This window comes from Onychomys torridus, chromosome 17 (genome assembly GCF_903995425.1).
Source record: "Onychomys torridus chromosome 17, mOncTor1.1, whole genome shotgun sequence".
Taxonomy (NCBI): domain Eukaryota; kingdom Metazoa; phylum Chordata; class Mammalia; order Rodentia; family Cricetidae; genus Onychomys; species Onychomys torridus.
The window spans coordinates 49,352,831-49,424,919 of record NC_050459.1 but is presented as its reverse complement, the minus strand read 5'-3'; the positions used below and the strand labels follow the sequence as shown (position 1 = coordinate 49,424,919).

The 72,089-nt window shown below is 38.2% G+C and overlaps 1 long non-coding RNA gene across 1 annotated transcript; it reads left to right on the top strand.

Annotated features, from left to right (window-relative positions):
* Positions 1–38,623: 38,623 nt before the first annotated feature.
* On the top strand, positions 38,624–68,451 carry LOC118597664. Its single transcript, XR_004946879.1, has 5 exons — positions 38,624–38,679; positions 38,869–38,956; positions 41,221–41,347; positions 48,231–48,310; positions 68,394–68,451. It is a non-coding gene; the product is annotated as an uncharacterized LOC118597664 (long non-coding RNA).
* Positions 68,452–72,089: the final 3,638 nt, after the last annotated feature.

The following is a 72,089-nucleotide window of genomic DNA, read 5'->3' as shown; positions in this document are numbered from 1 at the left end:
GGGTAACCGGGAGAAATGGACCAGCAGCTGGTGGATACTTCTGGAACTCAGCTTCTCCAGTTTCTGTTTGGTGCACAATTAACCTTCAGAATATAGACTTCAGAATATAGCTGGGCAGGGCTGCCACCCAGGATCCCAATCCTTAGTCCACTGGTAAGCTAGGGGGGGATGTGGGAGCAAAAGCTTCAGATTCCTTGAGTTGGTAAGGGGTTTGGGGCAATGACAGGTAGAAATAAACTGAATTGGACCTACACAAACACTTGCATTACTTTTACTCACTAATGCTTAGAAGTCATAACAAATCAGAAAGTGAACAAGTTCTTTCCAAGTACTCCGGAGTAGATGTCACCTGACCTTTACAGACCTCGTAGAAGTGACAGCTGTCATTCTATTTGTTTGAAAAGGATCTTTTTCATTCTTCATAAAGCAACTACCAAATACATATTTGAATACAAATGCCAGAACGATGGACACCAGTAGTAGATGTGTGCAGACACCAGACATTGATGGTGTTGACAACCTGTTACTATTTCACTAACAAGTGGCATCTTTCAGAGAATGCTGGGTGAGGCTTGGAGCTGGCCCTTCCTCAGATTGCAGCTGTCATGGAGGAGAATCTTGGACCATCCAATTCCTGCTATAATACTAGGAAACTTAGCAAACACTTGCTCCTATGGAATTCGTGAATCTGCATTGAGGCAAAGCTCTCAATTCCTTTTTATTCTGAGATGGGAAGGTGACTCCAAATTCAGCAAAGTGGCTTCAAAAAGTGCTGTGCATCTCTATGCTGTCTCAGGATGCCTCATTGACAGTCTAACATTCTTTTCTTTTCTTTTTTTGTTTTTTTTTTTGTTTGTTTTTGTTTGTTTGTTTGTTTTACGAGACAGGGTTTCTCTGTGTAGCTTTGCCCCTTTCCTGGAACTCGCTTTGGAGACCAGGCTGGCCTCGAACTCACAGAGATCCTCCTGCCTCTGCCTTCCCAGTGCTGGGATTACAGGCGTGCACCACCACCACAATGAAATATTTTCATTACTATCATTTTTAAAGGAAACAATTCAGAACATGTACTCAGCTGTTGCCAAGGATATTAGTCAGAAAACACCAAGAATAAGTACATCTTGTGTCGCAATTTTGCCTAATAAATTAATACTCGACACAGAATCTCAAGAATAGATAACACGACTGTTAGGGTGTTTGGCCATCTGATCACCATACTAGGTCAGTTCAGGCTTTCTCTCGACCATTGCCAGCAGTCTACAGAGGATGTATCATTGTGAATTTCTGGGGACCTCTCCAGCACTCTGCCTATTCCTGTTCTCATGTGGTCTTCATTTATCATGGTCTGTTATTCCTTGTTCTCCCTTTCTGTTCTTGATCCAGCTGGGATCTCCTGCTCCCCTCGAACCTTGCCCTTCATTCCTCCAGCACCCAGACTGTGGGACTGGGACCTGTCCTTAGTGCATGAGCTAACTGTTTGGAACCTTGGGCTTATACAGGGACACATGCTCAGCCTGGTAGGAGGGGACTGGACCTGCCTGGACTGAATCCACCACGTTTAAATGAATCCCCAGGGGAGTCTTGGCCCTGGAGGAGATGGGAATGGAGGGGAGGGGCTGGGGGGAAGGTGGAGGCGGGGACAGGAGGGGGGAGGACAGGGGAACCCATGGCTGATATGTAAAATTAAAACACAAATATAATAAATAACAAAAAAAGAATAGATAACAATGATGTGATCTTTTTTCATATTGTTATACTACAAAACTAGATAGAAAATCTTCCAGAAAATCCATCAGTCTGTTGCATATGTGTAGACATCCAGATATGAACAACCTATTCTATTATCCAGATTCTAAAACTGATTTTAAAACTGACTTGGAAGAATAAGCAAAAGTAAAGACTACCCCACAAAGTAGTACTGCATAACCCTTCACTGAACTTCAACAGTGATCAATATTTCCCAACAATTTTTTCTTAGATAACTTCCCCTAAAAATGTGTTTTCAGAAATATATATATATATATATATATATATATATATATACACATATATATGTATATGAATATGTGTATATATATATATATATATATATATATATATATATATATATATATATATATATATATATATATATATATATATAAATCATGGGACCTCATCCTTCCCTAAGGGTTCATTAGCAGTTAACAGCTGTTGGAGGAAGAAGTGTCCTTTCCTTCAGTGATATAACCACTGATAATTCACCCTTGTTCCCATAAATAGCCTCCCACTCACACAGGGACAAAAAAAAACCCTCTAAATTTAGTGGATACACAGAAAAAAAAGATGTGAAAGCAAGAGAAGGGGCTTAGGAAGAAAGGTTTCAGAGAGAGAGGCATGGGGTGATGGAAGGCAATGGGGCTTACAAATGACTAAGGCTCGTTACATAATGTATGAAACTATTAAACAATAAAAAAAAAAATACAAGTTTCATTTTATTTTACCTGTAAACACAATGGGCTAAAGACTCTTATTCTTCAGTTAGTTACTGTGCCCCAGGACTAAAAAGAACAACAAGTAATTACCAAATATAATCTTTGCTCATGTTTCCAATCTGTATTCAAAGTACTGGTGGGTTTTAAAATGCCTGTCTATGTAGGGCTTGTTGCAACAAGGACCCAAATGACATCAATGCAATGGGGTTTGCTGTTAGTTGTGCTTCCCTGGTCCATTTATCCCCCCTGGATTGATGGAACAATTAGAACGTTTTGCATCCTGCATTTGTTTAGTTGCTTCCCATTGCCTTTTTTTTTTTGTTGTTGTTGTTGTTTCTTAGTCAGTGGACTATGGCTGATTACATTAAATTCAGTTCTATTTATAGATGGTGCTGAAATTGTACTGTAGCTTTCTACATGGCACCTGTCTGGTCATCCTGCTCTCACTATTACTAAGATGGATCAGCAAGGTCAGAGGTCAGCCTGCTTCACTAGTAAAATGAGCCTCACACACTTTCACTTAGTTTTTTTAAGCTTCCGTTGACCAAGAGTGCATAGATCAACTATGTAGTAATCCTGAAATCTAGTTTACATGAGATATTCAAGACCTTTTCCCAGTATTCACTGAGGCTCTTGGCAATATGCTACATATCCCAATTCCAAACATACCCAATGTAGAGTCTTTCTGGGAGAGGTGCATCATTATAAATCCATATGTTCATGGTGTGTCTTCATTCACTGCTGTTATATTTTTACTAAATTTTCTCATCTTCGCCTTGTCTGCTATTTCCCTTTGACATGACACATTTCTTTGTTTTTGTGTGGGTATATGTGTGTTGTGTGTAGTCATATGTGCATGCCCGTTTGTGTGATGTGACTCATGTGTATTTATGTACATATATCTCTGTGAGTGCATGTGTGAGTATGTCTGTGTGCATGCCCATGTGTGTGCCCGTGTGTGTGTGTGTGTGTGTGTGTGTGTGTGTGTGTGTGTGTGTGTGTTTGTGTGTTGTGCACAGAGACCAGAGTTTGGTGTTGAGTGTTTCCTCAATTGTTCTTCACTGTATTTATTGAGATAGGGTCACTCACTTGAATCCAGAGCCTGAAGATTAGACTAGTCCATTTAGACTGCTTGCCCAGGGATTATGAATTGGCTGCTAAACCTGCTTATGTTTGTGTGGGTGCTGGGGATCTGAACTTAGGTACTCATGTTTGCCCCATAACTGAATCATTTTCCCAGCCCTGACATAATCCTTTTTAAAATAAATTTCTTAATTTCTAGCACACTAATATTTCCAGGACTAATCTTAACATTTTTGGAACCTAATATCACTCATTTCTCTAAATAATTCATGATATTGATAGGAAATCCAACCATAAAAATCTTCTTTATTTTCTATGAAATGCTGCCCTTTGAGTCATGGACGTGATAATAACACACATTTTTTTTTCAAATTTCTGGAAGAATTTTGAAAAATTTTCAAGCCTTAACATGAGCATCTTCAAGTTCAGGAAAACTTTTATATGCTTCCAGATAGCATGCATGCTTTCATCTCATACCTTTGTAGATTTTATTGCCATAAATGCTTTTCTGAGCAGGAGAAACATACTCTACCACTAACAGCAATCTCAAAATTAAGCATAATATAATAAAGGATGATACTTTTAATTATATAATGATTTTTTTGTATTACATATTTTTAAAAAAGATTTGTAAACTTAATTTTCTTAAACTAGCATTTCTGTTATGGAAGATTACTCAGTGCTGAGATCTGAAATGTGTATTTGAAGCAATGTTTCAGTTATAGTCTAGATAAATCAAATGTATTTCTCCAAAACAGAGTTAGAATCCTTTTCTATTGCAGCACAGGGTGTTGTTCACCTCACTCTGGGGGTGGGTGCATATGCTCCTTGCTTCTTTAAAACAACAACACAAACCCCTAAATGTGCTGCAAGGAAGATTATACACAAGGAAGGGTATCTCTCATGAGTGGCCTGAACATCTTTGCTCATTCTATGCTAAGAATGCTGTGCCCGCACCAAAGGAAGACTTTCTCAGTTTAGCTGTTCAGTGTCAGAAAAACCTTTGGGCCTGGCCCATAAAAACTCTCCTGTGTCCATTCTTTCTAAACAGTGCAGTGCCTCAGACAAGCAATTCGGGAAGCACCAGTGTGGTTAGCATCTTCCCAAACTCCTAAGTTCTACTCACTGCCCCATGTGCAGAAGTCTATGTTCCAGTTAACTTGTCTTGTTTTTCTCTTTTGTTCTTCTTTGATTATTTGAGCCCTAGGAGGTGCATTTTGAGAGTCAATGGTACTTAGGACCTTGAGAATCTGGAGAATATTATTTTGGGATAAAATGAGTAAAGGACATCTTAGGCTTACCTAGTATTAAATTGGTTAAAAATTGAGCCTCGTTCTGAATCCACCAGGTTTAAATGAATCCTCAGGGGAGTCTTGGCCCTGGAGGAGATGGGAATGGAGGGGAGGGACTGGGGGGTGGGAGGGGGGAGGACAGGGGAACCCATGCCTGATGTGTAAAATTATAACACAAATATAATAACAATAAAAAAGAAAAAAATTGAGCCTCAAAAAAGAATGAACAAGCAACCATCTCTAGTTTTTCTACATGCATAAGTCTCAGTGATACTGACTGATCTTACACTGAAATTGGCTGGTGGTGTTGTCTTATGATTTTGTTCTCTCTCTCTCTCTCTCTCTCTCTCTCTCTCTTTCTCTCTCTCTCTCTCTCTCTCTCTCTCTCTCACACACACACACACACACACACACACACACACACACACACAAAGCATTTCCCTTTGAAAATGACGTATACAGGTAATTTGGTTTTTAATTTCACATGAAGTAATTCCACTATCAAATGGTCATTTGGAAATGCTTGTCAAATTAGAAGAAGTTTGTTGTTGATTTTCTTTATGGGATAATAACCTTTCTTTAACATACTGTGTACTGGACACAGTTCCAAGCATTTCATGTAGGCCTAGCCACAACTCTCCAACAAAGATACTGTTATCAGCCTCACTTCATAGATAAGAATAATGGGATGCCTAGAGGTTAAGTACCTCACCCAGAGTCACACTATTAGAGAGAGAACTGGGATTTGAACCCAAGCACCGTGGCTCCCACTAATCTCAGAGACACTGAAACTTAGCTTTGTATGTAATTGGCTTTGGGGAGCTGGAGCACTGAGGCATTGGAAGAGCCTGGGTTTCCCAGTGTCTGTAGCTTAATCTTGGATCTGTGATGATAGTATAACGCCATTTGCAGACATGGTGTGTGATAACAGTTTAATGCTCAGCAATGCTAAAGTAAGCAAGGCGACACAGTTGATCAACGAAATTGATACTTAGGTTATACTTGAAGGTAAAGAAGGTGAAAAATATATTAATTACTGCCATGTGTCTGCAATCTGTTCCAGCTGAAGTGTCTTAAATAGAAGAAATTATAAGTATGAATCCAATGACACCCATTAGCATGCTTTAGAATCTGGGCAGGTCACAATGCAGAAACACTTGAAGCCAAATCACGAATACTATACTATACTTTACCTCCACAAAAAAAAGTAGATCTACTACAAAATGCTGGAGTTAAAGTAAGAAGTCTACTGGATCAGAAACAGTGATGATAGAAGAGAACAGTGTATAGTGTGGTCCTTCTTGCCCATAGATCCTGTGCTTTAATACTCTTCCGTGAGATCCAGGCCCTGTTGCTCACAAATATCATATGATTTGGTGGCTCTGAAAACACCTACTGTGGACAAGGCAGAGACCACCAACCTCCAGAAAGGCTCAGCACCCGGTCTGTGAAGGTGAAAGGTCACAGGCTCACCTCACAACACTGACTCAGGTCTGTTTCTTATTACCAGATAATTTTCAGAAGGGAACCAGGCTTGGGCCTGGTTATCCAGTAGCAGGACAGAAGAGAGGGAGAGTCGGAGGAGCAGATTTTCTCTCTGCTGTAACTTCCCAGCAACCGAGGGAACGAATCACATGTATGTCACGAAGAGGATCGTGATGCCCCCATTGCTGTCCCAGTGCATTGGTTACAGTCCCCCCTCCATCCCCTGCTGCTTCTCCAACGAGATTTTTTTTTATGAGGAGGTAGGAGAATGTAGGAGAATCTGCCTATAGGAGAGGCTGTGAGTTCTCAGACTGCATCTGACAGAGCCTTTGACATGCACAGTCCCCGAAGAGCAGAGGTGAAAAGCACATTCATGTACCCGAGGTGAAAGACCACCATTAAAAATAAATAAGAAACCTCAAATGTGTAAATCCGATATAAGCCAAACCATATGGTGTAAAATGAAAACATTTCTTCCTGTACTTTTGGTAATATGGTTTCTTACCAGATTTTATGTTCAGGGAAGTATCAACACAGCTGTTGCCATGCCGTCGCTCCCCTGGTAGAAGGTAGTGATGCTGTGAGTAGTTCGGGGCTACTCTCACTGAGTAGCTATGTGTACATAAAGAATGTCGTGCATGCAGAAGAAGTGTTAAAATCCCGGATAACACCTCATACGTTATTGGCCTTCCGTGGTGAACAAAGTCATTTTTCAAGCAAGTCATAAAGTAGCCTAAAAAACAAGCGTTTCAGTGTTTGCTCCAAATGAGGCAGTGGTTGGGGACTGCCGTTCATCTGACATCATTCCTGACGCAGTCAGCACCGGTTTGGTATCTGATTAGAGCCCCCGTCACCGTGGTGCCAGACTTACTACTTTAAGTGGGGTGGCTGAAGGAAATTAATGTGTCAGAGTACCCTGAAGGTAAGAGTGTCTACTTCAAATTTCTTTCAGAGAGCTTCAGCTGGAACTGCCTTTGGTTTTTTCTGAGAGAGTCTTGTGAAGCTGTTTCTGGAGCTGGGTAATACAGGTAGAGATGTGCTACCGACAGAAAACACATCTAGCATAAATGGTGTAGGTGTATCTACCCCAAAGAATGCAGATATGTAACATCTTTGGGCCAATGTGGAAACATCATTGGCTCTGTTAAAGGCTGCCGAGGAATCTCCCGGGAAGACAAACTGTCTTGGTTATGTCATTGACCTTGTTCAGGAGTAGCATATTACTTGTTTTGTCATAAATTTATTTTCTTTATTTTTTTAAAAAAGAGATATTGTTCTTCACAGATGCACAGGAGAATTGATGAGAACATGATTATCACGTGATTGGCTATCACATGATTGCAGACTTGTCAATGGATGGGTGCTGTGTAAATAAAGGTATTTCTTCTGTCATGCATGGTTTCGTTTCCCTTCCACTTCTGGTTACCGACACAGAATTTATCACAACTTGTAATCTTTTCAATTTCCTCTATCCAGACAAACTACTCGGTCTGTGAATGGAAGATTCGGTGACAAATCTTTTCTTTATACAATTAGTGGGAAGCACACAAAAGAACTCTGTAGCCCTTAAAACAAATGAAACCATCTTTTTTTCCCTATTTGTTTGAGACAATATAGATGGGAACACATCAGGTAGATCTGATCTTGAATTCTGAGTCTACATATAACTTGTATACGCATGCATGCTTTTAACTTAAGCACATATTTTGTCACATCCTTGCTACACATAGATATGTACATAGAAAATTTTACTCAGTGTACTCATGGTGACAGACACATACACAAATTCCTGAGTATTTGTGACATACATTATATTCACTAAGCTTATCCCTTGAAGAAATTCTTAAGCTAAAGAATTTGTTTTATATGATCAACAATTCTACTGATAAACCAAAGTAGGCTTCTGTGATTCCCAGAAAAGACATTGCATTTTACTTGTTCTATGTGTCATGGAAAGCCTTTTATACCAATGTATAAAACAGCATCACTTTGGGGCCAGAAGACACAGCAGCTATGTGACCAAGGAATAAATTGTTGTCTATGCCACCTTACTTGTAGATCAAGAACAGTCTAGTATCACTCAGAATAGTATGTGGCACCACAAAAGTGCTACATATTTATTTGGATTTAATGTTGGGGGGGGGAACAGAACACAACTCGAAGGATATTTCTAACACAGTATCAAGCACATTCTAAAGGGGAAAATAAAACACATTTCATGTGAATTAATAGAAATGTTAATTGATTGGTAGATCTAAACTGTGCTCATGGGAAGGATGTGTAAATGAAAACATTTCAGGCTTTCTTTGTGTAAACAGAGAGAATCCTGTGTCCCACTGTCTTTCGGGTGAAATGAGACTCCAGAGACTAAATCTTATAGAAGATAGCATCCTACAAACCCTCAAAGGAACCTTGTGCATCTCAAGGTTGTTTTAGGCTATTAAGAATCTAATGATGGGAGGCTGGAAAGAGCAGCTGTAAGATGAGTTAAAAAAAATCTCGATGATACAATGTAGTATCCTTTGGGTATGTGCCTGGGAATGCGATAGTGGGGCTGTATGTTTGTATTGTTTTTAGTTTTTTGCAAAACTTTACATAGATTTCCATCTTCTTGGACCAGAGACTTCATCATCTCAAGCCTAAGTTGCCATAATTATCCTATGAAGCTATATTATTGTTTTTTTTTTGTATTTCACATATAACAAGTGTTGCCATAAATACCACACTTTAGCAGCCTTAAAAATTTGATACTTTTTTTGCTTATCATTATTTTAATATTCATGTTTATTGTTGCTCTTTTCACAATATCAATTAAATGAAATTAAGATAGATCTTCACCAACAGATAATAATGAAAATGCATTATAAAATATATATAAAATGAAATTTTATTCAGCTATAAATAAAACTGAAATAATGAAATTTGAGAAAAAATAAAACAACTGAAAAGCACTGTTCTAAGCAAGATAACCTAGAAAGACATAGGTTCCCTCTTATATACAAATTTTAGACCTTAACTTTTAAACATGTGATTCCAACTGAAAGTAAATATGGGCAAAACCTAAGTCACTAGAAACGGGTCATGAGAATTGAAAAAAAGAGGGTTTATGGAGGTTCTGCAATAGAATAAAGTAGAATGAGGAGAACTGGAGACAAAGGGGAGGGACGGGAGAATGAGAGAGAGGAATCAATCAAATGAAAGACATAGGAAATTCCATATGGAAACGTGTTCCTTTATAAGCTAAATAAGATATAAAAAGGAGGGAAATGATGAGGAGGGAGGTTTATGTTGGGGATGTTGTGAGGGTAGGGCAGAGGATGGGATGGGGATGGACAAATAATATTGGGGAAGTTTGAAAAGCCATATGGAAATGTACTAATCTATAAGATTATATTATATGTTACATATGTATTAATACAGAAGATTTTATATATATTTCCAACACAGAAAAACCATGGGTTGTCAAATAAAAAGCTCAGTGCCAGGTGTGAGTTACTTTCAAGTCGTTGGCATCCCTAAGACCCCCCAAATAATACAGGCTATTAAGCTATTAGCATTGATTTGGGATCCTCACTAGAACTTGATGTTAAGACTCTGAAGATACCACACACTTTGTTTATAGAACGTGGGAAAACAAAGCTGATATTAGCTAGGAAGCTTCCACCCTCTTGGGTACTTTTCATAGTACTAGAAGGGGCTATGTAGGCTACAGGGAGAAAAGTCATTAGCAGCCTTGCCCATCTGGGACCGCTGCAAATTACAGTCAAAACAAAACAAAACAAAAAACAGCCTGCCAAGATACGCTCATGGGTGAGAAAGGGGCACAAATGTTATGGAGGCAACCAATTGCTTTCTGGTTGGATATAAGCCAGCATGATGGGACAAAACACATGCCTGTTATAGCAAATCTGACCAAGAACCCATGGCTAGAGAGTTCATAGGCCTCAAGGGTGAAACTATTATTGTTAATTTGTTAAACGGACACAGTATATAAAGATACATATGCACATGTATATATCTTTAGAATATGTATGTATACATATTCCATGGGTTTTAGTGCAGCTCTCAATCCTCATTAGAGAAGCTTCTCCATACAGAGGTTGGTGGTTAACACCGAGATTTATAACTGGTTAAATTATTACGGTGTGCTCAGACATGAATAGACATCTATATCACAACTCTTCCCAGCAAGGCTCAGGGAATCGTTGAAGAGGAAGGATAGAAAAATTGGAAGGGTCGTAGGTGAGGGAGGAATGAGGTCAAACAGCATCTCTTGGACACGACAGGACAGAAGCTCCCATGCTCTCGCCCACAGCAACTGCAGTTGTTTACACAAGAGCTGCACAAGGTAAGCCAGGCAACACTCCAACATGGAGTCAGGAGGGTAGAGTAAATCCTTATCCCTAGCTGAGGAGCTATTGGCTGTTGATGGCTACTGGGGAGGGAGTGTCAGTTTTCTTCTGGGGTGTGGCCCCCCAAAAGAACATGCTTCTGTGGCTGGTCCTATACACATGTATATATATATATCACAAACCAGATTTAGTGGGTATAAGATTAAAAAAATGGACATGAAGTTGATGGATCTAGAAGGAATTAAGAGAAAGAGTTAGAGGGTGATAAAAATGCTTTGTATGAATGAATAAAATTCTCAAAATATTAATAGGAATATTAGATTAATAAAACAAAACTGAAATATCTTTAAAAAGCTTGATATTATAACATAGAAAATATCAAAGGTATATTTAAGTCACAATTTTTATTACTTTTCATATCATTAATTGGATACTTTATTAATTTTTTTCTCCTTTTTTATTTATTATATTTGTATTTTAATTTTACACATCAGCCATGGGTTCCCCTGTCCAACCCCCTCCCGCCCCCCCCCCCACCTTCCCCCCAGCCCCTCCCCTCCATTCACATCTCCTCCAGGGCCAAGACTCCCCTGGGGATTAAATTCAACCTGGTGGATTCAGTACAGGCAGGTCCAGTCCCCTCCTTCCAGGCTGAGCAAAGTGTCCCTGTATAAGCCCAAGGTTCCAGCTTATGCACTAAGGACAGGTCCAGGTCCCACTGCCTGGGTGCCTCCCAAACAGTTCAAGCTATTCAATTGTCTCACTTATCCAGAGGGCCTGATCCAGCTGGGGGCTCTACAGCCTTTGGTTCATAATTCATGTGCTTCCATTCATTTGGCTATTTGTCCCTGTGCTTTTCCAATCTTGGTCTCAACAATTCACACTCTTACAGTCCCTCCTCTTTCTTGACAACTGGACTCCTGGAGCTTTACCTGGGGCCTGGCCAAGGATCTCTGCATCCACTTCCATCAGTTATTGGATGAGAGTTCCAGCACAACAGTTAGAGTGTTTGGCCATCTGATCACCAGACTAGGTCAGATCAGGCTTTCTCTCGACCATTGCCAGCAGTCTACAGAGGATGTATCATTGTGGATTTCTGGAGCCCTCTGTAGCACTTTGCTTCTTCCTGTTCTCCTGTGGTCTTCATTTATCATGGTCTGTTATTCCTTGTTCTCCCTTTCTGTTCTTGATCCAGCTGGGATCCCCTGCTCCCCTAAGCTCTCTTTCCCTGGAACCTTGCCCTTCATTACTCCCACTGTCATCCAGGTTGTTCATGTAGTAGATCTCATCCATTTCTCTGTCATTGGGCAATCCTTGTGTCTTTCCAAGGGTCCCATTTTCTAGGTAGCCTCCCTGGAGTTGTGTAGCAATCTAGTCATCTTTGTTTTACATCTAGTATCGATCAACTCAAAAAAATCAGTAGCCCTCCTATATATAACAGACAAACAGGCTGAGAAGGAAATCAGAGATACACCACCCTTTACTATAGCCATAAATGATATAAAATACCTTGGGGTTACTCTAACTAAGCATGTGAAGGACCTATATGACAAGAACTTTAAGTTCCTGGAAAAAAGAAATTGAAGAAGATGTCAGAAAATGGAAAGATCCCCCATGCTCATGGATAGGCAGGATTAACATAGTAAAAATGGCTATCCAAAAAGCAAATCTACAGATTCAACACAATCCCCATCAAATTACCAACACAATTCTTCACAGACCTGGAAAGAATAATACTCAACTTTATATGGAAAAACAAAAAACCCAGGATAGCCAAAAGAATCCTGTACAATAAAACAACCTCTGAAGGCATCACGATCCCCAACCTCAAGCTCTACTATACAGCTACTGTAATAAAAACAGCTTGGTAGTGGCATAAAAACTGACATGTGGACCAATGGAATCAAATTGAAGACCCTGACATTAACCCACACACCTATGAACATATAATTTTTGACAAAGAAGAATATTTTATTAATTTTTTAAAAATATTTTTCAGGATATGTTTATAAGGTATTTATTTGTAAAAACACATTAGAAATTATTTTACAAGTAATAAAAGCACAAAATCCATGGATAATTCTAATTTCATAATAAATGAACGAAACAAAAAAGTTACTATGTATTTCCTTGAAATTAACCTAAATACGTGTAAAAGTAAAGATTATATACTACCATAATATTGTGAATAATGAAATTTAGCTGCCAAACTCATCTGATGGAAGTTTCTGTTAGTGCCTGTCACTGACTTAAATTAAAGGTCTTGGGACAGGGAGTACCTCCAGAGTCAAAGCCTTCCTCAGCTGCTTCCTAGCTACGTGGTAGATTGGGTAAATTAATCTCTTGCTTCCCCAGCGTCAAAAGTTACAATGTTCTCAAGCACATAGTTAAAATCACAGTTCACCATAATTTTATAACATAGTCAGCAATCAAATCAAGCTATCATACATGAAAATAAACTATCGCAAGGGTAAAGAATGTAAGTGTGAATATTTCAACTCCCTATTTTAAAGCATCACCATTCTCAACAAATAGAATTATCTAAATGAATAGAATATTCGAGTGCATTAATCATGGAAAATTATCACTACCATTTCATCTTTTAAATCCCTCTATGTGATAAACACATCACACTTACAAATTGAAAGATTCTCAAAAATCCATTTTCGTGAGCATATTTCATTTGGCAAGCACTTGCCTGGCCATTAACAGCTTTTAGGTTTCTTAGAGATTTTTAATTATGGCAGGATAGGCAGACATGCAATGTCACACCGAGATCCAGTCATACATTAGTCAGACGGCATTGTACTTAAGAAGCAAGGGCGTGTGGTGTTGAGTACTTTAGCTGATAAAGCACTCATTTTTCACTGTTCAGATCTCATGACTAGCTGTCTCTGATTCCTCAAGTCAATCAATTTTACTGTATCAACCTTCCTACCCTTATGTGAGAATCCAGGAGGGTCTACATGCCATGCATGTTTCATCCTTTGTTGGATTTGTGATGTTGGCAACCACAAAGGGAGCATAAACAGGAAGCATTTACATGTGCTTAGGAAGCAGAAATGGCAGTCTAGCTCAGTGATTTTGAGATTTAAATAATTATTCTCTGTTTGGGGAAGAATAAATGAGACATTCAGGGGTTATTATCAGAATCTCTGTAAGGGGATATATTGGCAGATTTTGCTAAAGATGTCCAATGTTCACTATTTAAGACTTTATTTGTGGAGTCTCCCTGCATGTATTAACCACAATTTAAGATCTGCCCATGTGTAGGAGTTGATGGCCAACACAAAAGGAACTCAATGGTACTTTGTAGCATTTTGTCTCATTTGGCTTTGTTTGGACACTTTTTGTCTTATTGGTCTTTTGCTTGTATATTTTGGTTCTGACTTTGTGTTTTTGTGAGTTTTTTTGTCTCTCTGTGTGAGTTTCATGTGTGTATCTCTGTATGTGTTGTTTTGGCTCCTTTGTTTTAAAGAGAGAAAGACAGGGTGTGGAGTTGGATGGGAAGGCAGGTGGGGAGGCTCTGGGAAGAGTTCGGGGAGGGGAAGAGTATGATCAGACTATATTGTATAAAGATTATTTTTTAATAAAAAGAAAGGCAAAAAACAAGAGCGAGGGAAACAAAAGACTTCATTTATGTGTCTTACATTAATTTGGGGGCATATAACTCATTTTGGGTACTTTATTGTTCTATTTGCCTACATTCAGGACTATGAAATCCTGTAGTTTAAAGATTAAATTCTAAATATCTATGATTGTTTATTATCTATAGTTATGCTTGTTTAGTATGAATCACGTGATTAAAACACAGGAAAAAGTCTAGAGGTATAGTTTACTTACCTAGCCCATGCAAGGCCATGGGTTGGATCCCCAGGACTGCAAAACAACTACATAAACACAGGAAAAGAAAGCAATTGCCAGTTTGTCACAGGGGTCAAGGAAGTTGACTGTAAAGCTTTGTCAGAGGAGTTGAGAAGGAATTATCAGCCTGAAAAGAATGTCTGAAAAGGTGATAGAAGTGGCCTTCATGTAAGACTTAAGACAAGCATGAAACTCACAGAAACAAAAAGCAATCAGAGGTCAGAGATAGCCCCTTGACTGCTGATTAAGGTAACTCAGAAAGTGTCTCCAAATATCCTCCAACTCTGTTTTAGAAGAGCATGTGACAAATTCCCTGAGTGGGAGACACTTGGAAATTCAAAGAGATAGATTCATAGTCTTCAAGAACCAGGTATCATCATCATCAGAGGGTGAGGGAGAATGCACCTGTGAGATTCTGGGGACTTAATAAAATAGAAGGACAGAAGACCTGGTGACGTACATTAGTTTTACAGCAAAGTCATAGAGCTGTTCTCCAGCTTTGGCTATGGCATTCCCAATCACAGTCTCTACATCTAGGCTTCAGAGAGACAGCATCTATCCCCAAGAAGGTCTAAGCTGGCTCACTGATAAGCTGAACTCCCTGCCATGCCTAGGAAGCAAAGAGAGGTAGCACAGATAGAAGCATGAGAAAGTCGATTGTCTTCAGGGAGCATGAATTAGCTAACTGGAACATTTTTGAAAAAGGGTATTTATTATCTAGGGCAAAATCCCATGAGAATCTGAGTTCAGACAGGAGATTCACTGTATTCTTATGTGGTAAATTTATTCTCACAAAAATATCACCTATTTCCCACAAAACAATTTTGAACATACAGGAGAAGGGTATAGTTTATTTTTTCTATAATGGGATTTTCGAGTCCTTCCTGGAAACTGAGGTACAAAGAAAGGATATTTCCTACATCTCACTCAAATCTCAGTGGAACACATTCTTCTGAAGGCTGTCCTAGACCACTTTGAAACATAACCATATCAAAACTAACTTAACAGAATTTTTGAATCAAGCAGAAGAAGCTTTAACACTCAGCTGTCTTGGGAGTCTATGTTGTACCTGAGAAATGGCCCGAGTGGCATCTGAAAGTGACCACAGTAGGCATAGGATGTAGATAACTTGTCTATAACTGATCTATTACTGGACCTGCTAAGGAAAAAGTGAAGCCTGCCACAGAAGAAGCAGGAACCTTGATAGTGCATCTAGCCTTTTCTACACAGCCCTAGATTTTGCTGGTTCTCTTCATCTTAGCCCCTTTGCTCCTTGATCCTGGGAAAGATCAGAAATTGCCATTTTGTCACCATCTTCTTAGAAAGGGAATCGAGTCGACACTCAGGCTGACCCAGCAACATTGAAGCACACTTGTTCTCAGAATGTGCAAGTAAACACAATGAATGCTGTGTAAGGTGCTTTTGTATTGCTATGCCCACCGTACATTACCAAAGCAAAACAAAACAAAAAAACCTTAAGGGAGAAAGAATTTATTTTAGCTCCCAGTTTTAAAGTGTTTCAGTCCATTGTGGTGGGGAAGGGATGGTGGGGCAACTCAATTCAGGTTGGTAGGAGAGTATGGTGTGCTCTGCTCATATCACTACAGACCAAGAAGCAAAGAGCAAGTCTGGAACCAGGAATTGAGTATGACTTTCAATGTCTCATCTCCCTAGTGACTTCTACCAGGTAGGCATCAGGTCCTCCTGAAACACCACTGCCCTGGGAAACAAAGCATTCTAAACACTAGCCAAAGTGATTCAAGCTGTAACAAAGGTTATCTTGGGCTAACTCCTAAAATGACATATCCCTTCAATTTATGGAACAGAATATTGAGCTAAGAAATTGTGCCTGCATTAAGGCCATAACATAGAATTCCATTTCACCCTCTCTTTATCTAAATGGAGTCTCCATCTATTTATACACAGTATTTGGGTTAAGAAGGTTGCTTTTTAAATATAATTCAAGTAGTGCAGACTTTGTAAAGAATATTATGTGAACTTCTTGGACTGAGCTAAAAGGCCATAAAAATCATGGGAGATATGCTTTGCTAAAGTACTGGATCCTACTTTTACTAGCACTTTTGTCTAAGAGATAAGGGATTACTTGGCATAATATAATGATATCATTGTATTTTAAATCATTTTAATCTAAGTTTAGTAATTCTTGTCATTTTGTCCTTTAAAAATCTGTGTGGTTTTGCATCTTAGGGTCCTAATTATCATCTGACTATCAGTAGTGTGCAGGGAGGAAACTTATTGAAGCCCTGGTGATCCAGAAGCTGGGCAAGTTATCAAAGCTCCATCTCTTCCATGCCTTTCAGGTGATTATAATAACACCCAGCTAAGTGTCACATAGAAGATACAGGTTTTAGATGTGATGTGACCCAAACAGGCACGATTACGTTTTGTATTAATTGTGAGATACCAGAGACATAAAATGGGAATCCTGGTCCTCTGGAAGAGCAAACAGTGCTCTTACCCACCAAGCCATCTTTCCAGCCCACCAGAGACATATTTTTCCAAAATAGAGACATTTATTTCCAAAAAACTTTCTCCAATATTTGACACCATTAATATTTTCCTACTAAAGAAAATACTAAGCAAAACCACTCCACTAAAGAGTGCATTTCCCTTACATCACATTATCCACGTTTTAAACTCTCTTTTAGCATGTTGCTAACAAAATAACTATGACAAGTTGTAGACTTAGAACTGAAAAGGCTTACAAGAAACCCTGGGACGTTTTGCTTACCTGATCAGTCCCCTGGCGATTTGAATCAGGTGGCAAAGGGATATTTGATTATGCTAAATTTCTGCCCTTAGGTTAATGGCTAATGAGGAAATTACACGATAGTGTCAGGAATGCCCACCCCCACTGTGTACAAAAGGTGCCAAAACGCCAATAACCAAGTGTGTGGTGAGGGTCACAGAGACTCTATCTGGCTTCTTGGTGGGCAGATCATAAACTCTTAATCAGTGCTACTTGGGCTGGGAAAGCCTCATAATTTATCCCCACAGTTTTTTGTTTTTTTTTTTTTTCAGCACACCACACCCCATCAATATACAGCCCAGGGCTTGAAACATTTTCACAAGCTAATCCCCAGGATTTTCTTTCCTTTGCTTTCAGGAGTCTAATTATTTTAGACCTCCAAGGCAGCTCATCCCTTTTCATCTTGAACAAAAGGAAACAACAAAAACTACATACATACAAAGTTGAACATCTTTAAAGCAGTAGGCACTTCAGATGACCTGGAATTTGGAAGTTACGTCAAGTCTATGAAGTGTCACAGAGTGGAGTTTGGAGGCATGGTGGTCTTTAAAATCAGTTTACAGAAGTTCAAATCAATCTGAGCTATCATTAAATGTAAGTAAAAATTAAACAAAACCCAAAAACTTTGGGGCTGTAGAGTTGGTTCATCAGTGAAGGGCACTTGCTGCTCTTGCAGAGGGCTGGAGTTCAGTTCCCAGCACCCACATGGGTAACTCACAACTGCCTAGAACTCCAGCTCCAGGAGATCTGGCTGGGTATATGGCTCAGTTGGTTGAGTAGGTACACAGCATATATTTACACACACACACACACACACACACACACACACACACACACAGAGCACAGCACAAAGCTCTGAGAACGATCTCCAGCGCTGTGTGAAAATAGGCATAGTAGCTCTAACCTATAATCTCAGTACTCAAGAGGTGGAGGCCAGAAGGCTCAGAAATTCAAGGTTGTCCTTTTCATTATAACAAGTGTGAAGCTAGCCTGGGCTATGTAAGCCCTAGTGCCACACACAAAAAATAACAACAGTAACAACAAACAAAACAAACAAACAAAAAAAAACCACCCAAAATTTAAAATACAAAAATGAAAGCACACAAAATAAATAGACCACTGGGTACAGCAACCTGAACCTATAATCTCAGTGTTAGAGTCATAGAAACTGGAGTATCCCAAATTCAAGATCACCCTCAGTTACATAGAGTTTGAACAAACAGATACAAAAAGGTAGGTCCTCATAACTTCCCAATGCTTTCACTTTTCTCCTTCTGGGTTCCCTTTTTATCTCCACCAGCTCACCAGCTCAGCATAAAAGGTAATGCTGGCAAAACTAGACAGGGCAAGACTGTGAATGAACATCTCGGCACAGGGCACCTGTCTGGATGGAGTCTAGTTTCCCTGTGGAATGTGTGCTCTAAATGGCACCCGGTGGGAGCAAATGCAGCTGTGGAATGCGCCAGATCCCTGTTCTGATGCTCTGCAGTCCTGTCAATATTACCTCTTGTTGATACGCTATTTGTATTTTAGGCATGAGATATTTTAGTCAGAGGTAAGAAAACATTCGGCGTCAACTCTCCCAGTTGTAGTTGAAGGATTTTTATTTCACATTCAGGACGTTCAATGAAAAACCATATTCTTTTCACAGAAATACAGTGTAGTGGCATATAAATTTTCACACATACTGTGTTAAAGAGTTTAAAGCTTATTCCTGCTCAGCTTCTTTAAAAAAAGAAAGGAAATCGCTTCTATTTCCCCTTCGCAGAGAAATCCTGGGGGCGGGGTGGAAAGGGGATGGGAGTATGGGAATTTGAGGGAGTGGGTTGGCTGGGCTAGGTACAGGAGGCAGTTTGGGAGTGGAAAGGAGGGCTAGAGAAAAAGCCAGCGCCAGGGAAATTCCCAGGAATCCACAGGGATGACTGAAGTGAAGACCCCTATCAATAGTGGAGCACGTGCCTGGACTGGCCATCTACTGTAATCAGATTGGGGACTACACTAATGGCCATCACAGAGTGTTTGTCTAGTAACTGATAGAAGAAGATACAGAGATCCACAGCCAAGCACTGGACAGAGCTCTGGGAGTCCTCAAAAGAAGAGGAGGGATTGTAGAAGCCAGTGATGTCATGCTGGGAAACCCACAGAGACAGCTGACATAATCTTGTGGGAGCACATGGACTCTGGATTAACAGTTAGGGAGCCTACATGGGGCTGACAGTTGTGTAGCTTTGTCTGTTTGTAAGGTTGCTAGTAGTGAGACCAGGGCCTCTCTCTTTCACTTAGCTGGCTTTTGGGAACCTGTTTCCCATGCTTGTTACCTTGCCCAGCCTTAATTCAAGTGGAGGAGCTTGGTCCTGCCTCAACCTGATGTGCCATGCTTTGCTCAAATCCATAGGAGGCCTGCCCCTTTCTGAATGGAGAGGGAGGAGGAGTGGATGGGGAGGGGGTGGATAAGAGTGGGGGAGGATGGGCGGAGAGGCAGGGGAGGTATGGGGTGGGGGGGACTGTGCTTGGTATGTAAAATAAAAAAAAAAAACATGTTAATAAAAAAGCAAAAAAAAAAGAGAAGAAAAAAAAAGAAGGAAAATGTAGTGATATATTGTGTACCGTAATAAACTTGACTGGGGATCAGAGGATAGAGCCAGACACTGGATTAGACATAGAGGCCAGACAATGGTGGCACACACCCTTAATTCTATCACTTGGGAGGCAGAGATCTCTCTGGATCTTTGTGAGTTCAAGACTACACTGGAAACAGAGCCAGGCAGTGGTGGCACACACCTAGAATCACAGTACTGGGAAGCACTCATGCCTTTAATCCCAGGAAGTGACATGGCTGAGTAGAGAAAGGTATATAAGGTGTGAGGAAACAGGAACTCACACTCTTTAGACTGAGGGTTTCATAGAGGTAAGGACTTGAGGCTGGCTTGCTCTAGATCTCTGATCTTTTAGCTTTCACCCCAAAATCTGGTTCTGAGTTGTTGTTTTTTTTTTTTATCATAAGACCATATAAGATTCCAAAAAACAGGAAATGAAGTCATTTCACTTTGCAATTAATTATATATCTCAGGGGTATTGCTATTTTTAGTGTAAATGTGTAGAAAATGGGGTTTCTGTAAAGACAATCCTGATGAGAAATGTAGGTTTACATTTTTAAAGGAAAACTTAAATAGTTATGTTTCAAAGTAGTAACTCATTTTCTTTGCTCGAATGTTTAATTTTTCTTCAAAAGAAATATAAATAATATAATAAGAACACTGTTAATTGGAGAAATATGTTCTGATTGAATGGGGTTTGATGGCAATACCAATTCTTTGAATGACTCTTGTCTTAGGGTTGCTATTGATGTGATGAAACACCATGACCAAAGGTTTTTTGGCTTATACTTCCATATCATAGTCCATCATTGAAGGAACTCAAACAGGGCAAGAAGCTGGAGGGAAGAGCTGATACAGAGGCCGTGGAGGAATGCTGCTTACTGGCTTGTTCCCCATGGCTTGCTAAGTCTGCTTTTGTGTAGAACCCAGAACCACCTACCTAAGGATGACCCCATACACAATGGGCTGGGCCTTTCCACATCACTCACTAATTCGTAAAATACCTTACAGACTTGCTCATAGTTCAATCTTATTGAGACATTTTTTTCATTTAAGGCTCCAACCTCACTAATGACTCTATCTTGTGTCATAAAACTAACCAGCACAACTTGGAAAAATTACTAGAAATAAAGACTCATTTTTAAGAACATGATGTGTGTATTAATCATTGTTGATCACCACATAATTAGAGAGGTGTAGGTCATGACAGAATAATTTATTTGCAGGGTTCTAAGGCCTATCAAATAATTCTGTAGCTCCTCCATTTGCTTAAGAATCAAGTACAAAACATCTTCTCATGTGTTGTGTGTATTTATAGACCTAACAATCCTCATTTGTTTCTATTGCTATTTCTGAATTTCAATCATTTTTACCCTTTGAAATAAAATCTCAGGTAACTAGAATTTTTGTGTTCTCATAAGAAACAGAGATACTAATGCATTAAAAGTCAATGACATCACTTTACAAAAAAAAAAATAAAACACATCATTCATTTCCTCCATGACAGTTTCTGTCTCTCAGCAGAATGACTCAAAGCTGTGGTTTAGTTAACTAAAACAGATTACTAAGTTCGAATAAACTCAGTCCATGGGGAATCTGGCAGCTAACCCAGTTATTTATGATATGCCACATTCAAAACTATGCTCCAACTTTGAAACTTCATGTAACAAGCCACAATGATGATTTCTGGAAAGTGGAAAAAACCCAAGAATTTGGATATAAAAAATGTATAAAAGTAATTTGGATATAAATATAAAAATATAAAATCTTATGGGCATAAGATTTCATGAGTTGCAAAAAAAACATGTTGATGCAGTATTACTTGCCAGAGAATTTGCAATTTTAAGTAATTATAAACCAAGCAATGAAAGAAAATGACTGTAGCATGAATCTTAAAAGGTCTTATTAATAAAATCAAACCTGGAGCTGGGTATTGGGGTGAATGCTGGAAGATCAGAGAAGCAGAACAAGCCACAGCTTCCTCATCTCACAATTCCTCAGCTGATCTTGCTTCCTCAGACTGGAAGCCTCTGAGTACTCATCCAGAGTGAATCTCGGCTGAACTGTGCTCAAAAGCCTAAAAGCTTAACCGACTCTAGTTCCTGGTTTTTGTGCCTTATATACCTTTCTGCTTTCTGCCATCACTTCCTGGGATTAAAGGCATGACTCACCAAGCCTGGCTGTTTCCAGTGTGGATTTAAACTCACAGAGATCCAGATGGATCTCTGCCTCCCAAGTGATAATATTAAAGGCGTGTGTGCCACCATTTGCTGGCCTCTATATCTAGTGGCTGTTCTGTTCTCTGACCCCAGATCAGTTTATTAGGGCGCACAATATTTTGGGGAACACAATATCACCACAAATGACCATGATTGAATTGCAAAAACTGATTTTAAATGTTATTTTTATGACATCAAAAATGAACAGATTCTTATCTAAGTGTTCATTAAATTTATTATTACAGAGGCTAGATGTGGCTCAACAGTAAGGAGTATTTGTTATTCTTGCAGAAGGACCAAGGTTCAATTCCCTGCACCCACATGGTGCTCTACCACCCTCTTCTGGTCCCTGAGAGCACCTGCACACATGAGGTGCACATGCAGATATCTAGACACACGTATATAATAAGGTAAAGCAGTAAATCCTTGATTTTTTTTTATTATTCCATCCTTTCCCCATAGTTTTCTTTGCATTTATAAGTATTTCAAATTACTCCAGTGTTCAACCATTCAATTATGGAAATACTTTTGCAACACCACCAAACTGACTAGACCACTAGACTTCTGGGTAAGAGTGAATTGCAAAATCAGTTTTGTTTACTTAGTAACACTGGAAAAAGAAATAACACACCCATATAGTTTTTGGTGCATTTGAAATACAGGAGTGAAACTCTATAAAGTGGATCTTCACAGCTGTAGAAGTGTTTTACCAATCTGTATTATTACACTTAGGTGCTATTTATGCTTACTTTCATCAGTTAATCAAAAACATTATTTCTGGGACCTGGAGAGATGGTTCAGCAGTTGTGACCACTGGCTGTCCTTTCAGAGGACCTGGGTTCTATTCCCAGCACCTAAATGAAACTCACAACTGTCTGAAACTCAAATGTCATGGGGTCCAACACCTTCACACAGACATATATATGGGCAGAACACCAATGCACATAAAACAAAATTAATCATTAAAAACATTATTTCCAACAAAATATGCTTATTTCAACAGTTATAATTCATAGTTTAAATTTTAAATTAGGAACAATGTAAACCATTCCTATGAATATCATTTCTATACTAAAATATGTATTGACACCAGAGCTAGGCATAAAAGAAATAATAAACAGTATAAATTTTATTTAATTCAGAAAGTACTCATTCTCTATCACGCACTAAGGAGCGTTTTAAAGGGAGAATGTGAGAACAAGTGTCTGTCACCTGTTATGGAGATTCTTATAATTTTGTAGTCTGGGTAGTTTTATCATAAACATTGTTTATATCTAACAAGAACTGAATCCAGTAGTTGAGAAGGCAACACATTGAAATTTAGAAAAATAGCTACCTTTAGGCTCAAGTTAAATTCTTTAGAGACAAAAAAGGAATTAGGGAGATGTAGAGATGATCTAATTAGTGAGATAGAGAGATGCCAAGATCAGACTAAGAAGTAGTTGTCCCAGCCATTTTTTTTTCAAATGAGTTATAAGTCTAGGAGACTGAGGGTAAATAAGTAAAGAAAAGAAATTCAATTTTGATAAGATTTGGAGAACTAAAATTTTGTCAATTTTGTATTATAGTCAAATCTAGTAAAATTGATTTCTATGGTATAAGACTTGTGGATTCTAAAAACCCTGAGGAACTCAGTATTTTTGCAAAATCAATTCAAACAAATATGTGCCACATGTCTGCAATGTCAAAATTCCAGGAAACTGAGGCAAAGGGATTGCAAATTTGAGGACAGACTGGGATATTAGTATCAAACACACAAATAGAACCAGACAAAACCAAAACCAAAAAAACCCAGCAGCAATGACAGCAATGAAATAGAGAGGAGAAGAGGGAGGGTTGGGGAGAGATGATGGTGAGGAGGAGGAGGAAGAGGAGGAGGAGGACCAGGGGAAAGAGGAGGAGGGGGAAGGGTCAGAGGAAAGAGGAGGAGGAGAGGGAGGACCATTAGAAAGAGGAGGAGGAGGAGGAGGAGGAGGAGGAGGAGAAGGAGGACCACTGGAAAGAGAGGAAGAGGAGAGGAGGTTTAGGGGAGAGAGGAGGAGGAGGAGGAGGACCACTGGAAAGAGAGGAAGAGGAGAGGAGGTTTAGGGGAGAGAGGAGGAGGAGGAAGATCAGGGGAAAGAGGAGGAGGGAGAGGAGGAAGAGGAGGACTAAACCATCGGAATGTTCTAAAGTGTAGGTGACAAGCAGCAGAGGTGTTAAAAGATGTGTACATAAAATAGGGTTAAAACTGTCTTCTATTCAGTAAGATAATTATTATTCAAGTCCATATCTAAAATTTTACATACTAAAGATGGCTGTGAAACCTTAGCTTTCAATGTCTCATTGGAAGGTAGATTTAATTCCCCTCTTGTTGAGTTTGGTCTGAATTTATCAAGGCTTGTTTGGTAGAAATAAATAAAGTACTTAGCACAAGGCCAGTACACTGATATACACACATAAGTTTTAGCCCTTTGTTTTGTGTAGGTAATTCAAACATATCACCAACATGCAAAATACAATATGCAATGACCTTAGTGGAAGAATAATATAAATTTATGGCTTTTTTTCCAACTTGCATTTTGCTGAAGTTTTACACAGAACATTTCATTTCTGCACTTCTTATTAGAACATGCTCAAAAACAGTGTCATAGGGAGATCTACATATGAAGGTGTGGGTTTGCCTTTCCATTGCTAAGGTTTCTATGTAGCATAGGTTGAATACAGGGATACTGTCAGAAATTCAGTCTGGAATTAATTGAATGTGACATTTCATTTTTGCCTGTGCTCATTTTGTCTCCCAATGATTAAATCATTTCTTAAATAGGAAGAAGAGTCTCGTTTGAACAACAGAACAAAGTGAAAGTGGTATTCACAACCTCTTGAGATTACAAGTCAAAAGTCATAAAAGGCCTATAGTTTCTACCCAGTTTGATGATTTTGGCCAACTGTGGAAGTTAAATTATATACCTATACTTTCTGCTAGCAACTACTTAAGAAATAGGAAAAAATAGCCAGAACCAAACTATCAGTTAAATTGCCAAAGTAGAAAAATTGATGAAAAGAATTAAAATTTGATTTTGAATATTTTTCCCCCCTAAATCTATGTTTTGGAGATTCTGTCCAAAAAAGGATATTCCAGACTAGAGAATTATGTAGGCAACTTTTATAATGATCTCCAGTGACATCCTTATGACACACTGATTCAGTCTTTGAACAGAGCTGACAAGTATATACTACACAGCCAGTAGAATATTATGGAAATAACTGTAGAACTTCCAAGTGTCTGAGTCATAATGGACATTGAAAGCCTTGTTTTCTTCCTTGGGTCATTTTGGTGGAAGCCCGTCCTTTAGTAGGGACACATACAGCCCTACGGGGCAGTCCATATGGTAGGACTCTTTCACTGAAAAATGTATGAATTTACTTGAAAATAAATTTTCTGGGATCAATCCAACCTTCAGAAGACTTTACCCCCAGCTGAAACCTTGACCACAATTTCCTGAGAAACACTGAGAGAATATGGAGAATATCTAGCTAAGCCATTCCTGGAATGCAGACCCCACAGAAACTTTGCAGTATCTAAATATTTCTTGTTTTAAACTGATAAACTTTGGAGTAACATATATCCACAATAAATGTTGGGAGTTATTTCTCAGATGATTCTTTATCCACTACACTTGTGGTTTTTTAACAAATGCTCTCTGTACTGTCTGGAGATGTGGACCCGCAGACATCACGGGCTCATTATTTAAACTGCTGAGATTAACTAACTCTCTTCTCATGAAAATCTGGGGGTGGGTGGGGAGTTGTAGTATCATTTCAAGAGAAAAATCCCTTATGGGAGCCCAAGAGCAGCTTCCCATGCCCTGGTGATTACAAGGCAGAAGACAGTCTAAGATGACTGTGCATGTGGCCTAGGAAGAGACAAAGATGAGCTTTACAGTAGGACTTTTATAGGTTATGCCTTTTTAAAAATCTTCTTCTTCTTCTTTTTCTTTTTTTTTTTTTTTTTTTTTGGTTTTTTGAGACAGAGTTTCCCTGTGTAGCTTTGCACCTTTCCTGGATCTTGCTTGGTAGACCAGGCTGGCCTCGAACTCACAAAGATCCTCCTGCCTCTGCCTCCCGAGTGCTGGGATTACAGGCATGCAGCGCCACTGCCTGTCTTTATTGACTCTTTGGTAGTTTCACATCATGCACCCCAATTCTGTTCACCTCCCAGTCCCTCCATATCCTCTCCTCATCCATGCCACACACCCCCACATAAGGAAACAAGTCAAAGTATGCAAGCAAGTGAACAAAAGCAAAAGCAAACACAAAAATCAAAACCAAACCCAACAACCACTTCAACAGAAAAATCTCTTTGCTTCGCCTTCTTTCCTGCATCTCCAACGCCTCTTCATTCATCTTGGTGGCAACGGAGGCTTCAGTCTGCCATATACAATACCTCTTTGTCTCATCAATTATACTAGCAAATGTTCATTGCAATGAGTCACTGGTCTGGTTCAAGGCCTCTGGTTTCTGGTAAGCCATCATCACTGGATCCTCACTGGAACTCCTCTGGGATATCCTGTGGCTGCCAAGAGTCTTTGAGATCTTGCAGGTATCCTTCCACAGGACCAGTCCCTTCACCAGCTCCAGAAGGTCCTAGATGAGGTAGATGCTAGGGTGGATCAACCCAAGGCCCAGCTGTGGGCCTGGATGGTAGCCCCTGGTCACTCCAAGCCCCCACGGACCACCCACCTCAGGCGAAGGGGTAGAGTCAGTTCCCCTAGGAGCCAGTTCTCTTGCTGTAGTGTCCATCGAGCGGCAAGGCCAGCTTCCCAGTGCCAATGAAGGGCATGACCAGCTCAGCATGGCCCTCTGATTTCATCTCACATGGTTCCTAAGGCCTTCTGAGATGACATAGGCCACAGACATTCACATAGACCCCACCTAGCTGTAGCTGCATCATGGACCTAGACTTGGCCCTTGGCAGCAGCTTGGGCCAGGTCAACATCCTGGCTCTGAGTAGAGGGAGTAGCTACTCAAGTGGGAATGGTTGCCACCCTAACCTTGGGCCTCTATGTGTCCTTTGGTGGCAATGCAGGATCCAGACTTTGGCAGAGACTCCTGCCTCGGCAGAACTGTAGACCTTGATATGGTCCTTGACAGTGGTTGGGTCTGAATGTTTCCACTGCCCCAGTGGCAGTATATCCCTGAGACACCAAAATGGGCCTTCAATCGTGGGTGTCTGAATATCCTTCAATGGTAACAGGAGCATCAGACATCAGCACAGACCCTGGTTGCATTAGGACCATGGACCCTGACATGGCCATCAGCTTCAGCTCTGGCCTGGACATCACCATGATATTGAGTAGCAAACCACTCAGATCTGGATACTCCCTGGCCCTGGGACACAAACCCGGGCTCAGATGGCTGATCTGACCCTGGTCATCCTCATGGCACTAGGTGGAAAGACAGAACCAACTCCTACAAATTGTCCTCCAACTTCCACATCAGCCATAGCACATTCATCCCTCCACACACACGTAAATGAAATTATGAATAGAATGTTAGTAATAAAATGCATATAGAAATGCTTTTGATAGGATCCAAGAGTTGGTTCAGTGGTTAAGAGCACTGTTGCTCTTGGAGACGACCTGGGTTCAATTCCTAGAACCAACAGGATTTTATTTTTATTGCATGAGTGGTTCTCACAATCACTCATAACTCCAGTTCCAGGGGATGTAACAGCCTCTTCAGACTTCTGCAGGTAAGATGCATGTGTATGGTACACACACATACAGGTAGGTAAAACATTCCTGCAATAAAAATAATCTAAAATAAAAGCATTGAGATGTAGCAGGAAACTTAAAAGGTCTTATGAGTAAAAACAAACCTGGAGCCAGGTATTGGGGTGAACGCTGAAGATCAGAGAAGCAGAACAAGCCACAGCCACCTCACCTTGCCAATTGCTCAGCTAATCCTGTTTCCTCAGACTGGAAGCCACTGGGTCCTATCCAAATAGGTATCAGCTGAACTGCTGCTCAAAAACCTAAAAGCTGACCCAGCCTAGTTCCTCATCCTCATGCCTTATATACCGTTTGGCTTCCTGTCATCAGTTCCTGGGATTAAAGGCGTGTGTCACCATGCCTGACTGTTTCCAGTGTGGCTTTGAACTCACAGAGATCCAGATGGATCTCTGCTTCTGTAACACTAGGGTTAAAGGTGTGTGTCCTAGCATTGCCTAACCTCTATGTTTAATATTGTGGCTGTTCTGTTCTCTGACCCCAGATAAGTTTATTAGGGTGCACAATATTTTGGGGGAATACAATACCACCACAGGTTATACTCCCTCACACCCCGCAAAAATCTAGCATCATTGAGTTCTCTAATATAAATTTAACTTTGTGTCTCTGTCACTATGCTGGTCTAAAATACTAATCCACTGAATCACATAGCTGATAGGATTAGCCAGAAACAGCCAGTCAAGTTGACTTCCCATGTTTGTGCACATTTCTGTAATTCCATAAGTTAAGGTAAAAAAGTCACAGTGTTCTTTGTTAATGGATAGTAGACAGTACTTTGGTTGGTTGAGAGTAGAGGTACACACCTTTAATCCCACTACTTGGGAGGCAAGGCTGGTGGTCTCTGTAATGAGTCTTTCTCTTTCCCACCAGCCAGCTCACAAACAATAACATGGAGACTTCTTGTTAATTATGAAAGCTTGGCCTTTAGATTAGGCTTGTTTTCAACCAGGTCTTATAACTTGAATTAACTCATTTTTTAAATTAGACTATGTTCTACCACATGGCTTTTACCCATATCCCATTTTGTGTGTCTGACTTGTCCATTCTGCATCTTGCTGACTTCTCTCCCATGCCTAGATTCATCTCCTACTTCCTCTCTCTGCCAGGAAGTTCCAGTTATACCTCCTGCCTAGCTATTGGCCATTCAGCTCTTCATTAAACCAATCACAGCAATATATCATCACAGTGTACAAAAATTCCACAACAGATTTCTGTGAGTTCAAGGCTAGCCCATCTACAGAGTGAGTTCCAGGGTAGCCAGAGCTATATAGTAAGACTGTGTTTTGAAAAAACAAACAAACAAACAAACATACAAGCAAGCAAAATACTTTGAATATTGAAAAGGGCTGGGAGGATTGGATATTTATAATTTTAAATTATAATTAGAAGTACTAATTATTAATCAATTTTATTATAGAGTAGGCAGCAAAATTAGGGAGTCAAACTTTGATATCTAAGTAAACAGTCTTGTATTTTGGCATTACATGCCGCATTTGAGCTGTAAGTCACTATACTGTACAGATCCTGTTTGTTCAATTTATAATAAATTATTTGCAGTATGATAGTGGTGTATAAAGATCAGATGATACTTATACCTGTGTTCCAGAAATTATTAGCTATCTACTTCTTGTTTATTTCAACGGTATTTGATTTGATCTGAAGTAAACTATTCCATAGATATAGGAAAATAAATATAGTTATAATTGGCATGTGAGGATAATACTGGGCCATTCACACTATGGTTATAGTTTCATTTGTGACTATCATTTTATACAGGCAATCATGCAGCTACATTTGGATTGAGTTGTTAGGTTGTGAATGACAGGAAAAGAGGAAACTGATTATTTATTTGTTAAGTCATAGATATCAACTATACATGTCTTCAAATTAAGAAATCCTTTTATTTACTGAGTCTAGCTGCTTTATTTATGTCTTAAGCCCTTGCCCCCTCTCTCAACCTCCCCTCTCTCTTTTTCCTTTAAAAATCAAATTTTCCTAATAGAAACTCTCTAGATACAGGCATTATCACTACAGGACTGTTATATTACGTGCTATATTGTTTCTGGGACAATGTGTCATTCCAGGTTTTGTGAATACCTCTCCCAGCACTAGAAAGTCACAGTAGAATCTTCACCCACCAAAGGGAGAGTCACTAAGGCAATGGAGTGCCAGAGAGGCTTTTCCTGAGAGAACTAAGGTAATTAGCCTCCACAGGAGATAATTCCAGTTCACAGGGGTGGCTGTTGTTTTAAGTCCTTTCTGGGAAATTTGGATTTTCCATTGATAGCAGTTTTAACATGTCACCGTGGAGCCAGAGTGAATTAAAGTGAAGAGCTACACAGTCTAAACAAACATTCCTCCCCATTATCAGAAGCCTGACAACATAATAGCTAAACTATAGTCACGTGGTCACATTCACAAGTAATACAGGAACAATTAAAAAAAAATCAAAGAAATGCTACATTTGCTAAACTAAACTTGAGTCTGGGTATGTTTAGAATTGCTACTTTTCCTACTGCCCTCTCCCTACCTACAAGTTTTATAGTGTTGTAAGTCGGAAATAATGGAGGAGTGGTTGCCTGAGTTGCTCTGATGTTAGTTCACCTTTGCCTGGGTTTTGTAAGACTAGAGCAATCTTGCTGACACTTGGGTACAACACTGAGTGTGTTTAAGTCTTGAAAACACTATTAGATTTGGCATGTTTAATTTGTGTAACACTTTTCTGCTTTTACTGAACTCGTATCATCATTCAAACAAGTATGTAGCTGTAATTATATATTTTCTCCAAGAATGTTAAATGGACCTGATCATATTTACTATGGACAATTTTTAGATCCGTAGTTTATTTCTTAAAAGAGAAATGTACTTCTATAGATTTTTTCCTTATTTTTGGAAGTACTTGACTTAAAAAATAAACTCATGAAAATTGTTAGAATCATACACCCTAGTAAACTCTGAGATGAAAAACATTAAGTGCAATTCTGGAAATCCAATATCATGCTTCTACTTTTAGATGGAGCTGTACAGATGATAAAACTGCGTTAAGATGGCTTTGATTGTAGAATATATCTATCAGGAAACAGTCCCACGTTCTTTGTTACTGTGGGAGAGAGGCTGTATTAATTATACTTCAGAATATCTTCACAATCTTGACTTCCTCTCAATATGTCCATGCAAAAGAAAAACTTGGCCACACATGTTCTGAGCTTGCTGATCATATATCCAACATTTTTCAGAAACATCAGTTTTGGGTATCCTGATTTCATAAGCACTCAATCTTCCCAGCCCTCTAGTATTGATTGAAAGAATGAAATCAAATATCCCAATATGAAAGCATCAGATGAGGATATTTTTGTTGTTCTTTAATTTTTTGCTATGTAGTTTTTTCTTTTTTGATAAATAACACCTTCTACCCTGAAGTTCACCCTGCTCAAGTCTCTGTAAAACAACAACAACGAAAAAAAATTCTAAGGCAGAGCTTGAAGTCAAGTGACACATGAGTAGCAATCCCCAAATCAAATGGTGATCAAAATTCACTTTAACTTATTTTTACCCATCTAATGTGTACTAAATCCTGGCAGGCTGTCTAGGGAACACCATCATCTCTATCTTTAGGAAATATATGAGCAATCGGGAGATAAGCCCTAGAAAAATAATGCCTATACAAGCTACATTGTGAAAATGCTAAGAAAAAAAAGAAGAAAAAGAAACAAAGTGCTCAGAGAACAATGAAAAAGATAAAGGTTTTCCAAACATCTGTTTCAGTAGTTCCCAAGCCATGCCATAGAGGAGAAACACCTTGGAAAATCTCCATAGAAATCAAGATTAACAAGTTGCTGGAACTTACTGATTAAGTATGTCTGAGGATGGGAAACTGGAAAGGGATGCATTTGTTTTGTTTAGTTTTGTTTTTTAACCTGTCCTGATAGTCTTAGAGTACAATAGGGTTTAGAAACATCAATACATATTATTCAGATATAGGCCAACTATAAAATGTTATCTAACTGTATCCATATCCACAGTCCTCCTAAGCATTTTCTATTTGACCAAACTATCCCACATTAACTTCCATTTGTATAGCCCACAGCCTCCTGCATTTCCACTTCAATCTAATTGCTTCATTTCCTCTGAGGATGCTGGGGTTTCATACAAATATGTGCTGACTCATACTTCTACTTAAGATCCACTATTGATGATTTGTTCATAAGATTTTTATCTTGGTTACACTGCAATTAAAGTTGATTGATGGTGTGATTTGGGGTACTTAGAAATGGGACAGATAACGATCTCTACAGACCCATGCAGGCCTACCGTGAACAATGCATGCACAGTAACATGTTTTCCCCGAACTAGCCTTGTGCTGTGGTTTGTTTGATGACCACTAGTGACCTAGTGATAGGACATGTGGGGACCTAACAGAGTGTTCCCCACCAACATGCTGCTGAGTGTTTAAACAGTAATACTCCAGTCACCCCTCCAAGTCATCCTGAGTACAAAAGATTTACTTTATTAATATTTGTTAAATTTTGGAACTATTTTAGTAAGAAATGTTGAGGTTGGGATCAAATCACAATGTTTAGTATATTGTCAACTATGAGCTAAGATATATGGGGAACACGGTGATTGGAAAGAGCATATGATAAGCAAGAGGTGGCCTTGAAGATAACACATACGGCTACATTTCATGGGTACCATCTTTTCTCTCATTTAGCAATATGCAGACCAGACTTTTGAACCCTGGATTTATCATCTTATTATGATAACTTATTTTTATTAGTAAATTTTGTTCTTTCACAGTTTCATACATGTACACTATATTTGGTTCCCTCTCATCATTTCCCTCCTGTGCCTACTGCCATCTACTCCTCATCTCTATGAATCCGTTCGCTCTACTTAACTAGTTTGTATTTTATTTAGCATTCCAAAGATTCTAATCATGGTTGTCTGTATGTTCCTGCGTTTGGTGGGCTCAGCAGTGTATACAAATCAATACCATGCCCCCCCCCCCCGCCCCGTTGCTCAGAAATTGTTAGTTGGCAATAAGAGTAGGTGATAGGGCCTTGGAGTCCTTTCCCCTCCATAGCTCACTATTAAGTGAACCTGGCTTCCCTGGATCTAGTGTTATGTACACAGCTGATATTATGATAACGAAAAACTTGGCATTTTTTTTTTTTACCAAGCTTGTTTGCTAGTACAATAATACTTTTAAAAGTGCAGTTTTATTTTTTTAAATAAACAATTTTCATTATATCTTATTTTGTTATTTTGGGGGGAGAGAGGCAAATGTCATGGTATGCATGTGTGTGTGTGTATGTGTGTGTGTGTGTGTGTGTGTGTGTGTGTGTGTGTGTGTGTAGATCAGAGGACAGCTTCTTGGAGTAGGTTTTCTCTTTGTACCATATGGGGCCTGGGTATCAAACTCAGGTCATCCGGCTTGGTGGCAAGCACCTCTTGTTACCTTGGTGATCTCAAAGGTTATTCATTTAAATTTTTTTTATTAGAATATGTGATAATAATTCACAGAAGCATTATACCCAGGGATGTTTAAACTTGATGGGTTTTTTAATAACCCCAAAGCCAATTCATGGAAATGGCAGTCCTTCTATAAGGTCATTAGACAAATGAACATCAAATGTTTTAGACAGTGTTCCTGAGTTCAACCAGCTTGACTAGAGTAAGATAGAACATCTTGAACAATCATTTAATATTTTCATATGAAATTGTAAATAGCTAGTGCTCAATAAGTACTTATAGCCAAATGATTGTTAAATGAATATATGTATATATACATATGTATATACATACATATATATGTATGTATGTGTGTGTATATATATATGAGAGAGTTCTAAATCTCAACAAGATGATTCAAGGAATAGGGAAAACACATATGGTAAAAAAAAAAAAAAAGCTCCTATGGCATAGAAGGAGTTGGTTGCACCTTGACTCTTATGTTTGGAGGGATAGCATAGTTGTTTGAACAATCCCTATCTAGTTGGTATTGATGAAGCAGGAAGAAGTTACATTGATTTGGTTTAAATCTCCATTTATTACTGCTATAACACAGCAATCAGCATTCTCCTTGTATCTGTTTTCTCAGTAGCTACAATGAGAGACCTTCTCACTCCAGTTAGAATGGCTATCATCATTAAAACAGTTTGTGAGGATGTGGAGCAAAAGGAAGTTTTATATACTGTCAGTGAGAATGTAAAATTTCAACTTCCTGTAAGGAATGTACATGAAAAGCTAGATACATATGCATCTCACAACTAAGCTGTCACATGTCTGGGCCCACAGATAAAAAAGTTACTAAAGTATACCATAGTATACTAAAGCATACCAAAGTATACCTTCCATGAAACTATTTGTAGAAGCTAAGACAAGGAATCTGTCTAGATTTGTCCTTGATTGATGCATTGGAAGAATACATGTGTGTGTGTGTGTGTGTGTGTGTGTGTGTGTGTGTGTGTGTGTATGTATAGATAAACAAGATGGATTATTACATACCTGTGAAGAAGAATGAAACCCTGTCCTTTGTAACAAAGTAGATACAACTGGGAATCATTAAGTGAAATGAATGTCCCACAGAAAGATCAGTGTTGTTTCTTCTCTTCATACTAAAAAGCCCTAGAAATCAACCCAAGGGTTCAACACTGATTGACAGGAGCTGGTAATGTTTTCCCCTGAGATATTCAAGACATTGCAATAGACAATTGTGTTCTTCATGTGATTCCTGAAGCAAACAAAAGCAAAGCCAGACAAATTGGATGATATAAAATTCAAAAGCATTGGACAACAAAGAAAACAGTCAAAGAACAGAGAAACAACTTATAGAATAGGAGGGATATTTGGCAAGTCCCAGAACACAGATAGAAGGGAAAAGTCCTGGTGTCCCACAGTAAAGAAATAAAATTGTAGTTCACAATAAACTATATTAACTATAACTATAACCAACTATAATACAAACTATATTATTTTATGGGGATGTAGAAGAGAAGAATCCAAAGGCTTGATATATAAAGGGTAAGAAGACAATAAGACCAATTTAACAACCACATGCTATATGCATTTGCTGTAATACTACACTGAACCTTTTCAATATGTACAATTAGTTTATGCTTATTTTAAGCAGAAACTGAATATATTTAGAAACATATAAATTCATGTATATAAGAGTGAATGAGAGTAAAAAGGCCATCAATTTCAAAGTGAGCTGGTGAGTCACTTGGGAAGGGTTGGAGGGAGGAAAAAGAAGGGGAGATGATGTCTTTATAATTTCCAAAGGTAAAATTATTATAAAAAGGAGAAACTAAAATTAATTCTAGATCTTCTTGACCAACCTGCTCCTTCCATATACATCTACATCTTCTGAAATATGAATTTTATCTGCTCAGCTCAAAAACATGAGAACTCTCTTTGACTCCTCTGTTCTACTCATATCTACATTGAACCTGTCATTAGGGGTTCTATTGATGAAAAGAGAAGGATATTTTAGCTACTCTAGAAAATAAAGGGCTATATAGCTACTCTACATAAGGAGACCATAAATTCAGGTTTGAAAACCATAGAAGTTAGTTCTTTCTCATGTAAGAGTTTAAGGAAGATAGTAATATTTGGGTCCCCAGGACAATAGGGAAGATTTGTGGTATCCAACACATTTCCAGAAACAATGAAAGTAAATTCAGGACACATGTCTTCAGAGAGATGGCTTGTAGGTGTCTCACACTGCCTCCATCTGTATCTCATTGGACAATGATCCACAAAGGAAGCTTGGGAATGCAGCTTCTAGCTGGGCATCAGTATGGCCAGGGAGGAGGAAGAATGGATATAAGAGGAGGGCTCCAAGTTTCTATTTGTAAAATACACCTAGTCTCCAGTGCTTTACTGCTTCAACAATTTAACTACCAGAAGCTTCCCTTGTTTCTTACCTAACATCCCAACACAGCGTCCTATCTGGTATTAACTTCTGTTCCTGTCTCCCTATGTTTAATCACAGCGTAACAATTGGCAGTGACATCAGCATGGACACTAAATAATGACATTTTATTCCCTTAGTCCTAGAGTATGGCTTATTTCATCTTCAGTGAAAGTTTGTGGTTTGGTCTCTGTAACGGCTCAACCTCAATTCCTATTCATTCTGTGGGTATCTATTTCCAAAAATGCCTGTCAGGGAACTTATATCCACTCCACTTGGTGTTTTTACCTTTCTCACACACTACCTTCATCTTTAGGCTTTTTTAAAAAAGGTTGAGATTCCATAGGTGCAGCTTCCCTGTCCTGTCTAGGAAGCACTCTCTAGCACTTGATGTTCTAGTCCTCTAGCTCTTCCAATCTTTCTACCCCTCTTTGTCAAAGCTCCCTCCACCTTAGGTAGAAGGGTTTCCTTGTAGATGTACTGCTGTGGTTGGACACCCAACAGTCATTTGTTTTCTTCATTTTGACCATTTGTGGATCTCTGCAACAGTCTTCATTTTCTGCAAAAATAAGTTCCTTTGACAAGGGCTGAGAGCTAAATTTATCTGTGGGCACAAGCATATTTATAATGCAATTAAAAACCATATTGGCTTAGGAGAACGGCAGTAGTGGGTTCTTTTGTACAGTCTCTGACTTCTCCAGCTTAAGTTTATAGTACCAGGTGTGAATTCCCTCTTATTGAGCAGGACTTAGGTCTAATTAGACAGTTGTTTACCACCAAGATATATGTGCATCCACAGCACTATGGTGTCTATCTAGCAGAATCAGTCATTGTTGTGGCTCATAGGCTTTACAGCTGGGTAAGAATATTAACTGATGTTTCTCCCTTGGCAGCTTGCCCAGCACCTTTTGATTCTATGAGTGCCAGTGTTCAAGGGCAAGGCTTCAGGTCAGGCTCCGCTCAAGCCCTCTAAGTCCTGTGTCTAAAGTATGTTGTGCCTCCAAACAGCATCTTACCTTCAATTCTGGGAGTCAACCCACAATTAGTCTTAAAGAATTAAAAGCAAAATATAACAAAATAACACCCTCTTTGCTATGATAGCAAAGATACATGGGAAATATCACTAACTCAGTTAAATGCCACAGTTTTCCTAAGTTGAAGAGGAAAAATATTCATTTTCTATACATTAACCATACATAATCCCACTGATAAGCTGTAAGCAACCAACAGAAAAAGGAGCAAATTATGGATAAAATGATGGAGTTTGGAAGTACCTTGGAAGAAGCCTAAATTTCTTGAGCTTTTCGTTTCAGAAGATAACTATGGTTCTTTTCCTTTTTATTTATCATTTTTTTGTTTTAATTTTATTATTTTTTAAATTATTTTGTTTGTTTGTTTCAGAGTTGACTCAAGTTTGGGTCAGAAATACTTTGCCAGAAAATTCAAACCAACTGGAGTAATTGAGCCCTATAGACCATTCCAGAACTTTCACATCTCAATTTCTACTAACGAATACATGAGCACTCAGGCACATGTATTCAGATTTTTGTTTTCTTTGTCCTAACAAATCAACTTCTTTGATAGATTTCATAGTATGTTTGCTGGCTTTTACCAAAATGGTCTTGTTAGCCTAGAAAAAGAACTAGATTAGTTTCTTTTTTCTTAGTTACAGAAATTTAGACAATGAGAAACAGTGCACAAGTATCTACCTATTGAATATATTTAACAGTGTTATGAAATAATTTTTCAGCAACGCAGATTTTTATCATATTCATCAAAAGTTTTGAAAGTGTCATTTCAGAAGTCATATTCTTTTATGGACACATCTGGTCACAACCACAAACCTAGTTATTTCTACAAAATTCTCAGCAGTCCTGCCCTTAATAAATTCATAACAGGATTTATTTTTACAGAAACTCAATGGAACTTCAATTTGTTGAAATAAAAGTGCAAAAGGTTTCTAGATGTTGAAAGAATAATTTAGTAGCTCCTTGCAAAGTTTCTGCCTCAACATATTTTTATGCTGCTTGTGGAAGGCTTAGTATCACAATTACTTTCATTAAGTTTTCTGAGATGGGCATAGCTTAAAGAAACACCAGAGTGTTCTTGAGTTTAAAGGGTCACTTCCTTAATAGGTGGAGGCTGTGTTAGTACTGCTTTAAAAAGAGATAGTGCACATAAAAATACTTTGAAAAGTTAAAAGCATCATATAAAAGGAGGGTCTTTCTTACATGGAGTCTGTTTTGGAAGCACTTAACTAAAATTTCAAATGTTGATACAGTTTTTAAAAAATAGGGAACCCGGAATACTTTTGTTATTAGTTTTTCTCCTCTCCCATGCAAGTGCTTTCAAGGAGCTGATGGAATCTAGGCCATCCATTAGCACAGAGAGACCATTTAAACACTGGTCATGTAGGGCAGGATGAAGCCTTGAAGATCTCCTTGGAGTTCAGCCCCTAAGTGTGTGTTCCCTACCTCTTATGACACTAAGCAAATGCACACTTATTTTAGTAGTATTTTTGAGTCGTGGGAGTAGGATGAGGATAATATTTTTAAAATGATCTGTCTTCCCAGTATTTCACTTTCCTAAGGCTATTCTGAAAACAGTAAGCTTTTCCTGATCATTCTCCTTAAAGGTATGGATAGCTTCATCCATATCTTCACTTTTGTAGGAAATGATATGTACAAAGTCTTAGTGCCGGAGCATTGAGAAGCAGACCGGAAAAAAAAAGAAAAAAGAAAAAAGAAAAACCTGCAAAACTGTTAACTGTTAGGTAACTCTATCGCCCTCTACTGGCTAAACAACCATTCCATTTCTGAGTGTTACCTAAAAACCTTACCCCAGAAGCAGGGAGAAAAAGGTAAGAAAGCTACTCAAATGCTAAAAGAGATTGAGTCTTTACATCATTTAAACATATATAAATATACGTATATATTAAACAATGCTCAATAGAAAGCTTAGAATTAGAGGGAAAAAAAAAAAAAAAAAACCAAGACCAGGACTATTCTTTAAGATTAAAATGCTAGTTCACTGTTTTCTGATTGCACAGGGCATCATCAGTCCATACAAGACCGACATAAAACAACTGAACAATTAGCGAAATCTCAGCAAACTTCCTGGTTGAGGACGTGTGTATGGTAAGTACAAAATAAAATGACATTGTGACAAATGGCTCTTTGGGAGGGCACTAGGACTCTGAGTTTAGGTGTTTTAAGGAGCAATCCATGTTTTTCTGAAGTTCACAGGTTAAACAGGTAAGTGGTTTCCCATGTAGGCTCTCCCTAAAAAATGAGGGCGGGTGAGGATGAGGACAGTGCTGCCCCCCCCCCCCCCCCACCAGGCAGAAAAGACCTAGTTAGAATCCCTGCTCTCTGGAGACAGAGCCCTGCAGTAAATGGAACCCTGTGACATGAAGGGCCTGTGCACCAGCAGCTGGGTTCTGTCACCCCGGCCTGGGGGCGGCCTTGTTAGTGTAGCATGACCCTGGCGCACTCGCATAGATAATACCGGCACCTCTCTTCACTCTAATCTCCTACCCGTCTGAGCAATTCAGCAGGAGATAGGGGCATTAGGGCCATAGTATTCCAAACAACATTTAGCTGAATGGTAGCTGGAGACTGTGACAGTTAAAGACAAATTCTCCCGGCCAGATACTTTCCTTCCCAGAAATGTTTCCCGTTAGAGTGCTTTTGAGACACACACACACACACACACACACACACACACACACACACACACAATGTCATGAAAATGGAAACCCCACATCATCCTTAGCCGAACCCACAACAAAACCCTTCTTATATTTCTGACAGAAAATTTGGGCTTTTCTTATACAACAACTGTGTATGATAAATAAACACCAAGGAGAGCCAGTAAAACACTAAGTGATGTTATTTATTTATTTTCACATTTTATTGACGGTATGCCAGATATTCGTAGACAGCCTGCTTTTGCTGTGTGTGTGTTTGAATGCTTACGGCTTACAGGTATTTCTGGAATAGCCTAGGTCCAAACTCTAAATGCTGGGGGGCAAAGTGATGTTTTTCCCACAATGACTGTGTGTCTCTCACAATCCAAAGGAGAAGTAAAATTGTAAATTCCTCCAAGATATTTTCCAGAGCTATAATTGTGGTCTACTATTTTATTTCAAGGTGGGGATCTAAAACAATCACTATTTCATGTTCCAAGATATAAGAGCATCCCCAGTTATATTTTCTATCTCTGTTGTATGTTTCTTCCAAAATATACAGTGACTAGATTTTGCTGTGACGTTCTAGTAATTCAGTTTGGGTTTTAACTTCTGGCAATGGGACTTGTGGAGGAAAAAAATAAACTACCCCTCCGGTAATCTGCAATGCCTGGTGCTCTCTGAAATGAGATCAGCCCCTGATCAGGGATGATTCTTTCCTGTGACAGGGCTTGGCTTGGCAAAGGCATGTTATTCTTTTCACTGTGTCTGCACCAATCATAACCTACAGTGATACAGTAAAGCTGACCGAAGCCAATCTCTTGGACACCTTTGTGGGGTTCATAGTCCTTATTAGGAATAATAGAAATATATTTCAAAATCAATTTTAATAAAATATGTACCTATCATTACTTCTGAAGAAGGGAATATAGTATCAGAGATGGGTTTCCTCTTTCCTTCCTTTAAACAATAACAACATCCTTGTTTAATAATGGTCACAGTCTCTTCATCAAAGAGCACAGTACCTAATTCTACAATTCATATTTCATCTAAGAAAAGTGTGTTGCCTGCATGTCAGATTTGAATTATGTTGTTCTGTTGGTCAAGGGAAATAATTTCACTGTGGGGAGAGTTTTAAGGACAGTGGAGATGGCTATTCACTCTACGATACAAAACGATTTCCTTTTTGAGTTCTGCCCTGTATGTCTTAATACATTACAAAGCCTACTTATTTCTCCATTCTCATCAAAATGACTTGACTATATTTTATTTTTTATTTGAGAATTTAGTATCTAAGTACTATATTTCCATCATCGTATCCCTTCCTTCCCCCCAACTCATGTCCCGCATGCCTTCTCAAATCCACAACCTCTTCTATAATTATTATTGTTATACAAATACAAACATATATTCATTATTGAGTCCATTTGGTGTTACCTGTTGTTATTTGTGCATGTCTTTAGGGCTGACCACTTAAGATTGGATAACTTATCAGGGGGATCCTTCCTGGAGAAAACTAAGTATCTTCTCTCATCAGCTATTGAGAGCTTGTAGCTTTGCATCGAGAGGTGGGGCCTTGTGAAATTTCCCCCATCCACACTGGTGTATCAACTGGTATTGTCATTATGCAGGCTTGAGCTATTATGGGTATAGCTTCTCTGTAATGGTCAGCCTAATCTAGCTGACTCAAATCTTTCTGTCTTTCTTCCACAGTGTTCGCTGCACCTTAGGGACATGGTTACATCGTAGACATACCAGTTGGGATTAATTGTTCTTTGCATTGAGGCCAGCTGTGGGTCTCCATGATAATCTCAATCTTCTGCCAAGAGAAGCTTCTCTGGTAAGGGATGAGAGCTTACAATAACGATCCCCAGTTCTTTCCATTTTCCTGCAAATGCCATAATTCCATTCGTCTCTAGAGCTGAATAAATTTCAATTGTATATGTTGCCACATTTACAATCCGTTCTGGTAACAGATATGAAAGTTGGGTCCTATCCTGGCTATTGTGAATACCGAAGGAATAAATGTGGCTGTGCAAGCGTTTCTCTGAGAAGTTGTCTTAGAATTCTTCGCAGCAGTTGGACTAGGTCATATGATAGATTCTATAATAGTTTTGTTGAGGAACTTCTAAACCAATTTGAACAATGGCTGGACACATTTACATTCTCATCACCATTATGCAAGGCTCCCCTTACCCTGCACATGCTCATCAGAATTTGCTGCCTTTGTCTCCTTGATAATAACCATCTTGACTGGTGTTCCACAGAATTTCAAAGTAGCTTTATTATTTTCATTCCCCCAATGGCTAAAATTACAAAATGTTTATTGCCAATATATATTTCTTTTTTGGAGAACTGTCAGTTGATTTAATTACCCTACTTGATTAGATGCATAGTTGTTTTGATGTTTACTTTTTGGAGTTGTTTATGGTAAGTGAGGTAAGCCAGACTTGGGAAGACAAGTGTCACATGTTTTCTCTCACACACAATCTGGATGTAAGTGTTTACACACTAATATGGCATGAAAGTAGAAAGAAGACTATGAGAAGGAAGGAATAGGGCTAAAGGGGTGTTCAGGCAACAGAGGAGAGTGAAATGGAATATGTGTGAGACATGAAAGAACAAGGAGAGCCTGTTTAGAAAATGTAAGGGAGCCAGCAAGAGGGAGGAGCTATATGGGGAGGGGTAAGGGCAAAACTGAATGACATGCAACAGCACAATGAAGCCCACTACTTTATAAGCTAGATGATAATTTTTAAAAGAAATTTGACCAGATTTTTTTTTTCTGAGACAGGGTTTCTTTGTGTAGTTTTGGCACCTGTCCTGGAACTCACTCTGTAGACCAGGCTGGCCTCGAACTCACAGAGATCCACCTGGCTCTGCCTCCCGAGTGCTGGGATTAAAGGCGTGTGCCACCACCGCCCAGCTTCAGATTCGTAATATATAGAAACATCTCACTATTTCCACAAAACTAGAAGTATAGCACTTTATAAGTGAATTTGTTGAGTTGCAAGATCTCCTCTATTGTTGCTGTTTTACAAACAGTATCAAAGGGGTGGAATGACCCCTTTATATTTACAAATCTGGTCTGCATGAGTTCATGGCAGGCTCCTGTTTTCTGACGTGTATGTGTGTGTGTGTGTGTGTGTGTATGTGTGTGTGTGTGTGTGTGTTTTAACAGGATTTTTGCAAACATTTAATTGATCATTACATTCTTGTTTTGACACCTGCCTCGCAAGGGAAATGCCATGATGGTATTTTTATTTTGATTCTATTTATCTTTTCTGTGTCAATATTCTAAAAGTGACAATATTTAAAACATTTATTTATTTATTTATTTATTTATTTATTTATTTATTACTCCAGTAAATATGTGGAGTAGAAACATGAATGTCACTTATAAAATTTTATAAATTATAAAATGCTAGAGATTAATTTAGTGTCCAAGCATGGGCTTGGTTCAATTTAGCCACATCACAGATATTAAAATAATTACTATGCAGTTGTGAAACAAACAATCCCCATGAACTTATATATAGTAATTGCTAGGAGGCATTTCTAAGTGTGAAATACTAAGTGCAGAAGAGCATATATAGTGTATGAATTTTTGTTCAAGAATGAAAAGACAGCAAGAAACCGTAGTTTATCTGTAAAATCCATGACTGCACACACAGGCAGAAAGAGTGAAACAAACAGATGTATGTGTAAGGTAAGAGAGAAATAACGCTGCAGAGCTATAGAAAACAAAGGAACGAGATTTCTTTGGTGGACTTCTGTGTGCACGCATAATTTAACTTCAGTGAAGCACGCGGTGACTCTTCACACACTGAGAGTTAAGCAGCAAGGTGAGCATTCCTTAGACAGAAGCAACTTGAAACAAAGAAACTAGGAATGGCTTTAACTGATTAATGCACTCCCACTGGATGGTGACGGAGGACTCGAATACTGTGTTTTATCACATAGCCTTTGTTTGCAGCTCAGTTGAGAAGAAAACACCCTCACCAGACCCTAAGATCCTCTGATATTGGGTTTCCTAGACTCCAGAACTGTGAGAAATAAATTTCTGATGTTTCCAAGCCCCCAGACTCGTGGTATTTTCTTATAAAAGCCTGAACATACCAAAATAGTATCCAAAGTTTTGGGCAAACAGAGTTCAAAAATTCACAGGGGAAAAGCAGACTTTAAACCCAAAGATGAATTTCTGAAAGAGGCCAAAACGCTTGAGAGGTATGATGTAGCTATTACAGAATAGAAAAGTATAAATAGGGTAGAATCATGATGTGTAATAATTAATCACTGAAAATAAACAAGCATAATGGTGAAAAATAATTGTATGGCAAAGAATGAAAGAAATGGATAATGGGGACATGAAAAAATTAAAGTGTGTAAGAATAATGGCTTCTCTAAAGCCAAGCTTGCTAATCTCCAACTATGCTACAGAGAACAACCTTTCCCTGTTAGTTGCAACCAGAAATAAAGTAACAGAGGGCATTTAACATTTAAATTAGCCTGAGCCACCATAGATAAAACCCTGCCTGGGATGAATATGACTAGAAAAGTTTAAAAAATAAGAGGATCAAGAGGGATTTTTGTAGAAGGGTCTTGACACAATTATGCCATAAAAAACAGGAGTGGAAAAATCGATAGATTATTTGACAGAAGTCCCAGTGCTAGGGTAGGCTTTTTGTCTACAGATTGTTAGTCATAAAGACCTTTGAGGTTCCCCCAAAACAATACAGGAAAGTATTCCTGTCATTGATTGTCCATCAGAATTTCATTGGTAAAGCCCTGCTGCAGACACATTATATGACTTGATTACAGGACATAGAGAAATCAAGCTGGAACTGGACTAGAAGATTATTTTCTTCAGGATAGCCCTCAAAATAGCAGAATGTATGTGTTGTCTGCTGAGGAGAATATTCATCAACCGTCTTACTAAGTTGTAGACCCTGTGTGCAACAGTTCTGGCCAATCAGGCAAGAAGAGACCACTAGAACAATTGTGGCAAGTCTATCCTGAAGATAATTATTTGCTTTCTCACTGGATTTGATGCCCATTTAATAGGAGGGAATACACATCTGGTATTGTAAACTCAACCAAAAGTCCCGGGCTAGTAAGGCTATAGGCCTTACTTGGGAAGCTACTGCTGTTTTTGTTGTTATTTTCTTAAATGAATATTATGTTCCTGAAAAACTGTCATTTAGTTAACTGTTGGTGCCCATAGAATAGTGTTGCTATCAACTTTGGTCAAACATGCTTCATTTTGCAGTAGTCAGTGGTAACTGAAGAGAATCATAACTAGTCAAAGTACAGATAATAAATGACTGTTGAATGTCAGGCTCCAAAGGGGACATCTGTATGATCCTTATCCAAGTCTCAGGGAACACTGAAGAAGAGGCAGGAGAAACGAAAGAGACAATGGTAGAAATCGTGGGAAACAATGACTCTGGACATGACATAGGCTTGGTACTCTTGAACTCACAGCAGCTATGATTACCTGCACAAGATCTCCCCAAGATTGGCCTGTCAAAACCCCAGCATGGAAATGGAGAGAGTCATGGGGTCCTGACCCTCCTGAGGACTGTACACAGATCATTTAACAATTGAAGGGACTAAGAGAGATACTTTCTTCAGGTGTGTAGTCATTGGTAAAGTGCATACACTCCTGAAAACAAACTTCCATCTATATTCCTATAGAAAGCCCTAACGAAACTCATTGGCTCATCAAATTAAAAACATGAAAGTGGGAAGGGACTAGTTATGAAGAGGAAGGAGATTGATGGGATTGGAAAGGAAATAAGAGGCGATATCAGGAGGGGAATATTATCTAATTACATTATGAACATATATAAATACCATAATGAAACCCATTACTATGCATAATTAACACATGTTGTTATTTTCTTGATAAATAGGTTGATAAAAATAGTGAAAAACAATTTGGAAAACAATACTCAAAGCACAGAGTTGAAAAGGAGAGAGAGCCCTGGGACTTCCAAGAGAAGGAACAGGAGATGCTCTCACAGCATTTAAGAAAAGACAACATCACCAGATACCAATATAGCACAAACCATGAGTCTTGCTTTGTCTTTCAACTTTGGAAGATGGTTACCATTGAAAACCTACAATATTAGCATTGATGATAAATGTTTCATCTAAGTGAAGTTTCACCAAGATTTCACTATCACCTCATTTTAAATATTTTAACTGTGATTTTTCCTTTTACTTGTAAATTATTTAGAAATGTGTCACTCAACCTGTCAATATTTTGAGTCTTTCAAGACTGGTACCACTTATTTTCTTTTTAATTCCATCACAGGCAGCAAAAACTGGGCAAATTTTAGTCTTTTAAAATCAATTTGAAAATTATTTGCCAGGATACAACAATATGGCGAAAATCTATCATCATTTGAAACAAATATGCCTTCTTTAGTTGTTGGATTAATATTCTGTCAATGTCAGTTTGATAAAGGTGAGTGATAGGCTCAATTAGGTTTCTTATCATTTATAATTTTTAATTACTAAGAGATAGGAGTCTAAGTCAACAACTTTGATCATAGAATTGACTATTTCTCTATTTCTGTGTTTTTACTTCATGTATTTGGAAGCCATGTTTAGTAAGAATAACGATCAAACAATATATTAACAAGTATTATGAAATGCTCCCTTCTGTGTGTACAAGTTCTTGTCTTAAAAGTCTAAAAGTGGTAAATTTGTAGATGGACCAATTATAGTTTGCTTTCAAAGATAGACTCAGCTTATTTCTGTTAGCTATTTCACCAATGCTAGACCCCCTCCCCCCAATCAGGCATTCTCACACAGGCAGAGTGAAAGTATCCAAGAATTTGGAAAGAGTTTATACTTAGATACTGGGAAACAAGCCTTCTGCAATGTTCTCACTTCTATGATTTCTCCCCTCAAGTTTATACATTATCTTCTAGTAGCTAGGTGCTAGGATATGGTGTAGGAGGTCAAAATTAAATAAAGGATGTTGTTCTAAATGTGATGAGATGTAACAGGGATTTTAAAAAAGAGGTATGATGTGATGTCTATTTATTACAGTAGAATTCCTGGTGATGCTGTAAGGAAGATGTATTGTAGAATCAAAGCTGCAAACTGTAGGGCATGTTTGATAGCTTAGGCAATAAAAGATGAGATGCTGACAGACTCCTGGATTTCTGGAAAAGGAAGAATCAGTAAGTAGAAGAAGTCCATAGCAATCAGTAGTGAACACATTGAATAAATGAATTGCCAGTTTGGTAATAGATTATATTCTCTTCTTTGACTATTGCTCAATGAATAACTAGGAAGGATGCTTTAGGTTGAATACAGGGAAACAGATTTAGAGATAGTATCCAAATTGTTCCCTAGATATGGTTATTTTCTTTCCTGGGGAGGGGGTGAAGTACATCAGAAGTTCCCTGGCAATCCTGTGCCTATATAGTGTTTGTCCTATTGGAGAAAAACACACAACAGTCCAACATGCCTAAGAGTCTCCTGTAATAACAGTTGTGGAGCTAGACAGTATCAAAGAAGGAAAACTTGCAACCAATATGGGCAGAAACTAGGAAAATTTTACAACCCTGCACAGTTGTAAGATGTAAGATGAAGAAGATAGTATGTAACATTCAAGAATAATAGCTGGGCCCTCTTATAGCTCAACTCCTTTATTGTCTATCATCTCAACATGATGTTCTTCCATTAAGGCCACCCAAAATTTTCAGAGCTGTATGTTTGTTTGCTTCCAGTTTCTGAAGTAAGACTCTGCTGCAATTGGGGAGCTTTAACCTCCAGAGAGATTTTTATAGAAGCATTCAAATTCCACTGAGAATCCATAGGTTCAACACTAACATTTGGATTTGATGTGTTTATTATTTTTTTAAGGAAGTAGCTAGACAGCATCTACTGATGTATATGGCAAATGCTTCAAAAATTAAATGAATATAAAATATGCCAGTAGATAATACAATGGATTACTCTTGCTATAGATTGCTGTGCAGCAGTTCTCTGAGCCAAATTCTTTATCTTAAAGCCATGTCTCACTCAGCATTGCCCACCCCATCACTACTGTGTGCTAAGTATTTCCTGGACACATTAGGAATAAGCCAGTGTTACAGTCCAAATCTTAAATATCCCCAGCAACTCATGTGCTAATGGCTTAGTTCCCCTTTGACACTTCTGGACGATGGCAAGAACTCTAAGAGCCAGGGCCTAGTGGGCAGGGTCACTGAAGTTATGCCCTGAAAGAGGATAGCAAGACTCCAATCCTTTCCTCTTCCTTTTTCTCATTTGCTGGCATGAAGTAAGAGGTTTGATCCAATATGAACTACTTACCATAGTGTATTTGCTTACCATAAACCTCAAATCAAAAGGCCATTCTATCATGGACCATGAACTTGAAAATCTATCAGTCAAAGAAAAAAAAAAAAAACAGAAAAAAATAACAACAACAAAACCACCCACTTTTGTTCTTTATAAGCCAATGTAAGCTGGGTTTTACAGAAAGCTGGCTAAAAAAAAAAAAAAAAAAAAAAAAAAAAAAAAAAAAAAAAAAAGGCAGTAAAATGTTGGGGATTCGTATAAGAAAAAAATATTTTTAGTTTAAAGGAATTGATGAAGGAACTTTCACAGAGAAATTACCAAAACAAAGAGCAATATCTCTTGAGGTAGTCTTAGTTTACTATTATATGAAGTTGTCACTAATTTTTTGTTTTTTTTTTCAGAATGATCAAGTCCGGTAAAGGAAGAAAGAATTTGTGTCGTCTGTGCTCTTGCCTTCTGTGCCTCTCAGCTCTCCACTCAGGTAAGATGTGGAATCTGGTTAATGATGAACACAGACAAAGTTTATTCTAATGCTACAATCTGTAGGTTCGGGTCTGAAATGTGGACAAGGTAAGAATAGATCAGATTTCCAGTAGGTTCCGGTGTGTAGAGCGGCTAACAATGAGGCAGTCTGCTTCTTCACTAAGCCCGAGGTAGCTTAACTGAGTCAATTCCTGAGGAACACAAGTTATCTTGAGCAGATACTCATAAACATGTCCAGCATCTTGTTCAGTTATGCCAAACAAAAGGAGAAATGTTTGCAGACTGAAGGTGCTTACTACTTTTAAATTACACCTCATACTGAGCTAAACTGCCATGCTGTTATAGAACATGCTATTATGAAGAAGAAAATTGCATTCAAACATAAAAGCTTCCAGAGAAAGGACACAGCACATCAGCCTCCTAAACCTTGTCCTCTCCTTAGGAAGTAGCTCTATAACTGAGTTCTTCCATCTCCTCACATTCTCCCACCATACTTCCCTGCAAAGACAAGTGGGTTCGGAGGAAATAAGTAGGGTTCTGTGTGGACCCAGTTTAACAATGATAAACAGTAAGTGGAAATTATTGTATGTTCGAGATTGACACATAATTTAAAATATAGATGAAGTTGAAACAAAACAGTCATCAGTACTATACAGAATTTTTAAGGCAGAAATGTAATGAAGAAAAGAAGAATTAAAAATAAAAAAGTGAGATCTGAAGAGAAAGTTTAAATATATTTATACACATACACACACATTAGAATAAAGGTTTTACAGAATTGAGATTTGTTTAATTTAAAAATCAAGTAAGGACAGTGAAATTAAAGTGGATGCTGGTGAAAACTTCCATAATAATTTGGAAAATAATTTTAAAATTGATAGTTAACAGAGTATCAATTAAGTGAGTATAATAGAAGAAAAAAATTGAAGATCAAATATGCATTTCAGAACAAAGAAACAGATGGAGAAGGAGGAATAAAGACAGAACAGTATTTCACTTACTTGAGTTTTCAGATCAAAGGCTTTTGATTGACAAGCTAGATTAACAACAACAAATGTCACACTATATTACCTGGAAAAACTCCTGAACTCCAAGGAAAAAAGCAAATCCTATGACTTCTATCCAGGGGACAGAATTAACCAATCACCAGTCAGAATAGACATGCTTCCCTCAGCAACTTGGAAAACTGGGCCAGAGAAAGACAATATTTATAGTTTTCTAAGAAAAAAGACCTGAGCCCAAGGATCCCACAGGCAGCCGAGATACAATTCAAAAGTGTGGGAGAGAACTTAAATTTATATAACAGAAACTGAGCAGTTACGTAGAAAAAAATTCTAAAATATATTCAGAATATAAAGAATGCAGGTGGACATAGAAACCACGTAAGAGTGAAAGCTGAGAAGAGTCACTTTTTCATAAAACCATGGAGTGTTTCTTAAAAGCTAATGTATGCATAGCCGTACTATCTTACAAAGATCCGACAGTATGCATTTCATCTCTGTCCTTTTGGGCTAATGAACTCTCTAAAAGTAAAATTTTGGAATTATTTAGACACTGGTAAGTTAAATAAATAAAGATGCTAAAGAAAAGAGTAAGAGTTAAACATCTACGGAGCATCTCCCATACACCATTCACAGAGTCCGTGCTGTCCAAGTATTATCTTGTTTAATCTTCATGATAGTGCCACATGAAAACACTCATCAGGAAAAACAGCAGTCAAGGGCCTTTATAAGCAAAGTAATTTCATCAGATTCCATAAAGAGAATTACAACACATTACTCTCAAAGAACCAGTTCAAGCTTTAGTGCATTTATAAAATAAAAGCAAAATTTCCTGAAAAAATAAAGTAAAACTAAATCTCAGAAGATTTAAATAAGAAAAAATTGAACATGCATGTAGCTTTTTCCATATCAAAATGTTGCGTGTTTAGAACTAATACAGAGTACACATTAATATGTGTTTGGCTAGTGACAATTAGCCTCAGTGAAAACTAAATCGAGGAAACAGAATTTTGTACCAGTCACTGTCTTTGTCTAAAGCGTAATTAATATCCTGAGGCATTAAGAAATATTTTCAAAGAGAAAAATCTTGGAAATTAAAACATGTTCACATGTGAATAACAGGCTATAAGAAAAACATCAAACAAGGAGACTGCTAATCAAAATGTACGTGATGAAGCCAAATGTATAAGTTTGAACAAATCAAGAGTGTCTCATGATGACACGAGGAGGAATGGAAATCATGGAACCAATAATTCAACTCAAGAACTCCTGCTACTAGAGCTGAATGGTGGCTCAATGGTTTAGAGTTTACTGATCTTCTGGATGTGACTGGATTTCCATTACCCAGGTCAGGCAGCTAACAACTGCTGGTAACTACTGTTCCCAAAGATCCAGTGCCCTCTTGGGCTCCAGTAGTTACCTACACTTACGGCCACACCCACCCACAGATACACCTGCATACACATGGTTTTAAATAAATAAATAATGAATCTTTTTTAAAAATTGACACATAAAGAATGCAGATGCTTGCAATAAAAGGTTTACAGAAGCAAGAGCATAATACAATTATTTTTAAAGAGAATTTTAAGAGACTGTTAAACTATTTGACTCAGTTAGTCTTTCTTTCTTTCTTTCTTTTTTTTTTTAATAATACATTGTCAGTGAATCCAAGTTTGTGTTATAATTGTTTTATTCTCATTACTGATCTGCTCGGGACTTCCCTAACACTGACTCTGAGAGAACTTCTCCAGTACTCTTTACTGACCATAGTCAACTATGTTTTTCCCGTGTCCCTGGTCTCCTATTTTGACTCCTTTCTGAGGATCCCTTGCTGTAGACTGGTGACGTTTTTTCCGCAGAGCCCCATATCTTTGAAGACATTTTGTAGGGGTGGTTTGGGTGCATCAAGTCTGAAGCAGGACAAACCTCTGCTTGTGTGTGGACCCGTAAGCTGCAGGGCTTCCTCTGTGGCTGTAGACTTTGCACTGCCTTGGGAACCAGTGAGGACTGCAGCAGAGGCACAGAGAATGACATAGTTAAGGGTAGAGCCAGCTCCCACTGTGCCGAGCCAGCTCCCACTGTGCCGAGCCAGCTCCCACTGTGCCGAGCCAGCTCCGTGGGCTCAGTTCCATCCTAGAATCTGTCACTGAGCTAGCTGTCTTAATAGCATCCCTATAGGCTTTATTTTTGATTAATTAGAACTAAATATACTGTCTTCTCTCACAGTTTTATTTTTCCATCTCTTCTAACTCTTTTATTGACTACTGAGAAACACAAAGTAGAATCTATAAATATTCAGTTCTAGCTCTTTTATCCAATTTTTTTTTTTCCCAGCAAGTCTGTTTTCTCCATGGCTTGATTAGCATATTTTCTTTTAATTATAGGATTGCTCAGCAATCTAATAGAGGTTGAGAGGTACAGCTCACTGGTACAATGCTTACCTATCACGTACAAGGTCTTGGCTTTAATCCCAGCCAGCAAAACAAGCATTAATAATCTCTTCATAAAGGATTTTTTTTTTTAAAATGTGATTCATTCTTTAAAAAGGACAAGTTTATCCTGTTGTGGGTGGATTCTCTTTGGTCCTTTTTACTGTCAGTGGTGTTTGATGTCTACATCTCCTAATCTCCTATCTGAAGGTTTGTACGCCTCTGCATGACTCTCCCAGCCATCTTACTATAAGGGGTAGAGTGCATTTCCAGTTACCGTAAAGCAGCCCTACATCTTCTCTTGCCAGACAGACAACTCCGAAAGCCCATAATCCCGACATGAGCCACTCTTAGCTCTCCCAGGCTCGGCTGTTCCTGCAACTGATTTCCTATCTTGGAATGTCAAGTGCCACTCCCTGACTGGTCTACCTCCTGCTGGGATGCATTACCAGAGACTCTAGTTCTGGAGGACAAAGAGTCATGTCAAGATGTGCTTGTTTACCACACACTGATATGGTTCACGGATACCACTGGTTTCTGCAAACAGATAGGAAAGCAAGCAGTTTCAAACACTGGTTCGTACTGGAAAGTATACTGTGAGAAAAGTATAAAACATGCATAAAGAAAATGAACTGCCCTGGGAAGTCTTCCTCAATCATTCTCCACTTTATTTTTGGAGAAGGGTCTCTCACTAAATCTGGTGCTCATTGGTTCAGCTAGACGGGCTTTCTAGCAAGCCCCAGGAATCCTCTGATTCTGCCTTCCCAGCCTTGGGATTGCAGGCTCTCTACCACATCTGGCTTTTTCTATAGGTGGTGGAAATCCGAACTCAGGTCTGACCTATCCCTCACGGTCCCTTGAGAGGTGGACTTTTTTTTTTTTTCTTAAAAAAGAGAATGGAGTTTGACTGAGGAACCTGTGTTCTAATTTATAGGGAGACCTACAGAAATGCTCTTTTAGTGATCCTGTTTTGGAAGTGAACTCTACAACTAATTATTCTCTCTGATCCTGCCTTTGACCATGTCACTTAAAAAGTCCAAAATAAATCACAATATTAAAGAAGTTAAAAAAAAAAACTTCTAATGAAGAATTAATTTAAACACAGTAAATTAAAGTACATTTTCAAGATACGACATTGTTCAATGCAGTAAATATTAAACATAAGAGAAAACAAAAGCCTTTTTTTTTTTTAGTCGTAGATTGTATTTGTGAGTTGGTCAACTTGAAATAGGTGGAATTCTCAAATCCACACTCTTAAGAAAGTGTCCATTTCCAGGGTCCTGGGAAGAGTTGAAAAACTAGATGAACATGTGAAAAATGAGAACCCATGTAAATGTGAAAGAGGAAAATTTTATTAAAACTCTGTTGCAACTCAGAGAACCCTGCAGAAGAGGAGGCAGACAGTGTGAGAGCCAGAGGGGCTGGAGAACACCAGGAGAACAAGGCCCTTCAAATCAGCTTCACAAAACTCATATGAACTCATAGGGACTGATGCAGCAAGCACAGGGCATACGCACGGCTGCACCAGGTCCTCTGCATATATGGTACAGCTTTTAGTTTAGTGGTTTTGTGGGACTCTTGAGTGTGTGAACTAGTGGGTCTCTGATTCTTGTGCCCGCTCTTGGACTCCTTCCCTTTTGTTGGTTTGCCTTGTCCAACTTTGTTGGGATGGTTTTGTTTTATGTTGTTATATTTTGTTTTGTTGTATTTTGTTGCTATGTCTTAGAAGCCTGTTCTTTTCTAATGAGAGGCAGAAAGGGTATGAAGACAGAAATGGGGAGGAACTGGAAGGAATAGAGGAAGGGGAAACTATAATCAGGTTACATTCTATGAGAAAAGAATCTATTTTCAATAAAAAGGAAAAATAAAAAACAAACGAACAAACAAAAAACTGTGTTCTTCGAGCCAAGAAGGAAACCATTACGGATGAGGATTCTCAGGTCAGCTGCCAAGTTCAGAAAGGGAGTGGGACTGTCCGGCAAAACTGTTCTCTCCCCGATCTCTCTCCTCTCCCTGCCACTGCTTTCCCAGAGCCTCTGGGAGTTCAAAACAGGGCAGAGAAAAGAGAGAAAATGAATGTGGAGAGGTAAACAGAGAAAAGTCAGTTTGAAGTAAAAGGAGTTTGGGACCAGAGAATGAAAACAAAAATAAAAACATGAGGTCAGTAGAAGAGGCCACACTGGTTAAATTTAAAACAATAAAAAAATAAATCTCCGTAAGTCGAATATTTTCTTGGGACTGCCAGCCCAAATAACCCAAATAACCACACAGAGACTTAATACTAATTATGAATGCTTGGCTAAAAGCTTAGGCTCATTGATAACTAGCTCTTATAACTTATATTAACCCACATTTCTTACCTACGTTCACCACGTGGCTCATGGACTGTTCTCTCATTTTCTACATGTCCTGTTAGTAGTGCTATTTGCCCCGCCCATGATCTTGGGCTATCCAGTCCCAAAAGGGGCAGTGCTTTTAGCCTGCTTATGTGACCTCTTGCCTGGGTATGTGACCTCTTAAAAGGAAAGAGGAGGGTTCACACTGCTCTTTTTCGCATGATCAGACACCAGACAGCCAGGTCATTGGCTTCCAGGCAGAACAGAGGACGACTTCAGCTGTTTACTCGGTTCTGTGTTTGTGAGTGTATTTTCCCAATTTATATTTTAATAAAGCCCAATTACCCACTAAACAGACTCACATGGATTGATCCCAACACCTGCCTCCTTCACATCTGTCTCGTGACTCCTCAGACTCCACCTCCTTCTTCCCAGTGTCCTCCTAGTCTGGCTCTCCCACCCAATCTCTCCTGTCCAGCTATAGGTCAGTCAGCGCTTTCTCAACCAATGAGAGTAGTACATACTTACAGCGTACAAAGATCGTCCCACAGCAAAGCACTAGTACAATTAATTGTTAAGAAGTAAATTAAGGGGTAAAACTCTAAGTAAAAGTATAAAATATGAATCAAGAAGGATTGTGAGCAAAAAGTATTTCAGAATTTAAAAATAGCTAGGAGATAAATACGAACATTATGTGTTCACTTCAGCAGGTAAACGAGCCTGCAGGCAAGCTTGAAGATTTGAGTTCGATTCCTGGGACCCACATGGTAAAAGGGCAAAGTGTTCAAGTTGTCTTCTGATTGCCACTTCTGTGCCATGACACATGGGTGCATGCATATGCTAATATACACACATGTGCACACTTTTACACGCATATACATAAGCACACGTATAGCCCGTGACCGGTAGAACTACTTTTACTGTTGTTTAGATTTGAAAAATAATATGCCTTATGTTTATAGTAAAAAAGAGATAATTTTTAAAACAAGACACTTATAAACATAGCTAATTAAGCCAATAAATATTCAAAGGCATACTCTAATTAAAATATTATCATTCTTTCTTTAAGATATTCTGGGCATTTTTGTGTAAAATGTGATATTATTAGAGAACAATACCTTCACTTTTACTTTAGGTCCTGATTGCATTAATATTTTAAATATTTTTTTTTTGAAGATGACTTTTATGTATGCTTGAAAAACTGCTTGGTCAATGCTACTCAGCATGATTGTAGTTTTTAAAAGATCTGCACAATGAATTCCCCTTGTGGCTGAGTACCAATTAAGAGTATGCATTTAAATCATTTGGTATTCTTGTACATTATAAAAATAAAAATGATGTAACTTGCTCAGTTCTCATTGTTTGCTTTGACTCCAAAGAAATAAGATTTAATAAAAAGAATAGTTACCATTTCTAGAATGCTTATTGTAAGCAGTTATTAAATCAAGCATTTTATATGTTATTTTACTTTACATTCATGACAATTCTGAGAAATGTGACTTATTTCCTGCACAGTGCAGATGAGGAAAGATGTTCACAGTGGTTAAATAATTTGTCTACAACCATATCAATAGTGAGAAAATCAAATTTTTCCTCTGTGCTGCACTTACTCTTGCTTGGTTGCATTTAAATGCAATTACAGTCCTTTCTGTCTCTAAAGCTTTCTATCATGATTTAAAAATTTAAAAAAAAAAACAACCTCTTCCTGGGCAAGAAGAGTAGAATCATGTACCTTCTTGCTTCTTATTCTCTTTCTTGGATCATATTCCATTTCAAATAACTTGGACATGGAGACACAGGGACATTTGAAATCAAACCCTCTCATGTGGCTATTTCTATGTCAGAAATTATTTAATTATGTCACTATCTTACTTTTCCAAAAAGGAATGGAGTATATAATAGTTATCCTGTAGATACCTGCTTAACCACTAGAGAGAAGACCTAGGCAATAGTACCTGTAGCTGTTCCCCAGTGTCACAAATGTCTAGTCTCCCAGTATTTAGAGATTCTCATTGTCTCTCCCAAAGCCTTCCTTCTTCCCACTTCTTCACCTCACTATGAGATGCTGGTCTTTGTTAAACTTTGCTTTGCTTCCTTTACAAAACTTTCATTTTGTTTTAAACTTTATGTATTATGTGGGAGGGAGGTACACATGCCACAGCACTGGGGTTCAGACAAGTTGTAGGAGTCTGTTATTTCTTTCCACTATGAGAGTTTTGAAAATCAAAATCAGGCTTGGCAAGTGCTAAGCTTGATTTGCTGAGCTATGCCACATGCATGATTTTCTGTTTTTTTAACATCAAATTATTTTCCTGTTTAATTTGTATATGTTATGTTACATAGATTTTTTTTTAATTCCTTCAAATATTGACTCAGTACTTTTTAACTTTACCAGCCCCCACAAGATGACTCAAAGATATAGGAAAGTTCACTGTGACCTACTTCTTTTCTAGCCCTTCTCAGATTATTCACAGCTCCAATCACCATGCTGAGAAGTATTGTCCTAGAAAGTAACCGAAGGACTACTCATTTAAACACTGAAAAGAAGCATTGGACTTGTGACAAGGCATTATAATCCCAACATTTGGGAAACTGAGGCAGGGAAAATATAAATTTTAAACAAGTATGGGCTGCATAGGAAGACACTATTTCAGACAGACAGATGATAGATGATAGATAGATAGATAGATAGATAGATAGATAGATATCAAATGCTTCCTAATTTTTTGTGTATAGTATAAATATGTGTATATGTATGCCAACATTAGATGTCTTCCTCCATTGCTACTCACTTCATCTCTTGAGACAGGGTTTCTTATGGGACCTTGTGCTCACTGACTGGCAAGACTAGATGGCCAACCAGCTCTGAGGAACTACCTGTTTACACTTCTCCTGTGCCAAAGATACATACACATGACCACACACAGTTTTATGTGGGTGCTGAGCATCTGAATTAGGTCCTTATGCTTGCAAGGCAGGCATTTGACTAATGGATATTCTTCCCAACTGGGAAAGTCTTTGTGTGCTTTACAAAGTCTCCTTTCTTTGAATAAGGTCATGTTGTCTTCAAGTTTGTGTCTTTGTTACAGGTTTTAGATTTTTCAAAGACTAGGTGGAAACTCTTGGCTTAGTTATCCTACCTTCAGAGTGGCCAGCCTACATTAAGGGAAAGTTACTCCTTCATTAGGGTGAATATTGAAAGGAGGAAGGGAAACAGTGGCTTGAACCATGTACCTCCACCAAAGACCAAGGAAGGGCCAGTAAGTAGCATGCATGTATGGAGGCAAAAGCTGTTTCCACAGCCCTGTACTTCTGCTCACAAAATTATCCAATTAGAAAAAGTCCATACACACAAACAGAAATGTAAGGGGCAACTAAAAAACTCACTATAGATAAATAAAATAAGCTCTGAATAATGGAAGTTGTTGATGGTAACATAATGGGCCCTTGCGAGTTTGTAGAACAGATGGGATTCCTAAAAGATTAGGAGATAACTGGAGGGTAGCATCTATTATATTAACTGTCATATTCTGTTCTGAAGAGATTGGAGGAGTAACTAAATTAGGAGCATGTAAAACAAATGTGTTTATTGTTATCTATTATTTATGACTCTTTTGATAGCTGGTAGTTCATTTGACTATACTTCTGCCTAAACCAATTTAAATTAATTCAGCTAGCAAATTGAATAATGCTATACCAACTGCTTTGTTGCAATCAAGATATATTGCATATACTCGACTCTCTTAATCTGCTAACTATGTTTTCCAACGTTGATGGATAATTGTCTTTAAGTGCATCCTTGCCCTTTCTGCTTTTAGTTCTGCTTGATAAAAACATTACTGGAAGTGGTATGTTCCCAGAACCATTTTGAGAATGCAATTTGCCTGAATTCTCCTATCAGTATCATCAGTATAATCTGAAGACTATGAAGGCAATTAGCTTTCTCTAATGGTCTTTGCTTCTCTTAGATAATGATAAAAGGGGGTATCAGACAAAAGGAAAACAGACTTCAATATTCAACTGCCTACCATTTTCTCCACTTTGGTGTGAATGTTCCCTAAAGTTCACAATGCAAACATCTCAGCAGGAAAATAACACTTCTGTAAAGATGTATATGTTGTATCAACAAATGCAGATAAAGTACAATCAGAACCACAACTTCCCTAAATAAGTTTTTAATTGTAACAGACATGTCTGTTTCTATTTAGACTTCCCTGAACATTTGTGTTAAGGCCTATCAGGAAGCTATAAAGAAACAGTGTTGGTAAAATCTTGCTTTGCAGACCAGTATTAACAGGAAGGCTAAAAAACATTTCATTAATTAATCCATGCAATTCCAGGTCTCCTTCACCAGGATGACAGATCTGGTGTTCTAAACTGTTTTCACTTCCTGTCTCTGTTTAAACAGTTCTTTAAATTATGAGTGGCTTTAAAATCTTAGCTTGTATGTGCTGCTATTTAAGACAGAAAATCTTTTCTTTAATTTTTATTTTTATTACAATCGCTTATGCTTTAAATGTTTGATGCTCAGATTCTTTTGTTGATTATTATTTATGTCCTTTTGTATTTGATGTTAAAGTTTGCATATTTGAATTTGGTTTTGGTGTCTTCCTTAATGAAATGAAAACAAAATTTTAAAAATCTTAATCAATCATTACTATTGGTAACCCTAGGAGCAGATCTGAAAATGATCCTCACCTCCTAGTTTGCATCAATTGTAATCACAGGTTTCCTGATGTAGGTATAGACAACTGGAGATACAACTTTGCTCCTTAACCATCATCAGACTCAAATGTTGATGCAGCGTTTAGGTAGGGCACTGTCCTGCTAGACAAGAGAGGGAGAACTGAGTGTTTCACACCATAGAAAAGACATATGTGTCTAAAGTTGTAATGATTATCATCCAGAAAAAGAATCCACAAAAGCTTAAAGACTGACTAATGTCCTAATTAAATCACTAAATGATGAGTCCTCAAGCCTCCAATGTCAAAGGAAAAAACAAAGCAAACAAAAATGAAACACTTCTGTTTGTTAAAGTGTTGATACCATGAGTATATTGTAGTTCATCTCAAGTTGACAAGAATATCTGTGTCTAGCTCATGTGCACGCATGCATGTGTATGCAACCAATTGTTTCACAAAATGAATTTTTGTGGATCTGGACCAAAATCAAAATGAGATCATATATTAGAAAATACTTATGTTTTGTAATACACTTAAAATGTAATACTTATTGTACACAGATTTTGGTAGACCTAAGAAGCAAGACATCCCTTCAGCGGTATCAGACTGACTTATCCAATCATAAGAACATTATCTGAATCTTCACTGAAGTAATCACATTGCTGTCATATAATTTCCTAACCCAAATCCTTTCATAAACAAAAAACTGCAAATTACAAAATATTTACCAGAGAAATCAAAAAGACTGTTCAGATGCTTCAGAACACTTGCATTCAGCAAGATCATATAATATGCATCATTGTTATATGATCTGTTCTCAGATTAGGTAACTTTCAATACATGCAAACAGACAGACAGATATATACACATATGTACATATATAATCTTTCAAAAGACATAATTATGTATAATCTTTGTACAGTGACCATTCATTTTAATTGGCAAAAAAAAAATAGCTGTTTTGATAAAAATTCTTTCTATAAACTACACCCAAAAGTATCTTAACTGACAACCGTTACTTCTGAAGACATGCAAGGCACAAATATGTTTGCCATTGTGGAAATAGCAGATTTTACAACACCAATAAATCCAAAACTAATTGTTAGTAAATGTTCCCACTGAAAAGTTGATTGACAGCATGGAAGGGAGAATACCTCACAGGGCCTCACTCCTAGATGAAGAGCTACACTAAATCAGTAGCTACTGAGGGAGAATTGGTTTCTCCAGGGTAGAACTCCTAATAGATTATTCAGCATCAAGTGGTCAGCCTGAAACACGCATGGGTGGGGCAGATCTAACTGACTAATCAGACTCAGCATGGTATCTATAAAACAGTAACAACTGAAGAAGAGGTCGCATATCTGAAGGGGACAACGTAGAAGGGAGAGTAGAAATAATGTAGATGCACATACTCATGTATTCTCAAAAACTACTTGTATATGAAACCCATATATGTGTGTGTGTGTGTGTGTGTGTGTGTGTGTGTGTGTATACACAGACACGCACACAGATATATATGGAAGCTATATGAAAAAATTTCAGGTGTATTTTTAAAATTAGAATCTCATGTGTGCTTGCAATTTGTATATTTACTCATCAATTTTGACAGTGAAAAAATCATGCTTATAATATCTAGAACACTGGTCCAATAAGAAACTAATAAAATGCTACCCAAGTAGAAACAGCTGTCACCACCCTACCATCCACTGTCTGAGCAATTTGGAACAATAGAGGATTCCCTTCTATTTAATGCTCAAGAAAGACAGGCTCCAAAGTGAAACCCTGCCATCTGTGTTCACCGTGTTTTATTTCAAACACAGTGTATAGGATCCACTATTGTGATAAGGACAAATCAACTATGTCAGGGGCTATAATAACAGGACACTTTGTCAAGTAGATCTTAGGAGATTACAATGTTCTAAATACTGAGCCATGTCTTAATCTGCTACATGCTCCAGTCAGACTCCACTCAGAAGATTTTTACAAAGTGAACTTATTATTTTGATAAGTTTACTTACTGGCAGTAAGAGTACTTGCTATGTTGATAAGGCTTCCTGAGAATTCTGTTTTCCTGGAGATTTGCTCCTGTTGGGAAGAAAGACTTACATCTTTAAAAAACAAAAAACCTAGAGAACAAAAATGTTAAACGACCCAGAAATACAATATATGTGTTTGAGGAATAAGAACATTCATGTGAACTGGTGTGTTTATGTGTGGGTTTATATGCAGGCCGTGGACAATGAGCAGGGTCTGCACTGTAGGAAGGATGGCAAAAATGTGAGAGAGTATGTACAAAAGCATAAACAGCACGGTGATCACATTTGTGATCAGGATTCTAGGGTCATATTTCTTGGTTTCATAACCAATCTTTCTGATAACCCAAACTGATTTCATCTCCATTTTTATCTATAAAATAAGAACAATAATAGTCTTTACTGCAGTGAAGTCTCAAAAAATATACATACAGTAATATATATATATATATATAGTATATTTGTCAATATATGTAAACTTAGAGCATATATAAAACATTGAATATATATAGTAAATATATAGTATATTTGTCAATATATGTAAATTTAGAGCATATATAAAACATTGAATATATATGGTAATATATATAGTATATTTGTCAATATATGTAAACTTAGAGCATATATAAAACATTTATAGGTGCCCAAGACATAGAAGAACCACATACACGCTTATGTCATTACTAGGAGGAAATGGATTTGTACAGTCAATACAGACGTGCTTTCACTGAGTTTGAGAACTTGGGAATAGGAGGCTGACCATATCACACATTCTGTGTTTATACTTCCAACACATGACAAAGCCTGAGAAGAACACTTAGCTCCCATCTCTCCGTTCATTTCATTTTCTGTGGTGTTCTGTATGGCAGTCTTCCTATGCTTCTCAAACGTCATAGGAAAACTGTTAGATGTAAATGAGTTAATTCAGGTCTATTGCTTGAAACAATCTCTGGTATGCTGGATCTTGCTTGTTCGTTTGTTTTGGTAATGTAGTTGAATCTGCCAAACATACAAGTTGAATTTGTGGAGTGTGCCTCATACAGCCCCCTCTCCTCTTGTTTTTTGTTTTTGTTTTTGTTTTTGTTTTTTGTTTTTTTTGAGACAGGGTTTGTCTGTGTAGCTCTGGCTGTCCTGGAACCCACTTTGTAGACCAGACTGGCCTTGAACTCAGAAATCTGCCTGCCTCTAACTCCTGAGTGCTGGGATCAAAGGCTTGTACCACCACTGCTAGGCTGCCTCTGTGTCTCTCAACTGGAGTATAATTTTGTTATTTTCTATAGCAAAATAACAAAACTTAGTCATTGAGACACTACAAATTTATCTCCAAATGTTTTCATTTTATTTCAAACAACAGCAACATCGCTGACATGGAATACAGAACAATAATTTATTTGACATTATATGTTAATTCTTATTCATAATTGGTAGGTCATCAATACTAAAACTCTTCACACCTATATGGAAAGTGTGCAGCTGTAGCCCCGACTATCATTTCAAATGTGTCTCTCCTGATTTCATGCTAGCAAAGGAAATTGTCTTCACTCTTATAGTGCTCCTTTTTCTGGTTTGATTTGTAAGGTTATACACTAATTCCATTCTTCAACAGACTATAACTGAAGGGTATGAAGAATTTTTTTTTTTTTTTTTTTTTTTTTTTTTTTTTTTTTTTTTTTTTAGGTAAAAACACCAGTATTACCCATGTCACTCATGGTATTAATTATAGCTTCCAATGACTTCAGTGATTTCAGGCAGTTGCCAGGTCTCAGGCCGATTGGAAATGCTGCAGGTGAGAAAAAATGCTGCCTGGAAGAAAATATTCCTCCAGAAAGAGAGAAAGAGGCGGGAGGAGAGAGGAGGAAGGGACGGAGGGAGGAAGGGAGGGAGGGAGGGAGGAAGCAGAGTGATCTCCTCTCTTCCCTCTCCCTCCTTCTCTCTCTCCTATTCCTTCTCTTCTTTCCCTTTCTGTCTTTTCTCCTGATCCTTTAAAACTAAGAGCCCACCTTTCTTCAAGAAGAGTGATTCTAATTCAGTCTCACTCATCATACAGAAAGTTAATATGAGGTAAACTATGTTGTCTAATAGAATACTTCTAATTCTGCCTGTTTCTCCCAACAGCTGCCTGAATGGGCCATCCTGGGAATTAACACTGGTTGGAATAAATTCAAGACTTTATTTTAAAACTTACTATAATTAAAAAAAAAAAAAACATATGAGACATTGTTTGTTCCTTGTCAGTTTGATATGACATCTACTCTTTCCTGGTAAAAGAAACTTTAATAGGCAAATTTCATGGTTTCCAAGTGTACAAGCAATAGCAATATTATAATTACTCAGTGGAAAAACAGAGAGGGGATTGAGTGAGGCCTCAAGGACCAGGGAGAAAATTGTCTGAGGCTATGAAGAAGAGCAAGATAGATGGATAGAAAGGAGATGGTGTTCTAGAATAAGGGCAAAGTGGAAGAAAATAACCACCCTAAACTTGTTCAAAGGTCAATAGGTAGGAACTGGAACATTCTCTACAAAACAGAGCTGAGGGCTGAGCAGGTAGAAAAAACTTTTTAATCCAGAAAAGAGATAGAATCATCCTAAGGTGTGATGACTATAATTCCTCAGCTGAAGAGAGCTGAAATTTTGACTCAACAACCTTCATTTGCCAAGGTAAACAAGCTCTTAAAGCTTTAAGATTGAAGTTTAGTTGTATATATAAAACAATATGGAAAATAACTTCAAAGGTGCAAGAAAATCAGTGATAAATCAATATATTTTCTAAAATAAAATGGTTCATGTAGATGAGTGCTAGTATGCGCCAGTATGTTCTCAGCAAGATTAAATCAACACAAATAAATAGATGAATCACTAGTCATATAAAGATGCTTTACTATAATCCAGGAAGGAAGAGAGCATTGATTAAAGCAGTGGATAGTATGGCATTATATAGAACACTGATTTATCACATAAAAAAAGATTGACAAGTCAGTCCATCATTGAAGTGCTCATCTACAAAATCTTAAGTCAACACTAAAGAAACCAACATAGCAGCAAAAAAAAATAAAAAATAAAAAAAACAGAAACAAAAACAAAAATAACAAAAACCAGAAACAAAAAACAAGAATGGTACTAGAAAAAAAAATCAAAGCTTAATTTATGCACAAAAAGAAAAACTTCGGTGTTGAGTTTACTAAATTTGATGAACCAAGTAAGGTAAAGAGCACAAAGATAGATAGTGTAGAGTTGGAATGGGTACCGCTAAATCACTGAGCTTTTCCCTGGTTCCAACCTTGAAATCCATCACTCTACTTTAGAAAGTACATTGGCACTTTATATAATTTCCTTATTATATAGTCTACTAGATAAAATAGTCCCTGTGTTTCCATCAAATTCCAGAAAAGGAGTTGCATGGTAGATGGCTTAAAACTCTCCTTGTTTATACACATTGCTATTTAGAGATTCCCCCTGTTTTTGATAAATGAGTTGGATTTTGTGCGTGAAGGTTCAGTAGAAAGCATTTGTCTTACACTGTTCTTAGTTTATACATCTTTGGAAAGGCCAGTGAAGAGGAAGACAGGAGAGCTATTTTTAGGAGCTTTTCCTACATTTTTATTGCCTTTTAATGAGAGAGATCTTCGGGGTTTTTGAGGAGGAAATGATGAATAGCAGGGAGTGTGAAGTTTAAAAGAACATATATCTCAGCTATAAATTCCATAATATGGATGAAGTCTTCTTTGTTTAGATCTCTTAATTTTTTTTCTCCCACCAACATATAGTGCATTTGGGAGTCATTCACTTATTTAATCTGTAATCTGTATTTATATGTCAGGATCACATATTGGTGAAAGAGGTGGAAAGACAAGGGAATTTCTCAAAATGTAGAGAAAAGGGAGACCGGAGAGATGGCTCAGCCGTCAAGAGCATTTGCTGCTCATCCAGAAGTCTGGAGCCTGAGTTCCACCATACACATGGCAGTTCATTATCATCTGCAACTCCAGTTTCAAGAAATCCAAAGCTCTCTTTGGTCTCTGGATGCACATATATACATGCAAAAAAACAAAAATACCTATAAAAATAAACACATAATAAACTATTTTTTAATTTAGAGAAAAAGAATGAATTAATTAGGAAGGAAAAAAAAGCCTAGGAAGTATTCACTCGGATTTATATTGAGGGATCACACAAAAATTAAGCACATTTATTCTTGTGGTGGCACCTTCCTTTAATTCCAGCACTCAGGAAGAAGAGGCAGGTGGGTCTCTGTGAGTTTGGGGCCAGCCTGTTCTACAAATCGAGTGCCAGGACAGCCAGGGCAGTTACACAGAGAAACACTGTCTTGAACAAAGCAAACCATAAAAAGGGGGGAATGACCCAATAACTATCTATTTTTAATCTTAGCCTCAAATCTTATATTAGTCATGTTAAGGAGAACTAAGGAGGAAAAACTCTAAGAGAAGAGGGAGTGGGGAATGGAGGAAAAGAGGGGCTTGGGGAGATATGGGGTAGGGAAAGATTCTCAATGAAAAATCCAGATTCAGACAGCATTCAGATCTTGTCAGTCCCATGCTAAAAGAAAACAGAGCATATTTTCATATATTTATTCTGAATTCCAGGAGAACCTTTGGCATTTAGGATTTTAAAGCTGCGTGTGTAGAATGTATATACATATATGTGTACATTAAACTGTTGCATGGCTTTTCCTAGGGAGATATAAAGGAACGTCTTCTTTGATAGACAAGGCAGCAGGAACAGATCATGTAGAAATGACTCCATCCACCCTCAATGTGGTAAAGCAGTAATTTATGACGATTCCTTACAGGAGCATGGGAAACTCATGATAGCTTCATCACCAACATGTCATACTACAGCCAATCAATTATTTCCCTCTTGCACTGTAGTAAATAGAATGTCAGGAAGGGGAGGGGCCTTGTGAAGGTCCTACAAAGGCTTTAAGAGGGTCTTGTGAAACTCTGGAGTCCTATGACATACCTTTTCCTACCATGAAGGAGTGTTAGCAGACCCAATCTCACACTGGCCCTTTACAGACCTTTATAGCTGTTCTGCTTAAAGATGGCTGTGGTCACTTCACCCAGAAGGAACATCATCATATGAGCTGGGTGCAGCAGCCCTTTCCATAATCCATAGCACTCAGGAGGGCGAGGCAAGAATTTGAGGTCAAGGCCAGCCTGAGCTGCAAAGTGAATTCAAATCCAAACTTACACTATCAAGAACCATTGCATCAAAAATAAGATGAAAAGAAAAGAAAAGAAAAACGACTCACAGTAACATCTATGTAGGCATATATGTATGAGATTTTATTTTTGAAGTCATAAATTTGTATACCTCAAAGTCAAACTAACAGGAGCATAGCGAAAGAAAGCTCCCACATCCAGCTCTATCCCTCCCTTACAGGTTTGCAGGGTTTTGTTTTGTTTTTTACACATTTTTCATATATTCTTTCATAATAATACACAAGCAAAGCTGAATATATGCTATTCTTTCTTTTTTCACTAAATATGCTTTACTATCTAATAATGTACAGCGGCATTTTTCATTTGACACACAATATTGTTGGAGATTTTAGCACTTAAGTATCAAGTATCTTTGCCAGTCCTAGTTGCAGACTCCTGGGACAAGACTTATCATGACAACTTGTTTGTATTAGATATTTGAGCAATATCCAGCCATTTGCTGTTATAAACAACCTTTTATAAAGTATATTTTGTTTATTAAATGTCTGTATGAACCTGCAGTATGACTTTCCAGATATGAGTTACTAGGAAAGACTAAAATACTTCTTCCAGAGTTGTTAGATTTCAGAATGCTGAATGCACTAAATGAGTATTCTGGGTTGTTGTTTTTTGTTGTTGTTGTTTGTTTTTCTTATTTTGTTTTTGTTTTTGTTTTTTTTTTTTTCAAAAATACGGTTCTAATCTTGATTGGCTTTTGGATATTATATGATACAAAGAAAGGTTCTCTTCTTTACCAAGGTACAAAAGTCACACAGGGATTCAGTATTCCTGACAGTAATTGTGCCATCCCATTTTAAAAATTTCAACCTTAATGTGATAGTAAGTGCCTGATCTTATTAAACTGTGTTTGGTTGCCATTCCTGGGAGGCCTGGTCTTTTCTGAGGGGAGATGGAAGGGGAGAGACTGGGGTGAAGTGAGGGAGGGGAAACTGAGGTTGAGTTGTAATATATAAGAGAATGATGATGATGATGATGATTTTTCATTATGTAAAATGATGAAACATTAACTCACCTCATATAACTAAGTAATATTCTAACATCAAGAATTAAAAGTTAAAACTTTTTAATAAGCAACAAACATTGGAATTCTGGAGAACAACTTGTGTGTAATGATTTTTCAGAAAGCAATCTTATTAAATATTTATCAAAGATATTTAAGTCTATCAACAGGAGAGAGTATCTAAAATACAACTTCATGCAACATCAATGATTTATTATTATGTTTCCATACTTTTTGAGATGGTCTAAATATGGAGTTCAAGCTGGCCTTGAGCTCCCAACCCTCTAGCCTTAGTATTCTAAGTGTTAGAATTACAATTGTACACCACCAAGTCCAATTCATGTCAAGGATGTATGATGTATGACCTAAAAGCAAAACCTGACCGAAATGTGGTACACAACTGTAAGAAATAAGAAACAAAAATAAAGCAATCTACATTCGATCAGGAGCATGAAACTTAAACAAAAACAAAGAGTAATAACAGAAGGGTCCTATGGGAGTGCCTGAACAACCCAGACTATTGCCAGAACTATTGGTGGCTTTCCACAAACTGAGAGTAAGGCCCTATTACTAAGCACAACACCTGCAGAAGTCCTTGAACATGGAGAAGTCAAGCTAGTGTTTACCTAGAGCCTTTACTGAAGCTAGAGTTTTCCTGGTTCTGCCTGGCCAACAGTCAGGACAAATTTCTCTCACCTGCCAGTCCCGCAGCTGCTCAGACCCAACCAAGTAAACACACAGAGACTTATATTTCTTAAACTGTTTGGTCTAATGGCTCAGGCTTCTAGCTATCTAGTTCTTACATCTTAAATTAACCCATTTCTATAAATCTCTACCTTGCCACGTAGCTCGTGGCTTACCAGTATCTTACATGTTGGTACTCATGGCAATAGCTGGCAGAGTCTCCTCAGCCTCAGCCTTCCACTTCCTAGAATTCTCTTCTCTACTTGTCCCGCCTATACTTCCTGCCTGGCTGCTGGCCAATCAGCATTTTATTTATACAGAGCAATATCCACAGCACCTCACCTCATGGGCTAGTAGTATTCATGGTACATGAAGGTGCTTTGCACAATACAAAAGAAGAAAGGAAAGCATCAATCACAGCTACAAACCCTTTGATCTACATGACTGACCAGCATGCAAGATATGTTGCTGCAATAGTGACATGTGCTTGTGGGAGTAACCAACCACTATCTGATAAGATCTAAAGCCCACTCCATGAGATGAAACCCATGTTTGACACTGCTTGGGTGGCCAAGAACCTGAGACAAGATAGGTCATGGAACTAGGGGAAAAACAAGTACTACTGTTCTGCAAGAGGAACAATATAACTCCTAATGACATTCTTTTGTATTTGCAGATCAATTCTTCAGTCAGCCATCAGAAGAGACTTTTCCTCCTGCAGCAGATGAAAACTAGAGACTAGAGGGAAACAGAGACCCACAGCCAGAAAATATGCAAAGAGTGAGAGACCCTGGGACACTCAGCTCTAAACATGATGTCTCCATCAAATCTTTACCTTCAGGGCTCAGAGAACACTGCAGAAGAGGATGTAGAAAGAATGTGAAAGCCAGAGGGGGTGGAGGACTCCAAGGAAACACAGAAGGACATATATACACATGAACTCATAGGACTGAGACAACATGTATAAGGACTGCATAGTTCTGCACCAGATAGGGTCTCAGAGCTGAAAGGAGAAGTGGACACCCGCCCCATCTCTAATCCAGAAGCCATCTCCAATTGTTAGACACTTGCAAAGGAAAAGTTAGTTTTCTCCAAGGGAGTCTCACTGGGTAAAAAAAAAAACACTCTTGTGAGTAGACTACACGCCCAGCAGTAGACAGCCAACAGAAAGCAAACTCAACAGCATCTTTGGAGGTTCCTTGTCTCATAATGTTGTCAGAGCGTTTTCAAATTTTTCTCATTGATTGATTGATTGATTGACTTTACCTTTACAAGTCCTTTGTATATATATCATGGCTTCTGGGTTTGGGTTTTTGGGATTACTGAGTGTGCAAACTTGTGTGTTTTGTATATATATAATGAGTTTCTTGTATTTTTCTACTTATTTGGTATTTTGTCATTTTCCAATTCATTTATTTTTATTTTATTTTTCATTTATTTTATATCCTGACCACAGTTCCCTCCCATCTCCTCCCCTCTGCCCCCCACATCTACTCCTCCTCTGTTTCTGTTCAGAAATGTACAGGACTCCCATGGGTGTCAACAAAGCATGGCATATCCAACTGAGGTAAGACTAGGCTCCTCCCTTTGCATTAAGGCTGGGTGAGGCAACCCAGTGTAAGGAATAGGTTCCCAAAAGCCAGCTTCAAGCTTTAGGGACAGCCCCTGATTCCACTGCTAGAAGTTCCACAAATAGATAATGCTACACAATTGTCATACACAGGCAGCGGGCCTGGGTTGGTTTTATGCAAGCTCCATAGTTGTTGGTCCAGAATCTGTGAGCTCCAATGAGCCCAAGTTAGCTGTTTCTGTGGGTTCCCTTGTGATGACCTTGACCCCCCTGGCTTGTACAGTCCTTCCTCCCTCTCTTCAGATTTGTTCATTCTTTAAATGTGTCTTATTTTATTGTTATTCCTTAGACTCCTGTTTGTTTTCTGAGAGACAGAAAGGGACTGGATTCGGTTGAGGGGGAAGTAGAAAGGAATTGAGAGGACGGGTGGTGTGGGAAACAGTTATCAGGATATAATTGTATTCAAAAACATCCATTTTCAACAAAAGAGAGGGAAGCAAAACAAAACTAATAAAAGTGAAGAGTCAGAAGAAGAGTGCTAGATGATGAAAAAGGAGGAGGGAGAAAAGGATGGAGGGAAGAAGCTAATTAAAAGAGGGAAGCAGGGGAGATTTCCAAGCAATCACACATCAAAGAAACTGTCTTTTAAAGAGTTCAGAGATGATTTGTTAGTTATCAGTGAGTGGAAATCTGGAAAAAAAATGGTGGGGGAGAGGGAATCAGATCCATACCATCTTTACTAAACATAAAATGGGTAGTCTAAAATACACTATAAGCAATTGGACCAAATCACTCAAGAGTAAAATGATGGCTGGCAGGATTGCTTAGTGGGTAAATTACTTGCTGTAAAACACTGAAGACACAAGTTTGAGCCCTGGAAATTGCATAAAGGGAGACACACCAAACAGCCAGCTCATGCACTAAGGACAGGTCCCGGTCCCACTGCCTGGGTGCCTCCCAAACAGTTCAAGCTATTCAATTGTCTCACTTATCCAGAGGGCCTGATCCAGTTGGGGGCTGGCTGCTTGGAACCTTGGGCTTACACAGGGACACTTTGTTCAGCCTGAAAGGAGGGGACTGGACCTGCTTGTACTGAATCCACCAGGTTTAAATGAATCCCCAGGGGAGTCTTGGCCCTAGAGGAAATGGGAATGGAGGGGAGGGGATGAGGGGAAGGGGGGGGGCGGGAGGAGGAAGGACAGGGGAACCCATGTCTGATGTATAAAATTAAAACACAAATATAATAAAAAAGGAGACACACCAAACCTAATAATAGTAGTAGTAATAATAATAATAATAATAATGAATGTACATTAATGATTGCCATTACAGGTACTTATTAGCCTCCACCATTCACCAAAAGTTAGGCTTATGGTTGTAACCACAGCATAATGTCCTAGTATAATCAAAACTGTGTAGGTGGCTTAAGAGTGATAGTTCTTTACTGATGATACAGAAATAATAAAACTTCAATAAAAATTGCCTTAGATAGTTCCATGGCTTTTTACTTCATAGAAAAATAAAATAATTTTCACTATACTTATTTTTGTATTTTTATTAAAAACAACTCTGGGAAAATGGCTATTAAAGAAGTATTTTAAATTAAAATTTTAAGTTGTTAAACAAGACTACACTTTCATTCCAAATTCAAGGATGTAAAACTGAGAACAGCTGAACCAAAAACAATGAAAAAATATATGGTCTAATTGTTAATAAAAAATTTCCCCCATTCACTACATTATAAGCTTCAATTTCTCATTTAGTCTCAGGATGATTGCAACATGTTCACATAGATCCCATTCAGGACACTGATCACTCTTAAATCAGATCCAATTGTAAATGGAAGTTTCTGTCCCACCATCAACTCCCAAATACCTAGCAGCCACTTTCCAAATAATTGACTCAGTGGCTTAGTATTACTTATAAATGCTTGACCAGTAGCTCAGGTTTATTACTAACTAGCTCTTACACTTAAATTAACCCATAATTCTTATCTATGTTTAGCTACATGACCTGGCACCTTTTCTCAGTAGAGCATTCTCATCTTGCTTCCTCTGCATCTGGCTGGTGACTCTTGACTCTGCCTTTCCTCTTCCCACCTTTCTTACTTTGGTTATCCCACCTATACTTCCTGCCTGGCTAATTGCCAGTCAGCATTTTATTAAACCAGTGTGCAAGAGGATTATTCCACAGCATTCAACTATTTCACTGCTGAGAATAGCTTAGAGGAGACTAGATCAGCATGCTGCATAGATACTTGCACACTCATGCTTACTGTGGCTTTATTCAAAATGAAATCAGCTGAGGTATCCATCAGTAGATGAATGGATAAAGAAAATAAGGAATACAGAGAGAGAGAGAGAGAGAGAGAGAGAGAGAGAGAGAGAGAGAGAAGAGCAATGAAGTGGAGGCGGGTAGAGGATGGCAAAAGGGGGTGAATGTGGTTAATCTGCAAGAAAATTTGGTTCAGCTGGAAAAATAAAAGCTTGCAAAATTCACATTTCCTATCAGAAATAAAATTATGAGTATAAGAAATCTACCCTGGAAAATAAACCTCCACTATTGTACTTATATACAGTAGTGGCATACTACTTTGGTTGACTATCTTCAAATACTTTTTTTTTTCCTGTGTGTGCCTGTGTGACGCACGGGTTCATATTGGTGTGTAGAAGATGTATGATGTGAGTGAAAGTGTGCATGTGCCACAAAACAATGTGGAGACCAGAGGATAACTGGAGGTTTCAGTCCTCATCCATCTTACTTGAGGTGTTTTGTTGTTGTTTGCTGCTGTGTACTCCAGGC